At 34.7% G+C, this 72,089-nt stretch overlaps 1 pseudogene; it reads right to left on the bottom strand.

Moving 5' to 3' along the window:
* Nucleotides 1–29,381: 29,381 nt before the first annotated feature.
* Nucleotides 29,382–42,931, bottom strand: LOC141506105 (ribosome maturation protein SBDS pseudogene; annotated as a pseudogene).
* Between the last annotated feature and the right edge of the window lie 29,158 nt (nucleotides 42,932–72,089).

Genomic DNA, 72,089 nt, shown 5'->3' with positions numbered 1-72,089 from the left:
GCCTAGGATTGCAGAAAGCCTTATTATTTCCTCTTATGTCAGAAGAAAACCTTTTGCTACTGATTTATCTAAAAATACTGATCCAGTACTTATGGAATCACCTGATGCCAGCCAAAGGGAAAGTTCCCTCCAATTTTCTTCTTCCCACTCTGTTGCTTCTTTTTGTCCCCTGTAAGATTCTTAACATGCTTTCAACTTATGAATTCTAGTAGTTGCTGAGGTTATGCACAGGATTCTAGGATTTGTAGTTCCCAAAGAAAGCTTGTAATACATATCCTTCCTACCTTTTTAAAATATAAAAAAAGGAAAACAGCAGACTTCTGTGTCATTTAGTTGCCCTGAAATGAACGTATGATAGAGCAAAGAATGCTAACTTTTTTTAAAAAGGAGAGGGACATTTGCAGTATTGTTCACTGGTCTTAAGTTTTTTTTTTTTAATTTGTTGTTTTGTCTAGGCAATGGAGTTAAATGACTTGCTCAAGATAACCCAGCCAGGTAATTATTAAATATCTGAGGCTGAATTTGAACTCAGGTCCTCCTGACTCCTAGCTGCCCTAGCCTTAAGATTTTTACAGGAATTTTTTTTTTAACAAAGATAGGCCACAATTGAAATGAGTATTGGTTTTTTGTACTTCATTATCAAAGAAGACCAAAATGACATTACTGTTTTGGGGTCAAGGTATAGTGTGTCTGACTGTGACTGATCAGACAATACAAACTCTGAAGGCTCTCCCAGAGGTCAGATGTAAACGCTCATATGAACATTTGGAGTATATCTCATGTTTTCTTTGAGCTACTACAATTCTGCTGTATTCTTGGCACCTTCTTTGATGAAGACATATCATGCTGAGCAATCCCTTTACCATAGTCTCCCACATCTCACAGTCAATTCCAAAGTTCTTCAAAGAGATCTTGAGAATGTCCTTGTACAACTTTTTTCTGACCTCCATGGGAGCACTTGCCTTGTGTGAGTTCTCCTAAAGTAGTCTTTTAGCCAAGTATACATGTGATATTCAGACAATGTGGCCAGTCCTTCAGAGTGCATTCTCTGCAGTAGTGTTTGAATGCTTGACAGTTCAACTTTGAGAAAGGCCTCAGTGTCTGGTTCCTTATCTTGCCAGGGGATCTTCAGAATTTTCTTAAGACAATTGAAGAGGAAGCAATTCAATTTCCTGTCATGGGTCTGGTAGACTATCCAGGTTTCACAGGCATATGATGATGAGGTCAGCACAACAACTCTGTAGACCTCCAATTTGGTAGGCATACCTTTTTTCTCCCACACTTTCCTTTGGAGCCTCCCAATCACTAAGCTAGATCTGGCACTGCATTCATTAATCTTATCATTTGATGTGGAAATTCTTGGAAGGTGTACTGCCGAAATAAGTGAACTTATCCATAGCATTAGGAATTTCTCCATTTTCTATAACCCATTGTTCCATCTATAGATGGTATAGTGCTGCTGCTTGAAGACCCTCTGTTTTCATGGTGTTAATTTTTAAGCAGCAGAAAATTGATCCATACTTCTCAGCCACAGAGTCAACACTGAGTGCACAATCATTGTGAATAAAGAGTCATATACCAACTCTCCCTCCACTTTAGTTTTGGTTTATAGCCTTTATAAGTTAAATAATTTGCCCTCAGTATGGTAGCAGACTTTGATACTTTCTTTGTCCTGAAGGTCTATCTGGAAATACCATGCTAAAGAGCACTCCTGAAAATATCACACAATGCTACTTCATCCCATTGATGACAAGGAAATTGAAAGAACATTGTCTATTATTCAGAACCTGTGCTAGCATGCAATTATGAAATAGACATAAAAAAATGAACTTCTCCAAGCAACCAAATTTTGCTATAATTTTCTACAAGAGTAGGTAAAAATGGTAAAATGGGAATGGGTGATGTCTTTTGACTCACTCATAAGTTTAATTTAAGTGAGGCAGAATTGAGTGAAATCATTGCTCTCACTCTCTTACAGTCATTGGAATCCAATGGCAATACAAAAATCAAGGCAACTGGTGATGGTTCAGGATGCACTGGATGACTTTGGTGTCTTCATTGTCTAATCAAGCTCTAAATGCTCCCCAGCACCTACTTAGCTGCCTTCAAGGTCATTGAAACAAATTGCTCTCACCCATTCTCTGAAGAAATGTTTTCATATGCTTGTGATAAACACCCTCCCTAATTCACCTATGGGTTTTGAGGCCCCTTGGTTACCCTAATTCAAGTTTAACCAACCTGCTAAAAACTTTAGTGGGATATATGAATAGAGTGATTCAGTTGGCCACCAGAGGTGGAAAGTAACTCTGAAAAGGGTTTGGTAACTCTCACACCAGAGAACACCCTACCCCCCAAATATGAATATAAAGCAATTCTGCATCTCATGGCCACAAGATGAAGTACTAGATAGTTCTTTTGAGGAAATTGAGATTAAAACAAAGTGGCTAATTGTGCGAATTGGGTCAACCACACTGATGCCATCTTGTGACTCAATTCCCTTTCTAATTAATTATGAGTTTAGTTCAACTCTTATTTTGTGAGAGAACTTTATTTAATTCTGAGAACTGGGAGAAAAGTTTATTGCATGGTTTGAAACCAGCCCTGCAATGTCTGAGAAACTAGACCACTTCTCACTATTGCTTAGGCTTATGCTGACCAGAAACCGGGTCAGATCCAAAGCTTGATGCAAGGAGTTTTCTCATAGTTGTACATACCCATATGTCTTATCTGAAAACTGTACCAATCAATCACTTATTATTTCCATGTTCCATTGATTGTTTACAGATTCTTGAGAGGAAGTGGGATAACTCTTTTTCTGAGTTCAGGGAATTATACCTTTTTGGTTTCCTTGTAATTTGAAAAGTCCCTAATCTTTCATCCAAATAAAATCAGATTACCTAATGATGTTTTGTTTTCTTTTAATTCATTGGACTTATTTGGTTGCTTTTAATGTATAAAAGTCAGTCTCCCCCATATTCAGGGACCAACCTTAAGCTGAGGATAAGCATTTGGCATGCAATGCTTAATAAATTGATATGCTCAGAAATTTGAATCATTATTTCCTCCTCATTGCATCTTTTACCTACCACACTTTGATCCACAAGACCTCTTCAATACAGGAATTATGTGTAAGAGATAAAATAGCTTTAGTTGTATCTGATCTAAAACACTAGCAACCCAAATGAGATTAAATAAAATCAATGAACCATCAACAAAGCATAATCCCAATCCCTAAAACACTCAACATCCTCTTTCTTTCTCTCCCTACCCACTGTGCTTCTGGCAGGAGCCTGCACAAACTGGTCCACATGCTTGCAATAGAACTCAACCCCATAACCCAAGTCACCCCATCTCCTAAAATAGCACCATGGACCACAGCAGGGCTCAGCCAGAGAACAGAAGGGAACTGTGGCAGAACATGTGTCTGCACTTGCAATGAGATGCAGCTCTTTGCCCCAGCTCCTTTCCTCTCAAACTCCTTTCCTCTGAATTCCATGGAGAAACAAATTCCAAACAGAGAACTGAGAAACAAAAATGAGATTGATCTATATATTGACTATGTGGTATACCACAAAACCTGAGGAATCCTGACTAGCATTCAGCTGGGATCAGTTCTGTTTCCCCAGAAATAAATCATTTCAAGCAGAGACCAAGACTGGAGAATCATGAATTGTCCAGTGTGGGAAGAAGCTAAGACTTTTTGAGATTCATTTCCCAGGGAAATTAATGTGAAAAGGGAAATTGAAAGTCAGAAAGTGAGCAGTAAAGGAAAATAGGGGGAGGAAAAGACTGAAATTATTACCAAAGATATCAGGAGGAAGAAAACTGAAAAGACCCTGATAATAAGCAAATAAAGTAACAGGGAAGATGTTAATAGCAGCAAAATAGAAATAATAATAATAAATTATTAATAATAAAATAGAAATAAAACTTCTGGACTAAAGAGTTTGAGTATCTATGCATAGGTTGATATTACAAGATAAGAGGAAAATTAATATGAGGTAAAGGATGATATAGCTTCTGAAGAGATCAAGAAACTACAACAGAATGTTCTTGAATGGTTTAATGATTCAAAAAAGAAATAATTGTTATGACTTGCACAGCAGAAATCACTGCAGAATAGAAAAACTTGAATCCTTAGTAGCAAGTCTCAGCAAAGAAACAAAATAAAGGTAATATAAACACATTAAGATGAAAAACAGCCTGGAAGAAGAGGATTAAAAATTAATAACATTAAAAGGAATTAAGTGAACTTCATTTAAGTAAAGCATGATAATCTTAAAGATAGGATAGGTAGAGAAACATTAAGTATTCAGAGATTCCCACAAGAACATATGTCAAAATGGCTGAATGATACAATGCAAGAAATAATACAAGAAAACTGTCTAAAACTTCTGAACTCAGAAGACAAAATGCCAATTGAAAAAATCCTTATATCACTTCCAGGAAAACAAAAACAAAACAAAAAAGTAAGTGAACTACAAACTTTAATACACATCGAGGTTAAATTCATTTATTCTACTAGCAAATAAATTCTGCATATGGCCAGAAGACAGACCTTTGGATAGAAAGGAAAGAAAATTGAATAAGACAAAACAGTTCTGTAGCCATGAGAAAACAGTGAGTAATGGAATAATGTGTTCCAAAGAGCAGAGTAGCTCAAGATGCAGCCTAAGATAACCTACCCCGCAAATCTTATCCTACCCATTAATAAGGGAGTTCAATGAAAAAGAAGTCTTCAAAACATTCAGAAAGCCAAACCAGAAGAAATTTTTTCTCAAATACCCAGACAAGAGGTAAAAGAAGAATAATAAAGTAAAGAGTAAAACAAAGGCAACAACAATAAAATAACAGTAGTGAGAACATGAAAAGATTTCCTTCTAACTATACCTAAGGGAAAAAAGAGAAAGCAGAAATCCTAATAGGAGTGTTTTTGGAGAAATAGGTCTGAAACATCATGGACCAAATTTCACAGTATTCCTCCTTCAAATGAATTAATATTTTTGTGGGATTAAATTACAGAATGGAAGAGTATATAAAAATGATCGAAGAGGAAGAAGATAGATGTTAATAGGTGATAGAAACTAATCAAATCAAAGACTAACAATGAATTGAAAATAATTCCTATAGTCTCTGAGGAAGTGAAAATAATTGCTGTAGTTTTCTTTATTGTATTGAACAAGGGAGCACAAAATGGTGTTACAAAAGAACAAAAGGAATTTTGTTTTCATTGGTAGAAAAATATTCCAATGATGACACTCTGAGAGATAATCTCATAATGGGTAGTGCCAGAAAGTGGTACATTTAAGCACCAGTGGTCTGACCTTGTCTTAAGAAGAAGGGGAATCAGAGGACTGGGAGGTCACGAAGCCATGCAATAGATTTTTTTAAAGGTAAATGATAAAATAATGAGCAAGGGGTTCTTGTTTTTGTTCATTGGTTTTTGATGTTTTATGACCCATTTGGTGGAGTGCTTTGCATTTTGCACTGGAGTACTTTGTCATTTCCTTTGCCAGTTTATTTTACAGATAAGAAATTGAGGCAAACACAGTTAAGTAAATTGCCCTGGTACACAGTTAGTAAACTGTCTGAGGCCAGATTTGAATCCATGCCTTCCTGACTCCAGGCCCAGCACTCCATTCATTTTGCAACCTAGCTGCCCAGACCAAGAGGTAGGCAAAGTTAATAAATGAACTGCCTAATCAGAAATATGCAAAAATTTCTGTCATAGGGCGATATCTTCCCTACTGTCACCTGCAAGAATGGGTATTTCTAAGACTGAGGCACAACAGAACAAGGCTAGGGGCAAGATCTACAAAATAATAGCATAGAAACAATTTAGGAAAAAGGAACCCAAAATAGCTACTTACAAGTATTTAATTTCATGAGTAATATAGAGACTAAAGAAGTATAAGAGTCAAAGAATAAAACAAGAATAGACTGAAAAGATAAGTAATGAAGAGAATCAAATAATTTTAAGAAAAAAGTTCAGAAAATGAAATTTTAAGAACTAACAAATGAAAGAGATTGAAAGGGATGAGAAGAAGGGGGATTCCACCTGAGTTCTTAATGTACTGGGGTTAAAAAAAGAATTAAAAAACTCAATAAAATCAAGAAAGAAAAAATAAGAAAAACTCATAAAAATAAAGGAAAGAGATAGTAACAAACAGATTTGAGGATGAGGTGAGAAAGCAAGTAAGAATAGTATTATCAAATTAAGCTAATCAGATTAAAATAACTGGAGAGACATAGTCCTGTGTTAATACAAGTGGGGTGGCAGTGGGGAGTTCCATTTTTGGGGGAAATATCAGACAGTGAAGGAAAATATAAACTTAGAAAAGCTTTTTAACTATGAATGGATTGGGGCGGCTAGGTGGTGTAGTGGATAAAGCACCAGCCTTGGAGTCAGGAGTACCTGGGTTCAAATCCGGTCTCAGACACTTAATAATTACCTAGCAGTGTGACCTAGCAGTGTGGCCTTGGGCAAGCCATTTAACCCCGTTTGCCTTGCAAAAACCAAAAAAACAAAACTATGAATGGATTAAACAATCTTCCCCCCCCCCCCCAAAGAATAAAGGGCTAAGAAAACAAAATCTCAGAATGCTTTGCCTACAAGAAATCCATTTAAAAAACAGAGATCCAGAATAAACATGAGTTGGAAAACATTTACTAGGTAGTAAATCAATTCAAAAATACAAGAATCTCAGTCATTTTATCAAAGAAAACAAAAATATTCAAAACAAAAAAGAATAAACAAATTACATTTTGATGAAACACTAAATTTATAAAGGAAATTAACTGAACTACAAAGAGAGCAAAACATTGTGACCGAAGATTTCAATGTCCCACTTTCATTCTAACAGATAAAAGGAAAAGAATAGAAATGAATAAATTCCTAGAGAAACAAAGTCCAAGTAATTATTGCATCTTTTAAATGAAACTTCAAAGAATAACTATTTCTCAGTATCACATGAAATGTTTTTAGGACTAAGATATTGAAAAAAAGTTTTAAAAGGGAAGAAATACTAAATACATCCACTACAGACCATAATATAATAAAAGTATTTGGTTAAGAAACCACAAACTAAAATACAGATCAAAAATGAAGGCAATAACATCCTAATAATGATTTTTAATGAACAAATCATAGAAATAATTTATAATTTTATTAAAAAAATGATTATCTAACATACCAAAATTTCTGGGATGTTGCTGAAGCAATTCTCAGTGTAAAAAGTCATATCCCTTCAAACATTAACAAAATAGAAAAACAGGAGTCTAATGAACTGAATAGGCATTTTTTAAAAACCAGAGGAGAAATAAACTGGAAACCCTCCCCAAAAATGCAAGTAATAAAATTGATTGATTAAAAAAAATACAATTTATTTTTTTAAAAAAACTGGAGCCAGTGATTAAAAAGAAGAGAGTTAAAAATCACATCAACGAAGTACATGAGCAAAGTAAAATCACAACAAAAACAATAAAAAGAACAGAATGTATTACATAGTTATGTAGCAAAACTAAAATGAATATAAAAGAAATATCTTCAAAAATATGGAATACTCAATCTCAGAGATCTCAATCCAACCTCAGAAAAGGAAGTAGAATTAGCTGAAATGGAATTATCAAAGGAAAAACAATACTCCTTGTTCTGATGGATTCACAGAATTCTATCAACATGTTAAAGAACAATTAGAACCCATACTACACATGTTATTTTTAAATATTGGGAGAGAACTCTTAACAGAATCTCTTTATATGACAACTATATAGTCCTAATGTTTAAATTAGTGAAAAATGAAAATAAAACCTACAACTATAGACTAATGAATAGCAATTCAAAAAATTTAATTAGAATCTTGCTAAATTGAGTCTGCCATACATTTGACAGTCTTGTAAATCAGTAATTTTTCCAAGAAAGTATGTATTTTGACCAGTTTATAGTTATTCCATTGATGCAAGGACATTAGGAAAATAATATAATCATGTTTAAAAATAAAAAAATCATAAAAATATATGATTATCTTAATAGATGGGGGGGGAGAATGACTGACAAAGTAAAACACACATTTAAGCTTAAAAAAAACCAAACCCTATACAAAAGTAACCTTAATATAGAGGAATCTTTTTTTTGAAAAATATCACAAAAGCTATATCTGAAACCAAAAGTAAGCATCTTACACAAAGCCTACCCCACTATCATTTGCTCCAGTTCTAGAAATTGCAGGCATAAAAATAAGGGGAGAAAAAAATTATTCTTATGTACATATCTGTTGACTTTTCTAGGGAAATAAAAGATTCTAATGAAGATAATAACTTTATCAGAGTTGCAAGTGACCAAATAAAACCTTCAATAATTGATTACATTTCTATATGATTAAAAAAATCTCAGTATTTGAAAGGTAATTACCACTATAAAAATACAAAATGATAAAATATCTGAGGAATCGGATTAAATTGGAAAAAAATCACTTGCATAGTGTTCCTTAAAGAAAATTTTAAATATAGTTGATAGTATTTAATTATCATGATCAGATATTCCCAACATAATAAAAAAATGAAAATATTGCCAAAGTGAATTTGCACTTTTAATTCTACACCATTCAAATGATCAAAGACTAGTTCACCGAATTTGACAAAATAACTCTTCTGTAAAAATGAAAGATCTAGAATATTCAGGAGAGTGATTTTAAAAAAAGCAGGGATATAAAGTGTTATATATATAACACTTATAGAATTTAAGCTAGTTTATAAGTTAGCAATCATCAAAATCATTGGGTACTGATTAAAAAAATAGAGAGGTAGATCCAGTCTTCAAAGCAATGGAAAGTATGAATTGCATAGGAAAGAACACCAATAAAAACTCTGAAAACTGGAATACAGTCTGGCAGAAAGTATACTCAGGCCAATGGCTAATGCCATATTCCATAAATGAATACATAACCTTAATACTAAAGATAATATTGTAATAAAAATTGGAAGACAAACCTCTCCTAAATATAGGTAGTATGTATTTTCTTAATCAAATAAGGAATGGAAGATATTATAAAAGATAAAATAGATAACTTTGGTTTTATGAAACTAAAGTACTACTCAATCAAAATTAATGCATTTAAAATAAATAGGATAAAATTTTAATACTAAATTTCTCTGCAAGTGGCATCAAATGATATTTTTAAAAATTTATGTATGTGTATTTGTGTGTGTGTATATATATATACACACACACACACACACACACACACACACACAAATCCCCAAAACTATTCCCTAATAGATAAATGGTCAAAGAATATGAACAAACAGTTCTCAAAAGAATTGAAAACTATTCATAATCACATGAAAGAATGCTCCAAATCTCTAAACAAAAGAGAAATGCAAGTCAAAAACAATCCTGGGGTTTCACCTCCCTCTACAAACTGGCAAAGATGACAAAAGATTGCAAATAACGAATGTTGGACGGGTTGTGAGAATGGTTGTGCACTGATACATTGTATTTGAGAATCAATTCAAAATTAACCCAATAAAGTGTCTAAAATGTTTTTTTTTATCCTTTGACCCAGAGATTATGTGATTGAGTACATACCCCAAGGAAGCCATTAGTTAATGCAAGAAAATACCTTGAAATAGTTGTGACAGTTATTTTTTTGTGATAGCAAAGCATTGAAAACAAAGTAGATGCTCTTCTTTTGGGAAAAAGTTAAATTTATGAAACGAGTGTAATGAAATATTATAATGCTATAAGAAATGAGGATTGTGAGGAATATAGTGAAGCATGGGGAAAAAACTACATTATTGAAACAATGAAATAAACAGAGCCCACAAACAGTACACGTAATTAATACAATGTAAACAAAGAATAACTGCATATCTATAAAAATCAAAAGACAAAAGTAAATGTGGTAAAGTTATAAAGAACAAGCATTCTATATGTTTTCAAACTTTTAATTACAGTGTGTTTTTGTTTTTGTTCCCATTTTACTTTAAAAATGCTTTTTTGTTACATGACATGGCTTTCTGGAAGAGGAAGATATTTTGGGGAAACTATGGTAATATAAAATAAAAGCAAAACATGTCAATAAAGACTTCTGAAAAGTGAATTTAAGATAAAGTTACGTGCCTGAAAGGCAAAAAACCCACTTGTTTGACCACTTAAGACAGCTACAATCACACCAAAAAAGAACTTGGAAGAATAATTTATGCTAATATGAAAAACAAGCTTTTTATTGAACAAACAATAATTTTCTTTTGGCTATGCAAAAATACAGTGTACAGAGTAAATTGTCCAATTTTTTTCTGCCCTCACACAACATCTCTCATATTCATACCCTTCTCTTTAGGCATATAGCTACTACCCTGGCACAGACCCTTATCCAACCTTATTGCTGGACTATTGCAATAGTCTTCTGGATAGTGTTCCTGCCTCAGATCTTTTTTCCCCCTCCAGAACATCCTCTACTTAACAGTTTAAATTGAACTTTCTAAAGTGTAAATCTGACTATGGCACCTAACATTCGGTAAATTCCAGGGCATCTCCCCAGGATCAAATATAAAATTACCTGACTTTTAAAGCTCTCTAAAACCGGGTTCCTAATTACCTTTCTAATGTTTGTACATTTTGCTCCCCTTCGCTTACTTTGTGATCCAGTTACATTGACCTATTTGCTGTTGCTCTCACACAACACTCCACCACTCAGCCCCATGCTTCTGTGTCTCTTCTACATGGAATGCTCTCCCTCTTCATCTCTGGCTTTTCGGGCTCAGTTTAAAATCTCAACTCCTCCTTCGTTGCTGGAGCCTTCGTTCTGAACATGCCACCCAGTTGCATATTGCTTTTCCTTGAGCTCTTTGAGGACAAGGAGTATGTTTTTGCCTTTCTATCACCATCTCATAACACATGCTTGGTACATAAGTGCTTAAGAAATGCTTATTTGCTGACTGACAGTCTATAGATGCATTCTTTGGAAAATATCAAATATCAAAAATATCATATTGTGCTTGGGGCAGCTTGGTGGCTCAGTGGCCCTGGAGTCAAGTTCAAATCCAGCCTCAGACATGTAATAATAACCTAGCTGTGTAACCCTGGGCAAATCACTTAACCCCACTGCTTTGCAAAAAAACCAAAACAAGGCAAGAAAGCATATGCTGTCTCTCCTATTAGAATGTAAACTTCTTGAGAGCAGGAACTATTTTTACTTTTACTTTGTATTCCTATTGCTTAGCTGTAAGTGCTGCATAAATGTTTATCGGTTAAAGCAGAACATAAAAATAAAAGAAATATGATCCTCAGACCTAACCCTACCACAAGCATAGGTTGTATAGTTGGCTATACCTGAAGTTACTTAAGGTGGGGGCTGAGCACTTGAAAGTTAATGTATAATTATGACAGAATACTATTGAATTAAAATGATGAGCAGGACACTTTTAGAAAAATTTGGGAAGACTTTCGGACTAATGCAAGGTGGAGCAGAACCAGGAGATCATTGTATAATGATAGGAACGTTGTCTGAAGATCAACTATGAATGACTTGATTATTCTTAGCCCTAATATGATCCAAAACAATTTTGGAGGACTTTTAATGAAAAATGCTATCCATCTCCACTGAAAGAACTGATGGAATCAATGAAGATTGAAATATACTTTTATAAACTTTATTTTTCTAACTTTGTTTTTTGTTTGCATTTCCTTTTGTAACATGACTAATATGGAAATATTTTGCGAAACTGCATATGTATACTCTATATCAAATTATTTGCCATTTCAAGGAAGAGAAAAGGGAGGAGGGAAAGAATGTAGAATTCAAAATTTCAAGAAATTTGTTAAAAATTAAAGGCTAAAAAATAAGTGATTGTCACAATAGAACAAAAATCAAAAAGTCAAAAGAATGGGAGAAAAGGGGAAAATGTTGAATTTTGAAGATGTAAAGGTAAAGGGTAGTCTATGAGAATAAAGAACATGTTGAGATTTGTAGATATAAAAATGAAATTGAGGATCAAAAGAAAAAGGAAAAATACCCAAAGGAAAATCTGATGTTTTTAAAAAACTGGGTAAGACTAGTAAAAAAGTTCCTGCTGCTAATTTTTCTACCCATTCTCTTGCCTTCCACTAACAAAGTATCTAATTCTGTTTTAAGGATAGTAGGCAAGAATATTTTTGGTAGCCTCTGGAACAAAAGAGAAAGTATTGATCAATAAACAGATTATGTGCCTGCCATTGGAGAAAGGAGGACCAATCAGGATTTAGAGCTGAGATCATATAGTTTTAATACCTCCATTTTTACAGAGGGGAAAACTGAGACCAGGTGAGATTAAGTGACTTTCCCAAGGGAAAAACAGGAGAAGGGAATACAAAAAAAATTTTGAGTATGGTATCCTTTTATGAAACTTATATGCAATCAATTTAATGTTTGTGAAAAGTATAAATGTACACATTTAAAAAAATAGTTAACACACTTTAAATGTCAAATATTGTGGATCTAAAAAATTCAATCTCATACAAACATAAGATTCTATATGAAAAAAAGTTTTAAGGAACAGTCTAACTATTGGTTGCAGTATATATTTTCTTCTGAATTTTAATTTTTAGATTGAACAACTTATTTTCCATTTCCATTATTGAAGAACATCATTTCTTTTCTTTTCATTATAGGGAAGGAAGTCACTACAGACATGGTAAGTTAAAATTTAGTTACATTTCCAGATGATTTATTTATTTATTTACTCTCTGTGACCCTAAGTCCTTAGGTTAGTGATTGAATTCTAAAGTAGTTATAAAATAATAGTAATTAAAATTTATATTTAAAGACATATTACAAAATACAAAATACTAGAATTCATGGTGGTATTAGCAGTTTGTATTAGAGAAGTTTAATTTTCTCAGAAAAATTTTGTGCAGCTGCCAGATGTTGAGGTTGCTCTAAGACTAGATGAGATCAGAGGCACAACTGTGCTTTAGGGTTACACAGTTAACAGTGATTCACTGATCCTGCTAAGAATCTAGTAATGAGTCTAAGATATAAAAGTTGGTCATTAGAGTTTGTAGGCTTTGTCAATGCTAAAGGAAGCAATTAGACAGAAGAAACCTGTCATTTGGGCACAAAGAACAATTATCTTGATCAAGGAGATGTGGAGAGTGGGTTGACAGTGAAAGTGAATTCTGAATGGGAGTAATTAACTGAGTTAGTGATAGAACAGTGAAGGTGAGGTCTGAGGCCTGGCTCTGCCAAGAAACCCTGGCCCAAGAGGCAGTCTGGAGTAAGATCTACATGTCCTTCCTCCCTCTCCATAAAATACATACACACACACACACACATATATTTGCAAGGAGGAAACAATAAATATTTAATAATTCTGGTTTGTATAACATACAATAAGTTGTAATATTTAATATTTATATGGCACTTTAATGTTCACAAGTAAAGAATAGTAATTGCATAATTTCCAGTGAGTACATTAATAGGTCCATTTTCTGTGCATAAATCACTTTGAAATAAATTTCTCAATAGGAGTAATCATAGTCTTTATTTTTTTTTCCATATATCTCTTCTACTTATGTTCAGTTAAGCTTTCAGTTGTTTTTAAATTATTCCACAAAGAAATCCTATAAGATAATCCCTTATAGTAGTTAGAAATACCACAAAATTGCATAAATTCAAGCCCCACTAATTTGGAATTTATGATAATTTGGATAGGGTGGGACAAAATTTTGTCCTTGTGCTCTATCCAGAGGGATTCTAAAGTAAATGCATACTGAAAACAAGATAAGTAGCTTTAATTCAGTTTCACTTTAATCAGTACAATAAGAATGTTTATAATTTATATAAAAATGATACATTCATATATATATATATATATATATATATATATATATATATATATATATATATATATGTAGGACAAATATAGATTCATTAAATTCACTTTTCTTCCAGCATGATTTAGTAGGATTTTAATGTATAGTTTACTAGTAAGCAAACTAGTAAGGTACTTGCTATTTTTATTTGAATACTCAAAGCTAAAGAATGATACTTTTCCTTTAATATACATAAGAATCTGGTAGCATGGAATTGTAATCTATAATTAATTTTTGTTTTAATGAAAAATAACAATTGAAATTCCCTCTTTGATTCTCATAAAAAATCATTCATGTCCAGTCTTACAAAATATAACTGCCTATATTATCGGTTATAAACATTGTCTATTTTCTGACTTCTAGGGTAAATATTCATTCTCGTTCAATTTTACTATCTCTACCTTTCTTAAAGTATTCTTCTCCCTCACAGAAAAAAGATAGAAGCAATTTCATTGATTAAATTTAGGAATTAAAGTAATCTTTTAGAGGAAAACCCTTTGGGTCCTCTGTACATTCACACATTCACAAGACAATTAGCCTGTAACTGTGGAATTATTTTAGGAAGAATTTTCTCCCATTTAGGGAGATGTGTTGCATCCTTTGAACTAGAAATACTTATTATTTAAGAGACGTATACAGAATATACTAGATGGACAATCTAATAAGTAGATCAGAAAAATGCTACGTGGGTTTCTATTAACTTTTTGATAATGAACAAGTCTCTGAGTGTCCAGTTTTTCCACTTGTTGAGAAAAAATGAAAATTTTGTATTAATAGACAACAATTGTTTATTTAATTTAATTAGCTTTGTAGTTAGAAGACCAAATGTGTATTTATAAAATACTTAAAAGGATGTAAGATTTTATGATGGTAATTATTTTTACTTAGTTTTATATCTGTATTCATGTTTCCTTTTTATTTTATCAACATAGCTTTCTTTAGGTTTTCACTTCATAATACTATATAAAAATTTTGCAAACCTTGAAGACTTCCAGATTGTCTTTAGTAACAAAAAGAAAACATTTCATCTTGTCTTTTAATTATATAATATTCTTGTAGTGCAACAGTACTATAAAGACTTTCCTTAGAACAGTCTCTCTTTGATAGTAAGAGAAAACTTCATAACTATAGTGGTCCAGCTGGCATCATATATAATAAAGTTTAAAAACAAATTATCAAAACAGTTTTGTGTTTATTCAAGAGCAGTTTCACATGGTAGAAAAGGTAGGCTGTGTACTACCCCTGCCATTTTCTTTTAGTCCATTTAATTTCCTTTGAATACAGAAGAATAAATGTATATTCTTAAAGTATCACTGAGTTTGAAGAAAATATATTGGAGAATTGTCAGGCACTTGGGGCTGGGGGGGGGGGCTGAGGTGAGGTAGGGAAGAGAAAATGAATATCAAGTATGTCTCTGGAGTCTGTAAGGGAAAGCAAGTGCCCTGAAGTTCCCTGGCCTTAGGTATAAGGGGTCAGCAATTAACTTCAGGGTCTGATTTGGTCATTAAGAGATTAGCCAGGAAACTGAGTGAAGGAACCGAGTCTGGAAGCTTTAACAGTGGTGGTAAGAGAATTTTCTGCTTTTGTATTATATGTATGGAATTTAGAATTTGACATTTGAATGCCAGGATCACTTCAGTAGTTGTATATGGGAGATTGAGAGAGTAAGTCAATGAATTCCTGTGCTCTGGAGCTCTTCTTCCTGATGATTCTTTCTTCTTCCTTCCTCAAACTGTTAATGGGGTTTTCTTGACAAAGATATAAGAGAGGCCATTTCCTTCTCCAGTGAATTAAGACAAACAGATTAAGTGACTTGACCAGGGTCACACAGTTACTGTCTGAGGCCATATTTGAACTTATGGCTTCCTGACTCCAGGTCCAGCACTCTTTCCATTGAGCCACCTAGGTACCTCTTATCCTCTTCTTATCCTCCCCATCTCTTGCTATGCAATAGTTAACCAGAAAAATTATCTATACACACACACACACACACACACACACACACACACACACATACTTTAAAGTCTGTTTGTGTTCTTTCCTCCTTTAGTTAATCTTTATAATAAGTTTCTGAACCTACTAGTTTTGATTCATGAGGATATTGCTCTGATTAGCCACGGGGGGGTGGGGCAGCTAGGTGGCACATGGGGTGGTTAGGTAGTGCAGTGGATAGAGCATGGCCCTGGAGTCAGGAGTACCTGAGTTCAAATGTGGCCTCAGACACTTAATAATTACCTAGCTGTGTGGCCTTGGGCAAGCCACTTAACCCCATTTGCCTTGCAACCCCCCCCAAAAAAAATTAGCCAGTTTTTTTTTTTTACAAATCCTTCCCTCATATCAGCTTGGTAAAGTGTATAGAAGAATGTATAGAGCATAATGTTACGTTTATTCTTTGTTATTGTTTAGTTGCTGTCTGACTCTGTGACCACATTTGGGATTTTCTTGTTATTTACTTCTCCAATTCATTGTACAGATGAGGAAACTGAAGCAAACAGGGATAAGTGACTTGCCCAGTGGTTAAGTGTTAGACAGATTTAAACTCAGTCTTCCTGACTCCAGCCTCAATACCTAGCGTCATAATTGTGCAGTGGTTGATTTTTACTCAACCTAAAATTTCACCAGTCACCATAAAGATTCATTACTTAGGGGATATACAGATAGTAGTGGTTGTTCAGTTATCTGTGAAATTGTAAAGCCCTGTAATGTAAGCCGGGGACTCTGTTTCTACTGTTAGAGCAATTTTGATACCATTAGAAAGTATATAGGAGTTAGCCAATTAATTTCATACTGACCAAAGTGGTCATGTGCCATCTGATTTAAGAAAAAAGAAAAGGAACCATATGATTTATGGAATCATCAGTTTTACAGTTCTTCCAGATTATATCAAGCTTTTTATTTTTATTATTTTGTCCAATCTGACTTACTTAAACCCCTAATTTAACTTAACTGATCCTTTGATTACTGTTTAAGTAACTTAATTCTGAGATATTTTCTACTTGTGTGGTTTTTTTTTTTGGTTACCATTTCCTCTCACACACATGATCAGAAGAGCAGCTAAATGAAGTAAAGTTATATATCTAAAAGGATCGTTCCAGCATGTAGAGCTGTAATTAGGAATTTTATGCCTAGATTAAATATCACAAACTACACCTGAGGCAACAAAATTGAAGAAAGTGCCAAGTTGAAGGGAAAGGGGTAGAAGTTCAGGTGGAACACTTGGGACACTAGGGAGAAGGAAAGGCATGTCAAGAAAATAGAGCAAGGCAGGAAAAGAAAAGAACTCATTTAGCCCACCATTTGGTAGATTTCTAATTATTCTTGCTAACTAGGTGCTAAGCTGTTTCTAGGCTGCTGAAAGACTGTAAGTGCTCTATATTTGTCACTCTGAGATAAAAACTTGGTTGCTTCACCCTTGTTGTAATGGCTCTGTTAGTACACATATAATTCAGAAGTTATAAGTACTCTGTTTTCATGTTAAGGTTGTTGAAACCTTATAAACCTAATTTAAAACTTTATAAAACCTAATTTGAACAGTAAAATATTTTGAAGAAACTAGAGATTGGGTTGTTTGTATAAATGTATTTGCAGTGTAATTTTATGGAGGATTTAAATCAGTTTGTCCGTTCATAGAATTTGTTCATAGGAGCATAGTCTTATACATAATAAATATGAATTGAATTGAGATCCAGTAGAAGAAAGATATTAAAAAGTCTTTCTGGATTATATAGATTTTCATATTTGAAAAACGCTTGATCAAATCTAGATGTGTATGTTACATTTTGGTTATATTTTTGCATTTTAAGGATCAAGTTTATGAAAACGACTAAAATGCATGCAGTCCCTGAATGACTGCCTGGAATATCAGGAAACTTAGAATCAGCCTTTCTCCTCCCTAATTCCTCCTTTCCCTCTGCTGTTTTTTCCCCCCTTCTCTAAGTTGCTTCTAGAATTTTTGCTTATTCCTTTGTCTAATCCTTAAAATTCAAATTACCTCAAAGCTGTCTAGGAGTTTGTGTTGGCAGGACTGGTAAAGGAAGGAGTGGTATTAGTGTGATGCTATTTAATCATGGATTAATTATGTTTTTGGAGGCTGACCTAACAGTTAAACTATCAATTCTCATTTATTTCTGTTGGAAAATATGTTCGAGGTAACCCACAAAGGCATTTTTGGAATGTAATCCATTTATATGTTGAACACTTCCTGATTAAACATGCTTCTTATCTTTGGTTTCTTGACCCCATGATTTAGTTTCCAGTTTATGTACATGAAGGTAAGTATTTAGGCAATCAACATGAATCCCTAGAGGAGAATTACAGATTTTTCCATTTAAAGGGAAAGGGTCTTTGCTGAGTTTGAAGACAAATTTTTGTCATCTCCTTGGGACACCTTCATTTCTATTATCCTTTTCTTCATTCAGTACAGTGATGATGCTAATTTTTGAAGGAAGGAAGGAGGGGAGGAAATTACTCCCATAATAAAATAGAGAGCTTATGAAATGCATTGAATTTTATTTAACTGGAAGAAAGTACCGAAAGGAAAGATATTGTTATAGAACTATTATTTCTATCATATGATTCTGCTTCTTGATCTCTAATGAATAATCACCTTCTTAAGAAAAATTTAGTTGACAGATGTTAGAGGAGAGACTGTAGGATGCTACATAACTACTACTGGGGAGATCAGATCAGAGAAAAGCTCACCTGGGATTTTAGCACCAAGTGGAGAGGATACCATCTCCCTAATATTAACTAATTATTCTTATTCATTACTAAGTAAAGACAGTCTGTAGTGATATAAAAAGCCTGGAAAACACTTTTGTAGCTTCTCTTTAGTTATGGCTTTCTACGCTCAAAAAATTATATTCTCCTCTTTGTATATAAAAACAGGCTATAACTAAGGTAAAGAAGAAAAGGAATTGTTGGGTTCAGTAATATTACTACTTTGTATAATGTTGGGAAAAATCAAAATCAGTTTTACATCCTTTTATGTAAGTTTTCCTTCAAATGTAAACTTAATATGTTTGTATATGAACTTGTGAAAGAAAATTTTATTGTAGCTAATTTCATACATATCTTTATTTTAGGAAAAGAAAAGAAAGCGACTGGAACGCTTTGGACTCCTTTGATATTCCCCTTAACCTCTCCCCAAGTTTTATATTTCAGAAGTAAAGATAGTAATGGTGGCCAAAATGCTTTTGTGTTTTTATTAAGATATTGAAATATTTAGTAATATTCTTTTTGTCTTTGATTTTTTGTAATCACTGTATATTTTGTAATTTTTTTATAGCAGCACTTCTGTACACTTAGAAACTTTTCACTTGTTTTTTTTTGATTTATTAAATGTCCTTTAATTTGGAATAAAGTCAGTTCTACTCACCTATGCAGTTTTGGGGTAACTGTTTTATATTTTAATGCATTCCTTTATTCAACACAAGTTTGCATTTATAATTGTCATTTACAGTCTGTTCAACATTAATGTTTTGGGTGTGTAATTATTAAAAATTTATTCATGGATATATTATAACTCCTGTTAATGGCCTTGAATTAAATACACATGGTTACAGATTATCTGGAGTACTTGTCAAAGTAAATATTCAATTTCAAGCTTGATTATCATTCATTGCTTAACCAAACATAGTGATATTAGTACCATGAATTTGAGACAGTATTGCTTCACAATTTTGATGCTTTTCTGTAGTAAATTTGATATAGAACAGTTGCTTAAGAAAAACTGCTCAATTGTGGAGCAGTTTTATGGAACACATCTGGGATAATTAGTTCAGGATGTGTACTGTTTAGGGACAGAGCTTTTCAATAATTCGGAAGAAAGAATGCTCCAGATATGTTTTTCTCAATGAATAGAGTAACCTCAAATCATTCAATTCTTTAAGGTATTAGTTGTGCTATGAATATAATTTTGAAGTATATTAAAAGGGAAATGGGAACTAAGTTTTATTTAAAATGCCAAATAAGCAGTTTACACCTGTTAGTATGTTTCGTTTTAGAACAGCTGTGTCTTTTATTATCAGTAAACAGATGCAGAAAGTAATGGAATGTTTTAAAGCAATATGTTAATCCTGTTCTCCACTTCTGAACTGTCTCACAATATAGTGATTAAATATTAACTGTATTGCAGCTGTTACTTACAATTATAGAATTTCTTAGTTAATTTCTTGTTCGTAAGCACAAATGTTTTAAAGTTTGGAGCCCAGATTCCAATTCTCATCTTTAAAGTATTTGTCAATTTATTTTATTTTCAGTTTATTTTAAAACAAATTTTTGTAAGGTCATTTAGCTATTTCAGTAAATTATGTGTACATCTGTATTTTTTATTTATAAACATTCCTATACCCTCATTCATACGTACCCTAATTGAACATTTCTTTGAATCGAATAGACTAGGTAAAAAAAAAATCAGTTAACCACTTATTTAGTTTTCTTGATCTGAAGGACAACATACATTAGAGACATAATTCTTTAAGAGTGAAGATGATGAGAATTAGGGATTGTTTGAGGTTTTTTGGTAGCATCTTTACATTTATTTACAAATCTTCACCTTTTAAAAGGTTTATGTTGATATATAAATTGCCTAAATAAAAGTTTTTGTTCATCAGCAAGGTATATACATAGCACCATGAATTTTAACATGGTGACAAAATACAGTGGAAAACTATTGGGGAGTCAGCTTCATTTCAAATAGCAATCTCTTTCAAAATATAATTAATTTTATTGATACATTTTAATACATTTGAATGGAGAGAAAGATACCTATTCTCATTTAAAGTACTTGGAAGAAAAGCCATTGGCATTTTTTTCATAGAAATATTTATTTCAAATGATAAAATCACAAATAGTACCACCTCAGCCTTTGGGTAGAGCAACAGTATTAGATTCCTAGTTAATTCATTTCCCATAGAGCACAGTTCCAGTTCCAAGTCCAAAGGATCAAGTCCTAGTCACCTTGATTGCTCAGGACTTCGATGATATGTTGGTTGACTTGCAAACTTGGTTCAAACTTCCAGACCCTCTGACACCTGAAAACAGAAATACAAACAACGCAGAACACAAACAAACTTTCCTGTATCCAGTTTTTTCCTGGGGTCAGGTAAAAGAGAGGAAGTAGGGGAAGAAAATCTGATGCCTCTCACTGGTTCAGTTCCTAAAGGTCTTTCTGTGGGTGAACTTGGATTGGGTGAACTCCTCTGGACACAATAAGAATTGCAAAAAAGAACACAGAGAGAAGGCAAAGCACAGCATGGGAAAAAAAACTGATTCAGTTTCTCAGTTTTTAAAATGCAGGCAGCCAGTCAAAGAATGAGACATCATTAGAGGACTTAATAGTGTGCAGTTTGAGCATTTTTTTTTTCAAAAACTCCTTAAGGGCAACTCCATGTTAAACAACGAGGTATAATCAGACAATCCCAAGTTACACATTTCAGTTTTTCATATATCTCTGCTTGCTTAGCCTTAACCTTTTAGGGCTTTTCTTATTACATAAGCAAAGTAAAGAACAAAGACAAAACTAGTTTCCATCTCAAAAAGAAATCTAATCCACATTTAGCTTTCCAAGCTACATGGAGTTCTTCTTGCAAGAATTTGGGACTTGGATCAACTTAGCATTGCCCCTTTCTCAAATTGAGAATGTTCTCCTAGGTGGAACTCTTCCTATAATTCCTTCAGCACATATGGTCATCCTACTGGTCTCTGCATGAAGAGTGTCCTTTTCTACACAGCTCACTGTAATTCCATACTAGGGATTCCTTCAATAAGTGATCCAATCCTCCTTGAGGTTCAGGTTATTTCTACAGGTCTCTTATCCCTAAGGGCATCCCAGATTCTTTTGTGCTACTTGCTTCTGCCCAGCTACTGCCAGGACAAACCAAATTGAATTGTAAACTCACCTTTCAGAACAAAAAGGCAAATAAGCATAGAGAAGCAACACACTTAAGATAGGACTCAGTAATATAGAATAATATATCAGTATAGTAAACCTTATATAGAATTCAGTAATGTACAATTACATATTTAACAGTCAAGCAATCAGAAAATTTTGGAAAATTACACCAGTCAATTTGGGAGACAATGTTCTCTAGAAAAAATAAATTGCACTTTTACAGCTTAAACTTCTCAAGTTATTTTAGAATCTTGCATTTTAAAATTAAGTGTATTTTTAAATCAAAAGTCCCTTCAAAAGTAAAAGAAAAAATACCCAAATTTTATGCCAAACAAAGCCCCAAACATAGCCTACTGTGGACCCTATTGCCTTGAGGTCAGTTAAATTATATTCTTTATAATATAAATATAAATTATATTCTTTTATATTTCTTTCTGTACTTGAAAAACAGCCTTGTTTTAAAATTCTTTTTTGAATCTTTGTTCACTTAAAAAAATTCAATGTGCTTTTTTGGTACTTTGGTATCAAATTGGTACTTTGAATACCTCAGTACCTTTGGTACTGGATCTTGAAAAAAGTAAAGGATATTCTGAGGCTGAGAGGAAGAAGGAGTACATTTATGGCAGAAAATAGCCTGTGGAAGTCATGGAAATGGTCAGTTGAATGTTATGTGTGAGGAGCAGTAAAAATATTACTTATCACTAAAGTTAATCTCACCTCCCCATGTGTCTTCCCCATTAATCAAGAGGAAAAAAAAAGGAGGGGGGAAAGACTTTGAAATAGATAAGTGTATATTGGGTCTATATCCTGAAGAGATGATGAAAAAAGGTAAAAACATCACTTGTATAAAATATTCATGGCAGCCCTGTTTGTAGTGGCAATGAATTGGAAGTCAAGTAAATGTCCTTCAATTGGGGAATGGCTTAGCAAACTGGTGGTATATGTATGTCATGGATTGTTCTGTTAAAAACCAGGAGGGACAGGAATTCAGGGTAGCCTGGAGGGATTTTCATGAACTGATGCTGAGTGAGATGAGCAGAACCAGAAAAACAATCATACACTCTAACAGCAACATGGAGGTGATGATCAACCTTGAAGGCCTTGCTCATTCCATCAGTGCAACAGTCTGCAATGGAGAGTGCCATCTGTATCCAGATACAGAGCCGTGGAGTTTGAACAAAGTTCAAGGATGGTTCCCTTTAATTTAGGGAAAAAACATATCTCGTTGTCTGATCTTGTTATCTCTTATAACTTTGTTCCTTAAGGATATGATTTCTCTCTCATCGCACTCAATTTGGATCAATGTACAACATGGAAACAAAGTAAAGACTGACAGATTGCTTTCTGTGGGGGGGGAGTAAGATTGGGGGAAAAATTGGAAAACTCAAAATCTTTAATAAAAGAAAAGAGATAAGTATAGTCAAGAAAAATTAATCTTCAAAAAAGGCATGTCTTTGCATCTTACATTTAACACTTTCATCATAGATTAACCATTGCTTCAGCATGCTGATCTTTTTTTTTCCATATTAATCATTTTGTGAAATAAGACACAGACCAAAAGAAAAAAAAGAATGAAAAAATAGTATGCTTTGATCTATATTCAGACCCCATCAGTTCTCTCTCTGGAGGTGAATAGCAGTTTGTATCATGAGTCCTCTAGGAGTTGTGGTGGATCATTATATTGCTAAGTCATTCACAGTTGATCATTGTACAATGTTACTATTACCATGTCCAATGTTTTCCTGTATCAGCTCATCTAAATCTTTCCAGGCTTTTCTTTTTCTGAGATCATCCTATTCATTATGTCTTTTCTTTTTAGCCATTGTTGTTTATTTCCTCAATTACATGAAGAAATAGTTTTTAACATTTATTTTTTTGACTTTTTGACTTTTTGGGGGTTAAGTAACTTGCCCAAGGTCACACAGCTGGGTAATTATTAAGTGTCTGAATCCAGATTTTACAGATTTGACCTCAGGCCCTCTAAACAACTGGACGGGTACTTTATCCACTAAGCCACTTAACTGCTCCTAACGTTCATATTTGTAAAATTTTCTCCATCCCTCTTTTTCCTCTCCCTCCCTCAAGACAACAAGCACTCTAATAAAAGGTCATGTGTACACAATCATGTTAAACATGTTTCTACATTAGTCATTCTGTGGAGGAAGAGTCATAACAAAGGGGAAAAACCATGAGAAAGTAAAAACAACACAAAACAAAAAGAGTGAAAATAATATCCTTTGATTTGCATTCAGAAATCTCCATAGTTCTTAGAGAATGTGGATGGCATTTTCCATCACAAATCTTTTAGAATTGTCTTTGATCACTATATTGCTGAGAAGAGCTATGTCTATTTATAGTTGATAATCACACAACATTGTTGTTACTGTGTGCAATATTCTCTGAGTTCTGCTCAGCATTAGTTCATTTAAGTCTTTATAATTTTTCAAATCTGCATGCTCATCATTTCATATAGGGCAATTAATGTCCCATTGCATTTGTATACCACAACTTGTTCAACTATTTCCCAAATAGTGGACATCCTCTCAATGTTCAATTCTTTACCACCACAAAAGAAGGATTGTTTAAGTCTTCAGTTTTTCTTTGCAATGCTCTCTCCTTGTATTGTTCTTCTGGTTCTTTTCACTTCACCCAGTCAATTGTTATTACCCAGGATTCTTTGTAGTTACTTTTTCTCATTTCTTATGTTAACAAAAATATTTTATTTTACTTTCATATACTATCATTTATTGTTCAGCCTTCCTTAATTGTCTAAAAGGCAATCCAAAACTCCCGTTGATTTAATTTCCTACTTTCCCTTCCCTTCTCCTCATCTCCGCTCCAGGAACAGGAAGTTTGTTTTGCTTATTCCTATTTGCTTCTTGGTCTTATTTTCCCTTCTAACAATGCCATTTCTATCCTTAACTGCTTTGCTGTTGAATTTAATGGATTTCTACACCAAATTCTTTTATATGTGTTTTCAACCAATTTATGTCCATTTTAGATGAGTAAGGTTCATCTAAAGCCCACTACTATGTTCTTTATATTTGTTACAAAAAATGGTATTTTTTTCTTTTTTCTTTCTGTACTATTATACTTCTCCTTTACCCTTATTTCTCTTTTATTTAGGTCCTTGGAACAGAAACTCTCTACTCTAATTTTTCATTTTTGTGTTGTGTTGTTTTCCAACTCTTTGTGCCTCCATTTGAGATTGTCTTGGTACAGCTCATTTTACAGATGAAGAAACTAAGGCAAACAAGATTGATTATCTTGCTTGAGGTCACTCAACTCACAAGTGTCTAAGGTCAGATTTGAACTCAGGAAGAGGAGTCTTCCTGACTCCAGGTCCAATACTCTGACCACTGTACCAACTAGCTAACCTTTTCTCATTTATTTCAGTCAGTACATCAATATATTAGGATTCTGTAATGCAACTTGTTTTTTCTACTTTGATCATTGCATTATATTATAAGTCCTTTTTGCTCCAATATAAGTATACTTTTCTAGGTTTCTTTTGAATATTGTATTTTTCAAAAATGCTTTCTCAACTGTGTCTTGTTATCAGAAATGCTTGAAGTTTTAATTTTCACTCTAGGGTTGTAGTCAGCTCTATAGAATGTGTTTGGCTGTAGTCCTATATTTTTTGCTTTTTAAGAATATTGTAATCTCATTTCAGTTCAAAAAATATCAAGTGCCTCTATGTGTCTGGCACTGTGCCAAGTGCTGGAGATAGAAAAAATGGCAAAAGACAGTAGTAACTTTAATTGGGGCAAGTCACTTAACCCTGACTACCTCTTATCCAGGACCATCGCTAGTCATCCTGATTCATATCTTGTCTCTGGATCCTGATGACTAGAGGAGAAAGTGAGGCAGGTGACCTAGCACAACACCCCTTCACTCAAATCCAATCCACATGCTTGTCATGGCATCATCTCCATGATGTCATGGTCTTCTTTGAGAATAAATGTTACTAATTTAATTGGGGAGACCATGTAAACCAATATGTGTGTGTGTGTGTGTGTGTGTGTGTGTGTGTGTGTGTGTGTATGCAGAGAGAGAGAGAGAGAGATAAAACAAGCTGTATTACAAGATTAGAAGGAAATTATTAAAAGGAAAAGAATTGGAATTAAAAAAAGGTTAGGGGGAAGGCTTCTTGTAAAAGTTGGGATTTTCGTTGATACTGAAAGGAAGCCTGGGATGTCAGTAGTCATATTGGAGGAGAGAGAGTATTTCAGGCATGGAGAACAATTAGAGAAAATGCCCAGAAATGGAGTGTCTTATTCTTGAAACAGACAGCCAACCAGTGTCTATGGATCAAAGAGTCTTTGTTGAGGAATGCTTGAAAACTGGAAAGCTAGGCAGGTACAAGGTTATGAAGGGATTTGAATATCAAATAGAAAATTTTGTCTTTGTGGAAGCAATAAGGAATAAGTGGAGTTTATTGAGTTGGGGGGAGGGGCGTCATGACTGGACTTATGTTTTAAGAAAATCATTTTAGGGACTGAATAGAGAATGGATTGAGGTAAGAAGAGACTTGAGGCAAGGAGACTAACCAGAAAACTATTGCAGTAATCCAAGCATGAGGTGATGAGGACCCGTACTAGAATGATGACAGTGTCAGAGGAAAACAGATTCAAGAGATGTTGACAAAAATTCATCATTCCTTTGCAACAGCTTGGATATAGGGGTAGAGGAGGTGGTAAGAAATAGTGAGGAATCCAAGATGATAATCTAAGAGACCAGAAAGATGGTATTGAACTCTACAGTAAGAGGAAAGATGGCAGATATGAAAAGGAAGGGTTTAAGGGGAAGGATTTGTTTTGGACATAATGAGTTTAAGATATATCCTGGGCATCCAGTTTGATAAGAGGATACAGAATAGAACCTTGAAGACATATATGATGTGGAGAAGGATCTTGCAAAAGTACAGAGAAGGATGATCAGATAGATAGGAGAAAAGCCAGAAGATAATGATGTTCTGAAAATCTAGAGAAAAGAGTATCAAGGGGAGGGAGAGGGAGTTCTACAGTGTCAAAAAGCTATGGAGAATTGAGGACAAAAAAATTGAGAAAAGACCATTGGATCTAGCAACCAAGTGATCACTGGAGAGAGCGGTTTGGGTGGAATAATAAGGTTGTAAAACAAATTTTTAAAGGGTTAAGATGAAAATCAGAAGAGAAAAAGCAAAGGGTTATATTATAGATGACTTTTTCAAGGATTTTAGCTTTCAAGGGATAGAAGAGATAATAGAGCAATAATTTGTAGGGATGGAAGGATTAAATGAGGATTTTTTTTCAGGATAGGAGGGCCATGGATGTTTATAGGCAGTAGAAAATGAGTCAATAGAGAGGGAGAGATTAAAATTAAATGAGAGGGTATGAAAGAGGGAGCAATTAGAGGAAATGGACTGAAATGAGATCACTTGAATAGAGGGGATTAACCTTTAAAAGGAGTACTATCATTTCATCATGGAAATGGGTGAAGGAGATGGCAGAAGGTATCTGAGTGATAGGAGATAAGAGGGGAGAAAAGGGATTTCACAGTAAATTCAATTTTTTTTCTTTAAAATGAAGGAAAAGTGTTGGGGGTTTTTTTTAGGTTTTTGCAAGGCAAATGGGGTTAAGTGGCTTGCCCAAGGCCACACAGCTAGGTAATTATTAAGTGTCTGAGACTGGATTTGAATCCAGGTACTCCTGACTCCAGGGCCGATGCTTTATCCACTGCACCACCTAGCCGACCTAAGGAAAAGTTTTCAGCTGAGAGAGTAGAGAAAAGAAAATCTTGAGAGGTTTGCAGAGAGAGAAGGTTTGAAAGAACTGCTATGGAGAGTAGAATATTGAAGTGATAAGAGAGGTATAGTTGGTTTGCCCAGCAACAGTAGGAACCAAGTTGAAATTGTGTAACATAACTTTGTAATAGACAAAGTCAATTTTTTTTTATGATTTTTCTCTACCTGTGTTCAGCAACATGTGTTTAGGGATGAAAGCAACAAATTTTGGGAGTCATTCAAGACTGATATATGACTGGGCATAATTGGCTTTATGATTCAAGAGAGTTGAATTGATGTCAAGTTCCTGAGAAGAGGAAAAAGCGGGTAAAGGTGAGATGGTTTGAAAGAGAATTGAGGGATCAAGGGATTGGAGGTCACACTGAAGATGAAAGTAGGCTTACATAAGAGGGAGGGGTATATTACCAATAGATAGTTGGATTAGGTGATTTTTGTGTTCTGATACACTGAGGTATATTTTTATGTATGATGAAAAGATCTAGGATATAACTGAGTAAGGAGGATTGGAGGAGTAACTCATTGAAGATGAGTAGGATGAAAAACTAAGTAGTTTTGGAGAGAGAATTTATAAACCCTCAAAGATGAGCACAGCAGGAGACTAGAGGCCTGAAATTGAAGGGAGGATTGCTTTTCTTTATACTGAAGATTCTCTGCATCCCAGTTAGTATACTGGACTGGAAGTAGGAAGTGGAAGATGCCTTGTGTATAGACAGAAATGATAGTTTTGGGGCAGATGGAAGACACCTAACCTGTCTCCTTGTAGCCCTTTCTCAGGAGATATGACAAAATCGGGAGGAAATGGAAGATTTGGAGCTAGCAGCATTGTCTGAGGTCTTCTCACTTGAGTAGGCTGACTAGGAGACAGCAAGAATGGTAGACTAGTTACTGTCAATTGCCATGCCCTACAACTTCCAAAGTTGTGACTGGCACTTTCTCAGTAGGTTTCTGATATAAGTCTTGAAGGTTAACCTGTTTCTGGTAGCGATGGTTGGTTCTCTCTGCTGAAGAGACTTCCTTTCTAAGTGATCTAGGTTTCTGACTATTTGTGCAGTTTTGAAGTAGAAGATGTCACCATAGTTTCTCATTCTATTTTTTTGATCAGAGTTTCACTGGAGAAGTTAAGTGGAGATGGATATTCCACCTCTTTTTTTTTAAATAAAAATAATAGAGGTTTTATTTGTTACATATAACTTCATTTGTATTAACATATTATAAATTTTAAAAATTATCATGAATGATTTTATTTAAAGATAGTCTTTTACATTTTGGCAGCACATTTACTAAATGAGAATGTTGATGGACTCCTAATCAGTAACTCTTGTGTGTGTGTGTGTGTGTGTGTGTGTACACACATAAACACATTAAAAGTAATGTCAGCTGAGAAGTCACAAACACCCAGCTTAATATTAAGCCAAATTAAAATCACTCAACTTCTGTCATGTAGAAATGTTGTAGGCTCACATCTTTCTGCACACATTCCATTTCTGTTAAGGGACGTTTCTAAAGCATGAATTTTTAGTTAAACTTTGAGACAACTTTCATGGATGTAAAGTTAGTAAAGAATGACCACACTGTCAAAAATTCAGATGACTCAGAGATCAGATGCCTGGGTAAAATGTCAAACAAGAAGAGGTTCATCCTGGTTCTTTTTATATTAGTAACCCAACTGGACAACTAGGACACATTTATCCCAATTAATATTATGTATATAAGTGCCTTACTGAAACATATACTTACTGGAATGAAAACCTCAAATTCAACAGTCTGAGTAAGTATTTGGTAGGAAAAAAACCCACAAAAGTTAACAGTGCCAAGGGAAGTGAGAACACATTTTAGTGTTGTGTTTATAAGTAAAAAGACAGTGAAAAGCTTTCATTCAAATTTCTCATCTCCTTCTTCTACATCATTCAAGCTGAGAACTTCCAAAGAACCTTTTCCTTTTGTCCCCCTCTGTATCAGCTCATCAATTTCTCTAAAGCAGCTGGGGTCAATTAGACACACGATTTCTAACTGGTCACCAAAGTCTTCACTTTCTATCACCTTAATCAATGGCTTGAGTTTTTCTTTTAGCTTTTTTCCCTCCCTCACAGGGAGTATGAATCGAAGCCTCATGTGGGCCCGCTCAATCTTCATGTTTTCCCTCAACTGTATGATTACTTCCAAGGCCTGCTGCTTTGTACTCTTGTTAGGTTTGACTGAATAGCGGATCTCTTTCATTGCTCTTTCAATGAGGATGACAGTATAAGGTCTCTTTGTTTCAGGATTCACACATTTATCTGCTACAATCGTTGCAATATCCCTAAACATCTGCTCCAGTTGTGTGTGTCGTTCTTTATCTGACACCTGAACTTCTCCTTTTGTTAAAATCTGCTTGCAGATCTCAGTCTGGTCATCCGTTCCAAAAGCGCTGAGAAGATCTTCCTTTTTGGCAACTTGGCCTTTAGAAACGTTTACAAACACCGAGTGGGTCTGCAGGACTTTGTCGAGATCTTTTTCCCGAGGCCGGACGCGGGCTTCCCGCCTCCCCGGCGCACGGGCACCAGGACTCCGGAGTCCGAGAAAGCACCCGGGCCCCGACGCCACGTACTCGGGACCCTGGGGCGGGGCGGGGCGGGGCGGCCCGGGCCCCACCTGGCGGGCTCTGCCCAGCGCCCCGGGGTCCTGGGGGCGCGCGGCCGTCTTGTTCCGCCGAGCCCCCGCCGGCTGCCCCCCACCTCTTCTTTAGGTAGTCATTTTGATAGGAAACAATACTGTGGCTTTTAAAAAATATTTCAGCTCAAGTCTGAAAACCGTTTTGAATTTTTATAGCTATAGTTATATTTTCTTCTTATACTCATCCCGGAAACTTCTTAAATTCACTGGAAAATAAACCTGCCTTAAAGATTTGAAAAATTCTCATTTTTGTTAATGGCAATATCAAAATAGAATTCCATTCTTTTGAAAATTTCTCCTTTTCTTTGAGATCTTAAAATTCAGTCTCTAAATGCTTATATAATTGTGTCACTGGAAGAATTAATTATAAACCTGAATTATCTCTCTTTTTCCCATCATGTCAAATACAAACTCCTGGCTTTCTTCCCCTTCTCACTTTTCCCCCCCTCATCATGTCCCTAACTTGACTCCTTGTTGCAGGAAAGTATATTTGATAACTCCAGACATATTGCTGCCCAAATAGAAGGAAGATCATCCAACTTTCACATACTTTACTCACATACTCACCATGACTTTCTCAGGAAACCTAAAAATGAGCAGCAAATTAAGTAAATATGTTTTCTGGTATTGCAAAAGATAGATACATTTTTTTTTATTATCACTTCAGTACCTTTGCATCCTGTTATAATTTCCTCTTCTGTTTCAATCTTTACCTTTATCAATGCCTGTCTCAAAACACATCTCCAGTTATCTTAGACTTTTTAACAAATTGACATTTATTTAGAAGTAGAAGAGGTCTCTTAATTCAATTCATTTTACAAATGAGGAAATTGAGACCGAGAGGTTTTATTAGTGTAAGGTCATGCACTTATGTTAATTGATAAATCTCTTCAAACTTTTTTTGTGAGTTTGTTCTATATTTTGCCATTTGCTCCTGAGCCCCTTCACTCTTCCCTCAAATAAATTTTAGGCTTTTTACCATATATTATTTATATTTGCTTTTTTCACATTGGATATGGATGCTCAATATATATTGATTAACCAGCTGATTTCCAATAGGTTTCCAAATTTTGCTGCTTTTTGTAGCATGGTTTGGTTGCTCTTATTCCTTCCTACTCTAGTCATTAGGAACTTTTAGTCTAGATCCTTGAAATCTCAATTTTGAGACTTTCTACCTTTTGTACAATTTCCCTAGTATTCTTCAGTTTTGCCAAAATTGTCCTCTCAGGACATCCCTCTTTAATGGTCCTTCCCTCATCTTATGTATCAAAACCAAAAAAAGGAAAAGAACCAACCAACCAGATCCAAAAGGAAGAAAGAAAATTTTAGAGAAAACAAAATTACATAATATATAAGACACCTTTTAAAAATTGAAGATAATAAACTTTGGTCTTCATTTAAACTCCACAGTTACTTCCCTGGATATGGATGGCATTCTCCATCACAAGTCCCCTAAAATTGCCCCTGATGGAATGAACAAGTCCATCATGATTCATCATCACCCCATGTTGTGGATAGTGCATATATGTTATTCTGGTTCTGCTCATTTCACTTAGCATCAATTCATGCAAGTCTTTCCAAGCTTTTCTGAAATCCCATCCCTCATGATTTCTTATAGAACAATAATGTTCCATCACACACACACATATGCCACACTTTATTCAGCCATTCCCCAATTGATGGGCATCCCCTCAATTTCCAATTCTTTGCCACTACAAAAAGAGCTGCTATGAATATTTTTGTACATGTGGAATTTTTACCCTTTTTCATGATCTCTTCAGGATCCAGACTCAGTAGTAATATTGTTGGGTCAAAGAGTATGCACAGTTTTATTGCCATTTGGACATAGTTCCAAATTACTCTCCAGAATGGTTGAATCAGTTCACAGCTCCACCAACAATACATTAGTGCCCCAGATTTTCTACATCCAATCCAACATTTGATCATTTTACCTTCTGATCATTCAACATTCATTTTTGAAAGATTTTGAGTTCCAAATGTCTCCCTCTCTGTCTTCCCCACCCAACCCCAACATAGCAAGCAATTTGATGTAAGTTATACATATACAATCATATCAAATATATTTCTATACTAGTCATGTTGTAAAAGAAGAATCATAACAAAAGGAAAAGCAACAAAAAAGAAAAACAATAAAGTGAAAAATAATACACCTCAATCTGTATCCAGATTCCTTAGTTCTTTCTCTGGATGTGGACAGCATTTTCCACCACAGTTCTTTTGGAATTGTCTTTGATCATTTATTGCTGAGAAGAGCTAAGTCTATCATATTTGATCACCACCTAATGTTACCCTTACTATATACAATGTTCTTCAAATTTTACTCACTTCACTCAACATCAGTTCATGTAAGTCTTACCAGGGTGTTCTGAAATCAGTCTGCTCATTTTTTCTTATAGAGAGCATCTGTTCAATTTCCAATTCTTTGACACCACAAAAAAGATCTGCTATAAATAGTTTTGTATAATGCAGATTTGGTATTGCAGGATCAAAGGGTATGCACAGTTTTATATGCCTTTGGCCATTGTTCCAAATTGCTCTTCAGAATGATTTGATCAGTTCACAACTGTAACAGTGCATTAGTAACTCAGTTTTCCCACAGTCCCTCCAACATCTGTAATTTTCCTTTTTTGTTATATTGGCCAACCTAATAGGAATGAGGTGGCACCTCAAGAGTTGTTTTAATTTGCATTTCTCTAAGCAATAATGATTTAGAATATGTGCCCTTTGGAATAGGGACCCAGAAGAAATGTGCCTGGACTTTAAAAAGTATCACCTATGGTATAGGGATCCTTAGATTAAAAAAAAAACATGTACTTTATAGAAAAGGATACCTATACAATTTTGTGGAGACCTCAATTATTTATGTGCTAAGGGAATGTGAAAGTATTTTCAATAAGGACAGTTTCTTACTTAAGGCTTCTCACCATAATCCTTATGGTAATTGTCCCATGTGTTTTGGAAAAATTATAGGAATAAAGGAAGCTTGATTTTTTTCACTCTAAAATTTATCAATGATCAAAACCCAACCTTTGTGTGGTAGGGTAGTGGTGGTTTAGATAAGAGGTGCCTTTTTGTTGGGAAAGGGAGAGGCTGAAGTACCCAGTAGTCCTAGGAACTAGGGGCAGTTTGGTGGTAGTATTGGTGGTAGTATCACCCAGAGATCAACTCCCTTATGGGAGAAAAAAATGGTGTAGGACCTTAGCCTCTTGAGTAAGTGGACAAATTTTGTCACATAAGCATCAAGCCAAATAGTTTTCCCAAGGTCACATAGCTAGGTAATTATTTAGTGTCTGAGGCTGGATTTGAACTCAGGTCCTCCTGACTTCAGGGCCTGTGCTCTAATCACTGTACCACCTAGCTACCCCAAACTTGCTGCATTTCAGCCTTGATATCTTAACTAGAGATTGTAGGTTTTTAGAATAAGTTCAAAAAGTCCTTTAAAATGGAATCATATGTCCTAAGAATCACATTCAGGTAGAGGTATATGTGGTGTTCAGAGATGGCTAGCACCTCCAGTATAAGGGCTTGTCAAACCCTTAATGGCTGCTCATCTATCTTTGATGAGACTCCAAGAAGTTGTCGAGTGTGGAGACATACCCTGGAAAAACCCACTTGGCAGATGGATTAAAGTAACTAAGAAACCTCAAATTTATCTCCCCTAGCATGTGAAGACTTCCTCTGGCAGAAGAAGGAGATGAGAGCAATGTGTTTCAACAGTCATAAAGTCAGTGGAAGCGTGTGCTGTGGAGTGTTTAGAGATTTGACAGACATTTGAAGAATCAAGACAATTACTTGAATCCAAGTCATTGCCAGTTGTCATGACACTTGAAATTCAACTAGATACTGATGACTCTGGAAGAGAGTGAAGCCAGTGACTGCACAACTCTGCCTCATTTAAATCCAATTCATGTTCACATCACCTGTGTTGTCACTGGCCTTCTTTTAAAACAAAGAACAAAGAACATTCAAATAAACAGAAGAAACTTGGTCACACCTCAGGGATGGTCTATAAATTACCAAATCAGTTAGAACTGAATTGATTTGAAAAGTTGAAGGAAGTATGGCATTCAAGTAAAAGCCCTGAGAAAGTTAATACAAGGGGACCAGTATTGGTAGAGAAGTCTTGGCTCCATCTTTAGTTTAGGTTGTCCTCTTTCCCATTTTTGCTCAGAGGAGGATCTTCTTTTGGGCGGTGGGGTGGGAATACCAAGGCAATGGAGTTAAGTGACTTCCCCAAGATCACACAGCTAAGTAAATATTAAATGCCTGAGGTCAGATTTGAATTCAGGTCTTCCTGACTCCAGGACTGGAGCTCTTTCCATTGTACCACCTAATTGCCCCACCAGAGGAGGATATTACAACCTTTGGAGTGTCTAATGGAGTTTGGATTTCTTATTAGTGTCCTAGTGGTATCCCTGTATCAAACTGATGGCAACAGAATTCTATCTTCTCTTTCTCAATATCCATACCCCAAATCAAGAACAAAAGAAAACCAAAACCCCTATTAGAAACCTGTGTAATCAAAACAAAACAAAACAAATTTACATAGTGTCCATGTCCATAAAGTATATGTCTCATTCAGCACTCTGAATCCTTCACCTCTCTATCACGAAGTAGAAGTAATACTCCTCTGGAATCTCAGTTGGACACTACACTAATTCTTTCAAGGTTGTTTGTCTTTACAATATTGTTGTCATCGTATACATTATTCTCTTGGTTTTCTTCACCTCATTCTGCATTAGTTTGTAGGCTTTCCAGGTTCTCTATAACTGTCCCATTCATCATTTCTTATAGCACAACAGTATTCCATCGCATTTCTTGTTTAGCCATTCTCTAATTCTCATTCTTTGCCATCTGAAAAAGGTCAATTAATATTTTTCTGCATCATTAGTTTGTTTGCCTCCCTTACCTTCTTTCTAATTCTCCCTCCTCTCTCCTCCCCTTTCCCTTCTTTTTTCCTAGTGAGTGAAATGTATTTTGATACCTAATTGTGTATGTATTTATATTTATTTCACAAGTTCAAATAGAGTGAGTTATAGTGTTAATTCTTGTTTATTTAGCTGTCTACTTGCACACACTGATTATATGAGATAATTTTCCTCTAACCTGTTTTTTCCTTCTTCTACCTATATTCTTTCCATTAAAATTTTAAGCTCATCAAGGCATAAGAGAACTGCATCCAGATTCTCTGTTTAACCAAGCTGCCTCTGTGAATCCTGATGACAAAAGGGAACATACCTATCATCTTCCCATATTAGGATGTAAGCAATTTATACATGTTTTGTCCCTAATGATTGTTTGCTTGTTTGCCTTTTTATCTCTCCTTTAAACTCTACTGTTCAAACTTCAAAGTTTCTATTCATCTGTGTTGTTTTCATCTGGATTGCTTGGAAGCTCGATTTTATTTTGGTTCCATTATTTTTTCTCTATAGAGCTATAAAGCTATACTCAGTTTTACTGGGCAGATTGTTCTTTAGTTGTAAACTTCTATTTTTTGCCCTCTGGAATACCATATTCTGAACTATACTCCATTATAGAGTGGCTGCTGGAATCCTGACTGTGGCTCCACAGTACTTTAATTTTTTCTCCTGGCTTCTTGCAATATTATTTTCCTTTGATCTAGGAGCTTTGAATATTATTTATCATGTTCCTGGAATTTTTCATTTTAGGGTTTCTCTTAAGAGATGATTGATGGATTCTTTCTGTTCCTCCTTTTCCCTCTCATTCTAAGAGACTTGGGAAGATTTTTTTTAGATTACTTGAAAAAATATACACATATTCATATATCTGCACATGTGTGTGTACATTTTATATGTGTGCATATTTTTTTATGTGTGTAGTCTAGGCTTCTGAAGATATAACAATGATTCTTGATTTTCATGTCCTTTTTTTCCTGTAAGATAATTTTCAATCTTTTGACTTTGCTTTATTATTTCTTGCTGCCTTATGTAGTCATTAGTTTCTACTAAGTCCATTCTAATTTTCAGCAAGTTTGCTGTTGGGAAAAGTTTTCTATTTCTTATGCCAAGCTGTAAATTCACTTTTTAGTTCTTTCTTCCAAAATTCTCATTTTTCTTCCCCCAATTTTTCCCCCTCTAGCACTCTCATTTCATTTATTAAAAAAAAACGTTTTGAAACTTTTAGCTTTTCTCACTATGAAAACTTCCACTGTAAAAATGAGTACCTGTGATTTGTTTTCTTGGATTTCTCCATCAGAGTTTGTTCTGGTGTAGTTTCTAGATCCATTTAGAATTATTTAGGGACAGAAGGAGGGGAGTTTACCACATGCCTTTCTATTGTTCTGTTCTTGGATCTACCTCTGTCATGATTTTACTGGTGATGTCTCATACCAGATATTCATATTGTACCACAGAAGTAAATAATCTTTTCTAAAACTAGAGGATGGATGAATAAAATTATTCCCAACTGATTGATAATCTTGGAGAAAAATAAACTACTCAGAATTTAAATCAATGAGAAAATCACTCCTCAACCCTCAAGGGTACACGAAAAGATGGAGCCTTGCTTTAAGACTCAAAAAAGTGAAAGTTTTGATTAAGAATCTTCAGATCTTGCATGGGACAGATAATAACAATATCATGTTTTTAGAGTTATATAGTATTTGATATTTACAAAATAGTTTTCATATATTCTCTCAATTGAATTTTATAATACCTTGAGATTAGGTAGTGTATTCTTCTTAAAGAGAGGTGAATTAACTTTCCTATGGTAATATGACTTGCAAAGTCAACATAAGGTTAGGAATAATGGTTCAAAGAAGATTATTTTTCAGAACTTTTTAAACTATCATCATATCGTCTGCAAAAAAAAAGAGATTGTTTTATTACCTCATTCCCAATTCTTATTCCTTTAATTTCTTTTTCTTCTCTTACTGTTATTGTCAGAGTTTCCAATACAATACTGGTGACAGTGGGCATTTGTTGTTTCTCACCTGATCTTACTGGGAAGATTTCCATTATATTCCCATTACAAACAATGCTTGCTGATTTTAGGTAAATGCTTTTTATCAATTTAAGGGAGCATTCATTCTATTACTTACAATTGTTTTTAATAGGAATGAGTGCTGAATTTTATCAAAAGCTTTTTCTGCATCTTTAGATATACTCATATAATTTTTAAAACTTTTATTCTTGATGTAATCAATTATGTAACAGTTTTTCTTATGTTAAACCATCCCTGTATTTTTGGCATGAATCTTGTTTTATCATAATGTATAATCTTTGTAATATTTTGTTGTAATCTTTTAGTTATTATTTTAGGACTTTTGCATCTGTATTCATTAATAAAATTGGTATATGATTTTCTTTTTCTGTATTTGATCCTTTCTGTTTTAGGTATCAGTATCATATTTATTTCATAAAAGGAGTTTGGTAGAATCCTTTCTTTACCCACCTTTCAAATAATTTATTGAATATTGGAATTAGTTGATTTTTAAATGTTTGATAGAATTTACTTATAAAGTCATCTGGTAGGGTGCATTTTGCTTAGGAAGCTTATTATGGCCTGTTAGATTTCTTTTTTTCCTAAATAAATCTATTTAAATATTCTATTACCTCTTCTAATCTAGGCAGTTTATACATTTGTAAATATTCTTCTGTTTCACTTAACTTTGTTAAATTTATTGTCATATGATTGAGCAAAATAACTCCTTATAATTGTTTTAATTTTATCTTCATTGGTGATTTTTAACACTAGTAGCTCTTTTAAAAATCAAATTAGCTAATTACCTTATTTGTTTTTCATTTATCAACTCAATTTTTACTATCAATTTTGTTAATCTCACTTTTAATTTTTAAGACTTCCAATTTTGTCTTTAATTGGAGATTTTTAATCTGTTCTTTTTTCTAATTTTTTTAATTGCAAACCAATTTATTAGTCTACCTTTTCTCTATTTTATTGATGTAAGCATTTAGAGATATAAATTTCCCTCTAATCAGTACTTTGGCTGTATTCCACAAGTTTTGATATGTTGTCTCAATATTGTCATTCTCTTTAATGAAATAATAATAATAATAATAATAATAATTATTATTATTATTATTATTATTATTATTATTATTATTTTGGTTTTTACAAGGCAGTGGGGTTAAGTGACTTGCCCAAGGTCTTTGCTTAGGTAATTATTAAATGCCTGAGGTCAGATTTGGACTCAGGTCTTCCGTACTCCAGGGCCAATACTATCCACTGAGCCATCTAGCTGCCCTTTAATGAAATTATTGTTTCTATAATTTGTTCTTTTAACTCACTCATTTTTTAAGATTAGGTTGTTAAATATCCAATTAGTTTTTAATTTATGCTTTCCCTGGTGCCTTATTATATATAATTTTATTGTGCTATGTTATGCAAAACAATATTTTTGATGTTTCTTTTTTAACTATGAAATTTTATGTACTAAATATATGATTAATCTTTGTAAAGCTAACCATGAACCATTGAGAAAATGGGGTATTCTTTTCTATTTCCAATTCAGTTCACTCTATTTAGTATAATAGTTATCATATCTAGTTTTTCTAAAATTCTATTCATTTTCTTAATTTTTTTTTTTGGTTAGATTTATATAGTTCTGAGAGGGGTAGATTAAAGTCCCATACTAGTATAGTACTACTATCTATCATTTATTTAACTTATATCATTTAACTGTAATTCATTTAACTTTTCTTTTAAAATTTAACATGCCATGGCATTTGGTGAAAATAGGTTCAATATTGTTATTACTTTAATATCTATGGTACTTTTATCAAAATACAGCTCCCCCCATTTATCTATTTAAATTAAATCTATTTTCATCATAACTTTGTCTGAGATCATAATTGTTACCCTTGCCTTTTTGTATCTACAGAAGCATAATAAATTCTAGTCCCACCCTCCATTTTAACTCCAAGTTTATTTCTCATTTTTTAAAATCTGTTTCTTATAATCAGCATATTGGTGAATTCTGATTTTTAATCCATTCTGCTTTACTGCTTTAAGCTATAGACTATAACTCAATGGAAAATTTGATTTGAAAGACCTAGAAGAAATATGAGGAAATAATTAAAGTCTAATTAAAGGTACTGATTAAGGTCAAAGAGTTTACTTATGATATACGAAAATGTTATTAATATTACTTATTACTAGTAGTAATTATATTTTTAAAACTGTTTTCCTTACTAAGATAGTTTGAAAAAAAGGTTGAGGGGTGGCTAGGTGGTACAGTGGATAAAGCATGAGCCCTGGAGTCAGGAGTACTTGGGTTCAAATCCGGTCTCAGACACTTAATAATTAGCTAGCTGTGTGGCCTTGGGCAAGCCACTTAACCCCATTTGCCTTGCAAAAACCTAAAAAACAAACAAAAAGGTTGGGTCAGAGTTATGTATGATGAGGTGATTCTGAAAAAAGCAAAATTGGGTAGGAGAATGTTAAAAGGAGAAATTTTCTCATAAAAATGGAGTTTAAAAAGAACTAATACAAAGGAAGCAGGTGGGTATGGAGGGTTGTTAATATTGGAACCTTACTCTCATCCAGGTTGAAGAGGAAACAATGTATGCACTTCACGAAATTTAGAAATCTTCTGAACTTCTAGAGAGGTGAGAAAACTGGAGGATAAGCTGAAGGAGGGACATTTAGAAGGCTATATTGATTAATATTAGGAGGGTGGGGTGAATAGATAAGAGAGGAGTTTTAGAGGGGTGGGTAAACTAAGGAATAAGAGAATAAAAGGAAAAGGTAAGGTAATAGGAATAGAATGAAAAGAGAAGAAAATAATAACTTTATTTTTAAGTGTTCCAAGTAAAAAATAATTAAATGAAAATTTAAGCAACTTTGAGTTTCCATCCAGAAAAGGAAAATTACACATTGGTGGGATATTGGGAAATTAGATTCATTATTGCACTGTTAATGGAGCCATGAATTGGTAAAGCCATTGATGAAAGCAATTTGCAACTATAATCCTGAAGTTACTAAACTGCATAAATGATATTCCTACTGGTCCCATATCTAAGAACAAGTAATCATTCTCATTTCTTTTCCTAAGTTTTCCTTTTCCATTATTATCTCTTTGTTTAACTCTTCTTGAAATTCTTGTTGGGTTTGAATCCAATTAGCATTAATCTTTGAGGCTCTTTTTGGTAGCTGTTTTTAGTTTATCTTCTTCTGAGTTTATGACTTGTGCCATTATAGTAGCATTTTATGGTCAAATACTTTTTTTTTGTGGTTTGCTAATTTTTCCAGCCTATTTTTAACTTTGAACTTTATATTAAAGGTGGGCTCTGAATGCTTTGAGTGGGTAGATACTGCCCCAAGCTTCAGACTTTTTTGTGCTGCTGTTTTCAGAGCTATTTCTGAGGGGCTATAAATTTTTGGTGCTTCAAAGGTGGTGTGAACCTGGGAGAGGTGAGGTCAGTGCTTTCCTGATTTTTGCTCTGATATTTACCCAGGAATGGCCTTAGTTCCTTCTAGGCACAAGTGCTGGTGCTTCTTTTTGCTCTGGGCTTCCATTTCTTTGTGATAAATCCCCCAATGCTCCCTTCCTCCCTGGAACTATGACCCAGAACAATGTATGGGCAGTAGAGTTGCTAATCAGCATTTGCTGTACAGTAACAACAAAGTGTTTTCTATAAGCTCTTTCTGACTGCTATAGCAATAGCAGCATATATGACTTCTGATACAGGTCTCTACTCCAGTGCAATAGACTTCTGCTGACATCTTAAATTTTCTTAGGCCAGAAAAATGTCCAACCCTGACCTTTTGTTGACTATGCCACTCCAAAATTTGATTTGAGATGTTATTTTAAATGGGGAATACTGTTGACTGCCCCTAATCTGCCACCTGGACTAAATGGTATCCGTGGCTCCATATTTAAAGAATTTATTTGTGTGTGTGTGTGTGTGTGTGTGTGTGTGTGTGTGTGTGTGTATATATATATATATATATAAAATAAAAACATCTAACAATATTTATTAGTGCTACAATATTCTAATAACTTCTAATAATAAGTACACAAGATTGCTAAACATATTTTCCTTTTTCTTATAAAAACAATTCTGACAAATTAGTTCTGGTTAATATGTCATTTGTAGGAATTCAGTATTTGATGTGAATATAAAGTCATCTCATTTGATTTTTTGGTTGGAGAAAGAAAGATGCTAGAAAAAACCTTTTCTTTATGTCTTTGTATTTGATTTGTATTTCTATTACCACTGGAATAAGAAAACCACATCAACTTAGTTGTATGAATATAGTTTACTTCTAAAAGAAAGAGAAATGTGAAAGCATCTAGCTAATTGTTTTTATAGAGAGTTTTTCAGCTTTTAGTCTTTATTGACAGATGGTTAATTCAAATAGCTCCCCCTTGACATTGCTGAGAATGCTTATCAGCTTAACTGGGATCAGCAGTGTCATGCAGTATTGCTGCTGGAAATTTAATACAGTGGAAGGCCATTATAATGCAGGCTTGGGAGATATTGAATACATTTTAATAGAGGCTGCCTTGAGTTTCTGTACACTGAATAAGCACACCTTATATATTCGTAAATAACTGTGCACATTTCTGTATAACAAATGGAGAAAGTAAAGAACCTGGTATACAAAAAACAACTTTCACAAACACAAAAAAATTACACATTGTCAAGGTAAACATGTTGATATTTTAATTTGATTTGTTCAAATATGCTGCATGATTAATGACTATATTACAATGTGAATCTATATATGTATATGCATACAAACACACAAACATATATATTTGTATATATACATATGTATGCTTAGAACTTCAGTTATTATGAGAAAAGTGTTTTGTAAACTTTTAATCATTATAGTAATGTGAATAAATAAAATGTTGGACATTATTCTTAAAGAGCCTACTCAGTCTTTTGGTATTGTAGCCAAAGGTAAATATGGCAATAAATGTATATGTATAGTTGAAGGTAGGATAGAATTAGAGGATGGATCAGAATTAGGATTAAGTTCCTGGATAAAAGTAGAAATAGACTTTTTTTTTTAATTTAAGGCACTGGGGTTAAGTGACTTGCCCAGGTCACTTGGCAATCATTAAGTTTCTGAGGCCAGATCTGAACTCAGTTCCTCCTGACTCCAGGACTGTGCCACCTATCTGCCCCTAGAGTTTAGATCTCAGTGTTATAATGACATGAACAAGAGGAGGCTTAATAATAATTACCTAATTTAATAATTACCTAGCTATGTGGCTTTGGGCAAGCCAGTTAACCCCATTTGCCTTGCAAAACCCAGGAAAAAAAAAGAGGAGGGAAATTGAGGGGGCAGAGCCAAGATGGTGGCAGGAGAAGAGCCTTTCTTAGGTGCTCTCTCCAAAATATTTCAAAAACTTTAAAATTATGACTCTAACTAAAATTTTGAGAGACAGAACCCACAGAAAGATCTAGTGAGGCAATTCTCCAGCCCAAGGTAACCTGGAAAATAGTGGGAAAACTGTATTCCATGGAGTTGGAGGGGCAGCTGCGCCAGAGTGAAGGAACTTCAGCCTCCTGGGAACAGCTCCAGGGCACCTGGGAGCAGTGGTTCCTGGCAACAGAAGCAGTTTCCTGACCTGCACCCCAGGGAGCACCAAGCACAACTTAGAAGATCAGCAGGGAGACCTGTGCCAGAGGGAGCAAGAAGCCCAGGCCCTCAGTGCGGCCACAGCAGCATAACCTAGGCTTTCAGCGCTGCCAGATCCAGGAAACGGAAGCAGGCCCATGGAGCTGGCCATCAGGAGCTGCTGGGCAGCTGCTCCCTGAACTCATAGGGCTGGGAATATAATATTCCAGAAAGCGAAAGAACTTGGAATGCAACTGAGAATCAACTCCCCAGTAAAACTGAACATCCTCTTCCAGGGGAAAAGATGGACTTTCAATGAACCAGGGGAATTTCAAATGTTCCTCTTGAAATGAGCAGAGCGGAACAGAAAGTTTGATCTTCAAGTACATGACTCAGGTGAAGCATAGAGAGTGCAGGAAAAGGTAAATTGTGAGGGACTTGATGAACTGCATGTATTCCTGCATGGAAAGATGATACTGATAATACTCATATGAACCTTCTCATTTAATAGAGCAGGTAGAAGGAGCTTTAATAGATGAAGCACAGGAGAGAGCTGAATTTGAAGATATATTGTAAAAATGGAGTCAATGACTAAAAGGGAAATGTACTGGGAGTAAGAGAAAAGAGAGGTGGAATAGGCTAAGATATTTCATATTATAGTTATTTCATGAAACTTTTGCACTGGTATGGAAGGGGAGAAGGTGAGGGGGAATGAGGGAACCTTCATTCTCATCAGAAATGGCTCAGAGGGGCAGCTAGGTAGCTTAATGGATAAAGCACCGGCCTTGGAGTCAGGAGTACCTGGGTTCAAATCCAGTCTCAGACATTTAATAATTACCTAGCTGTGTGGCCTTGGGCAAGCCACTTAACCCCATTGCCTTGCAAAAAAACCTAAAAAACAAAAACAAAATGGCTCAGAGAGGAAACAGCATACACCCTCAATAGTGGATAGATATCTAGAGGAAAAAAGGAGAGAAGGGGGATGGGGAGGGGGAGGGGGATGTGGGTGATAGAGGAGAGGGTGGATCATAGGAGAGGATAGTCAGATATAACACATTTTCTTTTTTTACTTTTTGCAAGGTACTGGGATTGGGTGGCCTGTCCGGACCACGGGGCCAGGTGGTTGTTGGGTCTCTGGGGTGGGATGTGGGCTTGGGGCCTCTTGGCCCCAGAGCCAGTACTCTGTCTGCGGTATGACTTGACTGCCCTACAAAACACTTTTGAAGAGGGACAGAGTGAAAGGAGAGAGAAAATATAATAGTTGGTAATGGGGAGGAATGAATGGAGGGAATTACAATTAGCAACAGCAGCTGTGGAAAAATATGGAAGTAACTTCCATGATGGACTTATGATAAAGAAAGTGATCCACCAGAGACAGAGCTGATGATATCGGAACACAGATTGAAAGACATTTTTTCTCTCTTTTACTTTATTTCTCATGAGGTTTTATATTTTTGTGGGGGAGGGGGATTATGTTTACTCTTAAGAATATTTTAGTAATGTGCAAATAAAAAAAATTTAAAAAGAGGAGGGAAATTAATTCACAAATTAGAAACAACCAAGGAAAGGTCAGAAGTAGAGAAGAGAAAGGAAGTGTATCTTGTATAGATTTTTTCTAATAAGGGAATTAATAACAGAAAAAGGGTATTGAGGACTAATGATAAGCTTTAATATTTTTTCTTGAATGATAAACTTTAAATGACCAAAAGGTTTTTTTTTAATCTAGAGTGTTATGAGGAACCATTGGAGAGGATGGATTAGAAAATTCATTCTGACAAGAATGCTCAGAATAGTTTGAATTAATAAAGCAGATTAAACCGACAGTATGAGATTTCACCAAATAAAAGGAATATAAAGTTGTGTGAAATGTATAAAACTGGAATGGGAAGCCTAATTCAAAAGTGTCTGAATAGTGCATGGAAACAAGAGACCTTATTAGAAAAAGACTGAAGGTTAATTTTAATTTATTTTTAGACTGTGCCTTTGATTTAAAACTGTAACCAAGGTAGGGTAAGTGGAACTTCCTTCTAGGAAAAGCAGAATTTAGAAGGTAGCAAATTAGCTTATAGACTTATAGAAAATTACAAGAGATTCATATCCAATATTCTTGCCTCAGGCAAATGCAATTCATCCACCACCCCAGAAGCCTGGAGAAGTTCCAAGAACTACATAGCTCCAACATTCTGGGAGCCTCACACCAAAGGTAAGACTGGGACAGGAAGTGTGGAAATGAAAATGACAGGTGTCCGTCAGTCTTTGTGTTAGAGATGAACTGGACATCCAAGATAAGCATGGATTCGACCACTTTTGGAAAGGAAACGCCCTGCTGTAGCTTCACTGTTGCTACTGGAGTAGGTTAAGAAGAGAACAAATCTATTGGTTTTACAATCAAGCCACCAAAGATGCTACTTTCCTCCTCCCCTCCCCTTCCCATCCCCATAAGGGTCCTGGCCTTTTTTCCTTGAGCCACATCTCTCCAAAGAACAGGAAGAAGAAATAGATACCTAGGCCTGATAGAAAATTTACTTCCTTCTTCTGTTCACCCTCTTTATTCACACACTTAGGAATGAGACCATCCTCTTAAACATTTGCTCCTGGGTAGGCTGGCAAATTTCCTTTCTCACTCTTTCTCATCTACGTAGAGAGTTAAGATTATTTGTCTCTCTGTGCCCAGAGTTGTGCGTACTTATGAAATGAAATTTTGGTAATGGAGATACCAAACTTCTTTAATGTTTGTCGTTCCTAGGCATCTTGATGTCTTTGTAAGCTATTGTTTTACTGTTACCTTCCTTTAATTGCCAAACTAGAAAAAATTTTGTCTTGAACTTCTTCCTTACCCCAAACATTTTGCAACCCATGGCAGTCTTGTTTGCAGTTTCATTACTCAACAGAACTACACTCTCTCCAAGGTCTCTTAGATCTTTTAGTTAAATCTTTTACTTTTTTCAGTTCTCAATGTTCTTGATTTCTTTGTAACTTTTGACACTATTAACTATCCCTGTTCAAAGATATTCCCTATACCCTCAACTATCAAGCCAGTGTTCTCTCTTAATTCTCTTACACTGTACAGAATCTTTATCCATGTCACATCCACTATCCCCAAGCTATTATGCATATTTCTTGTGTACCCAAGTCTAGCATGGCCTCTCTTTGTACTCTTCAGGTATCACATTTCCCATGGATTTCATTATTATTACTGTGAAGATGACTGCCATAATCATATGTAGCATCACTGCCATAATTATATGTAGTCACACCTCTAACTGTACATTCATATACACAATTTTGGTCCCCAGAAGATTTACCAACTGCATCTATCAGAGTCCTAGTGATAACCCAAAAGGGCAGTGGTTTCTAGTATTGCAGTTCTTGAATCCCCATTCAAGTGTTCTCTATTAATAATATTGTCCTCCATTAACTTTTAGACAAGGAATTTATTTTATAGCAAGTACAGTTAGTATAAAACATTTCCTACAAATTGAGAACTTTCTCTTTCCTTATATAAATTCCCTGACAACAGTGAATTCAAATGTAAAAGTACAATGGTTTTTGAGATATGTGCATAAAAAACACTTATGGCAAAGGAATCATCTCTTGATTCCTGGTTTTAGAAGTCTTCCCCCCCTCCCCTCTGATTTTATGGAGTATTCATATAACTACATATAGGTGTAGTTCTCTTCTGGACTAGGTCCTCAGATGGGCCACTCCCCTTTCTATGGCATCAGCTACTACTGCTCTTGAAGCCACTTCTGATTTTCAGTGAGATTTCTGAAGCTCTTAAACTTCCAGATCATTTGGGTACTCCCATCTCTGAACTTTCATTCACCTAAGATCGGGGGGGGGGGGGGGGATACATACACACATACACACACACACGCATACACATATATATGTAAAATTCAAAATGAGCAACTTCTTAGTCATTAGTTCTTCTAGCTCTGAAGCTAGACTACATTATCATCATGCAGTAGCAACCCCTTAGCACTTAAAACCAGAAATAGTTTCCACATTGTTTAATTGAAAGGAGACAAGCTCTAAGGACTGGACTCCTGTGAGTCAGTCTACCTACCTACCTACTACCTACAAAGATGAAAACTATCATTCTAATTTTAAGCAACATCCCTTCATTTAAAAACTCTTCATACATTTCATCATTTTGCTCATAGAAATATGACTCCTTCCAGAAGACATTGTATCCCTGGTCACATTCATTGGTATAATTTTATGCCTACTGATCTAGGTGAGAAGGTATAGGTATGCTTTTTGCACCTCATTGTCATTTCCAGACTTTTTCTCTGCCTCTATCACTTAAGCAAATATTTTCTTTACCTTTCTTTATAAGATTTTATTTTTTATTTACATATTACTAAAATATTCTTGTTTAAGAGTAAACATAATACCCCCTCCCCAACAAAAATATAAAACCTCATGAGAAATAAAGTAAAAGAAAGAGAAAACATATGTTTCAGTCTGTGTTCTGACACCATCAACTCTATCTTGGGTGGCTCACATTCTTTACCATAAGTCCATCATAGAAGTTACTTCCATATTTTTTCACAGCTGCTGTTGCTGATTGTAATTCCCTCCATCCATTCCTCCCCACTACCATATATTATATTTTCTCTCTCCTTTCATTCTGTTTCTCTTCAAAAATGTGCTGTGGAACAGCCAAGTGGTGTAGTGGACAGAGCACTGGCCCTGGGGTCAAGAGGCCCCAAGCCCATATCCTATCTTGGAGACCCAGCAACCACTCAGCCCTGTGGTCCTGGACAGGCCACCTAATCCCAGCACCTTGCAAAAAAGTAAAAAATAAAATGTGTTATATCTGACTATCCTTTCTTATTATCTACCCTCTCCTCTATCACCCACATCCCCTCCCTTTTCCCTGTTCCCCTTCTCTCCTTTTCCATATTGAGTTTATATGCTGTTTCCTCTCTGAGCCATTTCTTTTTTGTTGTTGTTGTTGTTGTTTTGTTTTTTTGCAAGGCAAATGGGGTTAAGTGGCTTGCCCAAGGCCACACAGCCAGGCAATCACTAAGTGTCTGAGGCTGGATTCGAACTCAGGTCCTCCTGACTCCAGGGCCAGTGCTCTATCCACTGCTCCACCTAGCCACCTCCAAGCACTCTGAGCCATTTCTGATGACAATGAACGTTCCCTCATTCCCCCTCACCTTCCCCCCTTCTATACCATTGCAAAAGCTTCATGAAATATCTTTTATATGAAATATCCTAGCCTATTCTACCTCTTCTTTCTCTATTTACCTTTCACCCATTGACTCCATTTTTACAATATATCTTCAAATTCAGCTCTCTCCTGTGCTTCATCTATAAAAGCTCCTTCTACCTGCTCTATTAAATGAGAAGGTTTATATGAGCATTATCAGTATCATTTTTCCATGCAGGAATTGCAGTTCATTAAGTCCCTCATAATTTACCCTTCTCATCCACTTTCTATGCTTCACCTGAGTCCTCTACTTGAAGGTCAAACTTTCTGCTTAGCTCTGGTCATTTCAACAGGAACATTTGAAATTCCTGTTTCATTGAACGTCCATCTTTTCCCCTGGAAAAGGATGTTCAGTTTTGCTGGTTAGTTGATTCTCAGTTGCATTCCAAGTTCTTTTGCTTTCTGGAATATTACATTCCAAGCCCTACGAGCCCTTAATATAGTTGCTGCTAAGTCCTGTGTGATCCTGACTACAACTCTATGATATTTGAATTGTGTCTTTCTGGCTGCTTGTAATATTTTCTCTTTGACTTGGGAATTCTGGAACTTGGCTATAATATTCCTGGGGGTTGGGTTTTTTTTTATCTCTTTCTGGGGGAGATCAGTGTATTCTCTCAGTTTCTATTTTATCCTCTGCTTTTAGGATATCGGTGCAATTTTCCTCTAGGAATTCTTTAAAAATGAGGTCAAGACTCTTCCTGATCATGACTTTCAGGAATCCTAATAATTTTTAACATCTTTCCTGAATCTGTTTTCCAGATCAGTTGTTTTTTCAATGAGATATTTCACATTTTCTTCTAATTTTTCATTTTTTTGGTGTTGAATTATTGTGTCTTGATTTCTCCCAAAGTCATCAGCTTCCTTTAGCTCCATTCTACATCTGAAGGACGTGTTTTCCTCAGAGAGCTTTCTTATCTCCTTTTTCCATCCAGCCAATTCTGCTTTTTAAAGCATTCTTATCCTCAATAACTTTTTAACTGTTTTATCCATTTGACCTAAGCTGGTTTTTATCCATGTTATTTTCCTCAGCATTTTTTTGGATCTCTGACTAAGCTGCTGACTTCGTTTTCATGGTTTTCCTGCATCTCCCTCATTTCTTTAACCATTTTTTTCTTCTGTCTCCCTTACTTGATTTTCAAAATCTTTTTTGAGCTCTGTCATAGCCTGAACCCAACTTCTATATTTCTTAGAATCTTTAGATGTAGAAACTTGGACTTTCTCATCTTCAGATTGAGTATTTTGGTCCTCCTTGGGACCAAAGTAATTGTCTATGTTTAGGTCCTTTTTTTCTGTTTACTCATTTCCCAGCCTGTGTGTTTGAGGGTACTTCCTGAGGTTTTGAGTATTATTGGGACACCCCCACAAGGACCTCAGTGTGTGTGAGGCTCTGACTACTCTCCTGGTATGTGAATGACCACAAGCTCACCCCTCTACCACAGTGCTGTGAGGTTGGGGGGGTCCCTGCTCTATGAGGGGGGCCTAGACTGCAACCAGTGTCTGAATGTGGTCAGAGCCTCAGAGTCCTGCTCTAGGGACAGAGGACAGACCTTGGCAGTCTCCCTCCACTCCCTTACCTTTGGTGGGCTGAATGCTCAGGGAGAAGTTGCCTAGAGGCTCCTGCTAGGTGACTCCAAGGTCCTACTTCCGTTTCCTAGATCTGGGCTGCCATGGCCATGCTGAGTGCCATGAACATGCTGAGATGCCAAGGCTATACTGAGGGCCTGGGCTTCACACTCACTCTGGCAGAGGTCTCCTTGCTTATCTACCAATTTGTGCTTGGTGCTCCCTGGGATGCAGGTCAGGAAACTGCTTCTGCTTCTGGGAGCCGAGGTTCCCAAGTGCCCTGGGGCTGTTCCCAGGAGGCTGAAGTTCCTTCATTCTGGCCCGGTCCCTCCAACCCCATGGAACAGAGTTTTTCCACTATTTTCCAGGTTACCTTAGGCTGGAGAATTGCCTCATTGGATCTTTCTGTGGGTTCTGTCTCTTGAAATTTTAGTTAGAGTCATAATTTTAAGGTTTTTGAAATACTTTGGAGAGAGCACCTAAGAGAGGCTCTTCTTCTGCCACCATCTTGGCTCTGTCCCAAATCTTTCTTTTTTTGAGTTTCTCCGATCTATTAATCCTGATTCCACTAATTTACTTACCATAGATGGTTCCCCCTCCTTTCTCAATGAGTTAGGTTCCTGGTTTTCAGTCTTCTGCCCAAAACTCTTCAAATATTCTAGTCTCATTGCCTCTTTAACCAAACACAAGTATGACCCTATCCTTTCTCTAACTCATAATTATTCTGTCTCCACAAATGTAAAGTACAAAAATATCTTAGAGAAATACAGGATCTTGGCTCAGTAAGAAGGAAGGCGAAATTCAGTTTTACATGAGAGTTACAATCCAACCTTGAATTCTATGAGTCAAAGATCTATAGTGCATCTCAGCTACTCAGCACTGGTGGAGCCACATTGATTGATTAGTGTTGAGGACATGATTCTGGAGCTATGGACAGAACACTTCCAAAGCTTTTTCAATGAACAGTCATCAATTAGTACTGAAGTCATTAACCATATACCTCAAGTAAAAATCAATCCCTCTCTGACTGAACCTCCAAATGTAAGAAGAGGTTTTGAATGCCATCAGCTCTTTCTTATGTGGTGAAGCACCTGGTGCTGATGCTATTTCAACTAATATTCACAAGGCAGAGTGTCCACTGCTCATTCAAATGCTAGTCAAAATTTTCCAGGTTATATGGCATGTGGAGATTATGTCCCAGGAAGGATACCCTCAAGGATACCTCTGTTATCCATATCTATAAAGGGAAAGGAAATTGTTTGTTCTGTGACAATCATGGTGGTGGAATGGGGAAGCATTGGGGGATGGATCTCTATCACTGATTGCAAGATACTTGCCAAAGACTTTCTAAATAGGCCAATCCTTCACCTGGAAGATAGTAATCTAAACAAGAGTCAGTGTGGCTTCAGAAAAGGCTAATAAATATGGTTGATGTCTGTTGCCCAACAACTCCAAGGAATATGTCAGGAGCAGAACAGGGGTCTATGTATAAAATTTATCTAAATTTGATACTGATAATATTAAGGGCTCAGGGCAAAACATGGCAAAATTGGGTCTCCAGAGAAGTTCACTCATCATGATTGTCAATTTCATGACAACATGCTTGCACAGGTTCTGAATAATGGATGGTTATCTCAGACTTTCACAGTCACCAGTGGAGGAAAGCAGGGATGTTTACTTGCTCCCATGCTTTTTTAGCATGACACTTTCAGCAGTGTTGTTGGACATTTTCATTGAGGACAAAAATTTCATCAAGTTCAGCTACCCACTGAAAAAGCTTTAACTTGAAATGGCTACAGGCCAAGGGTAGAGGAGAGAGTTGGTTCATAACTTTTGTTTACAGATGATTGTGCATTCATTGTAGTTTCTGAGGCTAAGGTGCAACAGAGTATGGATCAGTTCTCTGGGGATTGTATTAATTTTGGCTTAACAATACCAAGAAAATAGAGGTTATCACCAGCAGCCAGCATCATCCCATGCATAAATGGAAACATCAGTTACAGCAAATTGAGAAACTTTGAATGCTGTGGATAAATTCATTTACCCTGGCTTTAGGGATGTACATATTGATGATTAGGTTGATACACACATTGCCAGATATTGCTTAGAGATAGTTTTGGAGACTCTAAAGGAAAGTATGGAAGAGAGGAACTGGAGATCTACAGAGACATTGTGCTGACCTCATAATATGACTGTGAAACCTGGACATTATACCAGTGCTATGATAATGATGTTTGTCCTTCATTCTTTTTTTTTTTTAGGTTTTTTTTTTTTGTAAGGCAAATAGGGTTAAGTGGATTGCCCAAGGCCACACAGCTAGGTTATTATTAAGTATCTGAGACTGGATTTGAACTCAGGTACTCCTGACTCCAGGGCCGATGCTTTATCCACTGTGCCACCTAGCTGCCCCTTGTCCTTCATTCTTGAAGAAGACCATGACATCAGGGAGTTGATGCCTTGACATGCACTTGTATTGGATTTCAGTGAGTTGGGGCTGTACATAGTTGCCAGCCTCACTTTCTGTTCCAGAGTCATCTGGGTTCAGTGGCCAGATATGAATCAAGATAGCAGCAGATAACACTGAATGTGAGTCAGTCAGGGTTAAGTGACTTGTCCAAGGTTGCACAGCTAGTAAGTATCTGAGGCCAGATTTGAACTCAGATCCTCTTTGCTTGAGGGCCAACATTCTTACCCACTGTGCCATCTAGCTATGTGCTTTATCAATGTCATGCCAGAAAACTGAATCACTTCCATTTAAATTGTCTAAGGAAATTCTGAAGATCAGCTGACATGACAAGATATCAGACACTGAGATCTTTTCTTGAGCTGAATTACTGAGTATTCAGCGTAGAGAGGTTACATTGTTTGAATGCTAAATATATATATATATATGTATATATATATATATATATATATATAAACATGGAAGTCAGAGGTCAAAAGAAACAAAACAAGGACACTTTCAGGTCTCTTTGAAGAACTTTGGAATCGATTGTATGGCATGGGAAACACTGGCATAGAACTGCCAAGTATGGCATGCCTACATCAAAGAAGGAGCCATTCTCTCTGAGCAAAGCAGAATTTCAGTAGCTCAAAGGAAATGGGAGATGCACAAATTTAGAGACATCTCCACTTAAAATGTTCATATGGACTATTTGTGCCTGACCAGTGATAAAGTCTTCTGAGTTTATGTTGATCTGACAGGTTACATTGGTCAGCCAGGTACACTTGTACCTTGACTCCAACATTTTGTCTCTCTCTGAGAATGAAGGTCAGCATTTTCTTAGTATATGTGTAGCCTGGGGTTTAAACTCATTTACAAAAAGCCCTCCTCATTGGTGGAGATTATTAGTACACCTTACCTTTAATTCAGAAGAAATTGACAAGACCATTTCAGAAGAGAGATTTTAACTCTTCCCAAATTCTGTCCTCAGGAGAGGACATACAAGGCTCTATGTAGAGGGCCAGCCCCAGGGAGTGATATTCACATATACTTGGCAACTTTTTCCATCAAAGATATGTGTGGATTATTGCTCATTATATGAATCCGTTGGCTCACCAGTGAACCCTGACCTAGGATAATCTATGGCTCCAGAGGTGGTTGTAAAAGGTTTCTTTGATAGAGAAGTATGCAGATTTATAAGAACCAATATTGTAAATTTACCCAGGAAATTGTAAAACTGGGTCTCCTTTAACCAGTCATTCCTGAGATAAGTTTTTGCTATAAAAAGTCTGAGTTTCCAAAAATAAAGTTGGTAGATTTTCACAACCTTTCATGTTTGGATATGTTTATCTACCTTGACCTGACTCTCAGAAATTCATGTCCAGACCCACACCAGAGCTATTGTGGACAATAGCTCCAGGTCTTCTTCAGAAAGAGGTCATGAAGGGAAAGACTCTAGAAAGAAGTAGATATATAGAGAAAATAGCATCTTATTAATATGATGCCATTTCAATAAGTATCTTCACTTATTACTCATTGTATCTACTGGTTGACTATTAAAGGTAAATATACTTTTTGAACCTTGTGAGTTATAGTTTTAAGATTCTGGACCCAAGGGCAGCTAGGTGGCACAGTGAATAGAGTACCAGCCCTGGATTCAGGAGGACCTGAGTTCAAATCCAGCCTCAGTCACTTAATAATTACCTGGCTGTGTGACCTTGGGCAAGTCACTTAACCCCATTGCCTTGCAAAAAAAAAAAAGAATCTGTACCCATAAACTAACTTGAACCCTGGGGAAAGTTAACCCTCTATGTCCTCATCTTTGAGTTCAAGGTGGGGGATGCTTGGAGGTAGAAGAGTGGTGCCCACACTATAATCTAACTATTTCAAATGTTGGCCTTTTCTGATTTACCATATTCTCTTACTCATTAGTTAAATTCCAAATTCCCCAAATGTGCTAGAACCTTGGTTTTGGGAAGAAGATCAGTCTTTTTAATCTAATTTTTTACTTTCTACTTGAAAGTCAAACCAAGTTTTATTATAAGCAATCCCTTGACACTCTGAGTGTCAGCATTCTCCACATTCTCTATAAAGAAGATCCTTAGATAACTTGCTGCTTTCTGACGTCATTCTAAATTTGTTTGTTTTTTTTTTTTTTTTTTTTTAGGTTTTTGCAAGGCAAATGGGGTTAAGTGGCTTGCCCAAAGCCACACAGCTAGGTAATTATTAAGTGTCTGAGACTGGATTTGAACCCAGGTACTCCTGACCCCAGGGCTGGTGCTTTATACACTGCGCCACCTAGCTGCCCCACTAAGTTTGTTTCTTAATTATTTCTTTATTTTCATTCTTGTCTGTTTCTTCTCCTACACATCTAATTATAAGCCTTTTTTTCTTATTACTGCTTTTCTTTTTTTCTTATTACTGCTTTTTTTCCAGATGCCATAATTTAACCTTGTCTTTCACTACTTTGTATTCCATTCTTCTTATCACTCTCTAAGGAACTGACTTTCCAAACACAAATAAACATTTACTAATTATTTGATTGAAATAAAATATTTAGAAAGAAATCAGTGGTGATGGAACCATCCAATTTAAAAACCCTTAAAGGTATAGCATTACCTATTTATCAAGTTCTTGGACACAGTTGAAATATTGAAAAAGTTACTGCCAACTTCCCTTACTGCTAAATCCCACTAACAGTGATTTAAATGTCCACTGTGCAATTTATCATGTGTAAAAATAGACAGTTTTCCTTTATTTGGGTAAGTCTCCAACTGTTAAATTGTTAATTTCTCTCAGGGATTTTACTAATATTCTTACTAAGGATAAGTGCCTAAAATCTGAAATTTCTGGCAAAGTTAAATTGTTATCTGTGGTTCTGGACACATTAGAGACCATAGTTTATTTGGCATGTTAAGAGAAAGGGGATTAATACATAAATTCCATTGGTGGGTATACGGTCCAAGGAAATCAATGACAAAGAAAGGTCTCATATGAACCAAATACTTACAGAATCATTTCTTTTGTAGTGGTGGTGGTAAAGAACTTGAAATAAAAGAGATGTCTATTAATTAGAGAATGGCTAAGCAAATTGTGGCACATGAAATTTTTGGAATAATACTGTAAGAAATGATGAAGATAGAGCAGCATAAGGAGATGTATGAACTGACATAGAGTAAGGAGAACCAAGAAAATAATATATACATGGATCATAATGTAAATGAAAAGGATTAGAACCAAAAGAGCCTGAAACTGTTGGGAATAAATTATAAAATTAGTCAAAAATATTGTGAAATTATAATGAGCAATCTTGGTTCTAAAGAAGGGATATGAGAATATACTTCTCCCTACTCTTTTAGAGATGTGGAAAATTTTTCAATATATTGATTAGTTTTGCTGAGTTTTTCTTTCTTTTGTTTGTCTATAAGCATTATTAAATGCTTCCTGTATACCCAAGTGTTAGGGATACAAATAAAGTCAAAAACAGTTCCTACTCTTGACACTCACATTCTGGAGTAGAAGACTATATGAAAATAACTAGAAACATGGAAGATATCAGCATAGGATATAGACATGGATCTTAGCAGGCATGTAAGTAGTGCATATTGTAGTAGATAGAGTGTTAGACCTGAGTCAGGACAACCTAAGTTCAAATCCAGATTCAGACACTTCATTCAATCAATAAACATTTATTAAGCACCCACAATGATAGACTCTGTTAAACACTAGATAGACAAAAAGAGGCAAAAGATGTCCCTATCGTCAACATGCTTATTATCTAATGGGGGGGAAAACTTGCAAACAAATACATACAAAGAGAAGTATATATAGATAAATAGGAAATAATTAACAGAGAGAAGACATTATAATGAAGAAGGTTTGGAAAAAACTTCCTATAGTGTTGAGTCCCAGTTCAGATGTCATATGTTGAGTCCCTTTCTGGACTCCCTCAATCTTCCCCAGGTGAGCGTTGGAGGGGCAGGAGACAAGGAAGACAAGTTTCCTCCCTATACACCAAGGTCTCCATTTATTGAACCAAATACCAGTGCTTAAATATCCTTCCCAGTCCATTAATCCACTCCCACTCCCATGGCACTTAGAAAAATAAGGCTCTGGTGCTCAAGGACACCAGGTGAAGATAATTTACAGTGCTCCCACACACAACAGTCAGTAACATATCCCCCTTCTTGTCTTCTTTTGAAACAAAATTATTACATAATGAATGCCACATAAGTTATAAACAAAAGTTCAAAAATAGTATAAACAAATGTCAATTAAACAATAGTAAAAAGCAATATTCCCAAATTCCTTGAAATACATTTTATCCCCAACTTACAAACAGGCAAAGATTACAAAGTTATTTCTTTTGCCAACAAAAAACCCTTTCAAAGCAATCAAATTCAAAACTCAAACTTAAAAGAAGTAACATTTAATTTTACCTATTTCAGATCTGAATTACACACACACACACAGGAGCTTAGACACTAACACAAACATAGAAACAATTCTCTTGTATCACATTTACCAAGCTGAGACTGATACCCTGGCCAGTACCAGATCTCAGAATATAGAAACATTTTCCCACCTCACTAGGCCAGTGGAGAGGTGTAAAATGTCCTGTAGATGTTTAAATACACATACACACACAACACACCAAAATATTAGCCATAAGCACAGACTTCATTCAAAAGACAAAATCTAAATTTCCCAATCCCAGAAAAAAATTCTTCTTCCTCATGATGTTGGTTCTCTCCTTTGCTGATAATGTGGACAATCCTTTCAGGAACCCAGATTTTACATTTCCTGTGGAAATACAAACATATCCTGGCCCTTGGATTATTACTTGGTCAGGTCCTTTCCATTTTCCTTCCCTATCTTTCCATGTTACTTTTTCTTGCATAGGGTATTCATACTGACTCTCTTGAAATACCTGCTTATTTCATTTGCACTATTCAATTTTCCAAAATTTCATAGCCAGACTAAGCCAATTGGAATCAAATTTCAAAAAAATTGATGGTATAAGTTGCATAATTCAATCTATTGGCAGGCAAATCATGCATTCCCTGTTTTTTTGTTTTTGAAGCACCATTTTAAGTGTCTGGTTCATTCTTTCCACCACCTCTTGCCCCTGTGGATTGCAAGGAATTCTAGTAATATGTGCAATAGCAAATTCTGCACAAAAGTTTTCAAACAATTGAGCTGGATAGGCCAGACCATTATCAGTCTTCAAAATCTCAGGAAGTCCACCAAGAGAAAAGCAACTCAATAAATGATTTCTCACATGTTTAAAGGCCTCCCTGGTTTGTGGAGCTGCCCAGACAAAGCCTGAGTAGGTATCAATGCAGGCATGAACATACTTCAGTTTGCCAAACTCAGATACATGAGTGACATCCATCTGCCAAAGAGAATTTGGGATTCATGGAACCCCTTGATGTTTTCAGGAGAAAAGGCACACAATGAGTACATCGTAGCATGTTTTTTTTTTTTTTTTTGCAAGGCAATGGGGTTAAGTGTCTTGCCCAAGGCCACACAGCTAGGTAATTATTAAGTGTCTGAGGCCAGATTTGAACTCAGGTACTCCTAACTCCAGGGCCAGTGCTCTATCCACTTCACTGCTTAGCCGCCCATAGCACAATTTTTTTAGCTTGTTCTTTGGTAATCTCATACAAACTTTGTAATGATCACGCCGAAAGATGTAATTTATCATGAGCTTCAAATATAGGCAAGGTTAATATAGGTATAGCATCAGCAATAGTATTTCCTTTAGCTATAAGGCCTGGAGCATCAGTATGAAACCTAATATATAAGCAAAATAAAGGATGTATGTCTTCTAAGCAAGAGCTGCAATTCCCAAAATAACTGAATAATATTCTGGTTATTGGTGTCCTTGATTAGGGAAGTTTCTAAATGCTGTAGTACACCCCAAACATATTTACCATATATGATAATATTAATAGGTTCATTAATTGTCACAGCTTTGTATTACTGCATAAAGTTCATTTTGTTGAGTGGATTGAAATGGAGTAATAAATAGCTCCCTTCTATTTCTATCTGGAATATAAAGGGAAGTTCTGTTATTTTTTGATGCATCTGTAAAAACATTTATACCATCTATAGGCTCCTTTTTCACTATCCGTTCCACAATCCATGACCATGAAGAGGAAAAATTTACTAAGCTGTAATGATGATTTAGATATTATTGGCCTATTCACAAAAGTCTGCCATTCGTCCAAGTGCTTAATATTGTCACCTATAATTTCCATCCATAATAGGATGTAAATCTTTGAAAGTTCTTTTCCATATAACCCTATTACTCTATTTCTAGCTTTTGTAATTAAAAGTGCAAGTATGGAATGAACACATTCTTTCCTTGCACACTTAAATATACCCATTCCACAATGCCTTGCCCCTCATATATAATTCTAGTAGGACATTCTACCATGTCCAAAATAGTTATTTCAAGGTCCTACAAATGATGTACTCTTATGCTGTATTGATCATGAATCAATTGCATAATGGTCTGAATGCTAGACTTTGCCTCTGCAGTCCATTCCCTCTTTGATAACAAATTCTTGTCTCCTCTCAGCATTTCATACAGTGGTTTCATAAGATCATTAGAGATCCCAACCCGAAGTCATATCCACTGTATATCACCTATCATCTTCTGAACATCATTTAATGTCCATACTTTGTCTGTAGTCAACACAGAAGGCTTGATCTTTATGGTGGTGGGATTTATCTGGAAACCTAAAAATTGAAGAAGAAGGTATTTTTGTATTTTGTCTGGCATTATCACTAATCCATATCCCTCAAGATCAGCTATGGTATCTCACAATATTTCTTCCAATACTTCACTACTTTTATGAGATGCCAAGATATCATCCATGTAATGTAAAAAATATGTATCTTTATATTTATTCCTAACCCCCTTTAATGCTTCATGTACAAAATATTGACATATAGTTGGACTGTTTTTCATTCCTTGTGGCAACAACTTCCAATGATACCTATCATGAGGAGCTCCAAGATTTGTGTTAGGAATGGAAAAAGCAAATTTCTCATAGTCTTGTGGGTGAATGGGAATAGAATAGAAACAATCTTTAATGTCAATCATCCACAATGATTGCTCTTTGAGAATCATGTTAGCGGAAGGTAATCCCAGTTGTAAAGCACCCATGTCTTTCATGGCCTCATTGATCTTTTGTAAATCTGTTAACATCCTCTATTTTCCTGAATTTCTTTATTATAGCAAACACAGAGGAGTTCCAAGGGCTGTGACTTTTTTTTCAACATGCCTTTGTTCAAGCATGTGGTTAGGTGGTACAGTGGATAGAGCACTGGCCCTTGGAGTCAGAAGTACCTGAGTTCAAATCTGGCCTCAGACACTTAATAATTACCTAGCTGTGTGGCCTTGGGCAAGCCACTTAACTCCATTGCCTCGCAAAAAAATAAAAACCTAACATGCCCTTGTTCTAATTGTTCCTTAACTATATCTTTTAAAGCTAAAATCTTTTCTTTTGTAAGGGGCTATTGTTCCACCCATATAGGTTGCAGATTTTTCCATTCCAACTTAACAGTTGGTACATTAATTCTTCCTGACTCAACAGCAGCCCCAATAAAAGAATCTATGCTAATTTTTGCCCCTAATTGACATAATATATCTCTTCCCCATAATATTGTAGGGAGTTCTTCAACTATGAAAGGAGTAACAGTCCCTGCTTCATCTTCTTTTCTCCATTTCAAGGGTTGACAAGAAATTTCTATTTCCTGCCAACCCCCAATGCCTACTGGATTAGTATAGTCAGTCTGTTTAGGTCAAACTTGTGGACAGTTTTGTATGGGGAATACAGTCCAATCTGCCCTAGTGTCAATTAAGCCTAGGAAAGCAATTCCTTCTACAAAGAGGTTTTTCTGAAGAAATAGTAATTGTAAACATCATTTCATTGTGGTTTCTCTGTTTTGACTCCTTTTTCAACTCACTTTCCTTCCTATTTATACCAGATCTTGAAAAACCATGTAACTGAGCTATACATTGGTTCTCATTTATGTAGCTATCATCATCATTAGCATTCATTATTGCAATAGAGAAAATTTCCCCACTCTTGTGCTTTACTAAAGGTATAATGTGAGTATACTACGGATTTGGTGGAGCCAAAACGATTGCAAACTCCTCATCCATTAATTGTAAAGGGTGAATAGGTACTCCAGTAGAAGCATGGGGAGGCACCCTAAATTTCCCAGCACTTTTGACCATTAATAGTTTTGTATGGGTCAGCTTGCTGCCAAAGTTACATACTGGTTTTTCCATTCCATTCTCCTGCTGGTCCTGAACTGTTATACCCCATGATTGTTTTGGGTGGTGCCTGGGAGAGGGCCCCTTTCTCCGCTTAAATTTCCTTGTCTATATTCTGATACCTTAGTGTCCTGCCTTTTTACACTTTGGGCTTGGACTTTTAGGATGATGTGCCCTGACCTTTCTGGGTTTAGCTCCTTGGGCACGCCAACAATCTTTCTTTAAATGTCCAGCTTTTCCACAAACAAAGAAAGTCTGTTTCTCTTTATTTCTCATGTGTATATTAGCAAATGCCTCTGTCATTAATGCTATATGATACACTTGAGACCCTACTCTGTCACATCTTTGAATCATTTCCTCAATGATGGCATTCCTTCTTAAGCCAGTTGTTGCTTTCTGACAATCAGCATTTGCATTAGCCCATGCTAATTGTTTTATTAATATATCTATTCCTGCTCTATCTCCTAAAGTTCTTCCTACTGCCTCCTGTAACCAGGCAAAGAAATCTACAAAAGCCTCATCATTTCTTTGTCTAATAAGTGAAAATGGTTCTTTCTTATCATTTTGTATTGGAATACATCCCCAAGCATTCCTTACGTAGGTAGCAATTCTTTCATTTGTCTCTAACCCATAATGTAGTTGGTCTGCATTGTTGAAAAATTAACCTGTGCCACTTAATTGTTCATAATGTATGGTGGCATTGGGACCTTGTGCATGCCTCAAAGCCATTTGTCTACATTGTTTTAACCAGGTCTGGTTCTTTTGGATTTAAGGAGCTTCTAATGATGAACCTCTATCAATGGAAATAATACCAGTTTCCTTGTAATTTATAGTCTTAATTGCCAAGAGTACTGAGAAAGTAAATGATTTACCGAGGATTCCATGGTTCATATGTCAGAGATTGATCTTGAATCCAGGTCTTCAGAACTCAGGCAAATTCTATCTACTACATAGCCCTAAGGCTATATTCCCATCAGAAGAATTTAACAGAGGTTTACAAAATCATCTAAATTCTTTATAGAGTTGCTATACACATTTTATTACCAAATATATTATTAGGAAAAGCAATAGGAATTTTAAAGGCCAGTATGTTCTTTTTAGTAAGCAATATAGTTATGTAATAATTTCAAGTTTTTTCCTACTCTTTGATCCATGTACTTATTATTGGGATTATGGGAGAAAATAATTATTTGTGCAAAAATATTCCTAGTAACATTTTGTTTGTTGTGTTTTATACATGTTTCTTTTAAAATACTGGCAGAGGGAAGCTCTTAGCCATTTCTGCATGGTCAAACCTACTTTCATATCTTTGTGTTCTGATTGGCCAATCCTCTTTCCTTTCTCTCTTTTCAAAATTGGATCTTTTTCTTTTTTCAAAAACACATGATTGGAACCACAAGAAATTTTCCTGAGAATTGTGTTCTTTTTGGGAAAGAAGGGGTTTTATTATTTTCTCTTATTTCCTATTGTTTGTTTTCTGGTCTGATTGTCTGAAAGAGTTTTACTTACTGATTTGGCAAATTATACTTCTAAGGGACCTAGTAGAAATTGAAATTGTCCCTAAAATTATTTTTTCTTAATTGGTAAATAAAAGAATTTATGGAAAAGAATAATGGAACAGTATATTAATGGGATATATAAGAAGTTCAGTCTGAGTAATGGGTTCTGAAAAGATTTGGATTATGAAAAAAGGGTTGCAAGGAAAAATGAAAAGGAATATAGAGACTATTGGGTTTTTTTTTTTAACCATTTGTAAAGTATGAAAGTTGGTTAAAGCCTGCAGAAAGTAAGTATGAGAAGTATGACTTTGTATAAATAAAAGATGGATTTTGGGGAACTTTGAAAAGTGATTTACAAATTAATGTAGTAAGAGAAGAAAGTATAGATAGCTATAAATCTGTATGGAGATATGTGTTTAAATGAGGTTGGGATAATCTGAAAATTGCATTAAACTGCCACTTTTGCAATATCTGGCAGAGAATTAATTGGAAAATTGATAATCCCCATAAAGTGAAAAGTTTGATATGAAAGCAATTGCTAAGTAAATGTTAACTGTTTCTTCAAATTGGGTAAATCTGAAATGTGTGTTAATCCTGTGGCCAAAGTTATCTGAAATTACATGTAACTGAATTAAGGGTTTGTAAAAAATAATATCTATTTTTTTTGGTTATAATGTGTTTTGGTTTCTCTGGAGTCATAGGAGGAAAAAGAACTAATGGGAAGGCTAAAATAGATAGGGTCAGAATGGCCTTGATGGAGGCTGGGAGTCTTCCAATACCTTTGTTAGCACAGACTTCTGAGTCATGTTCTCTTAATCAAGATTTATGATTGCTTAAAAAAAAACGGTATAGTTCATGTGTTTGAAAAATTTGGAGTAACTGAGGAATGATAAACAGTATAGGTAAATAATTAGTACATACTACCTTGATATCTCATAATGTGGAGAATTTCCAATTCCTAGAACATCATTTTGTCAGTGAGGATAGAAAGCTCTTATTAAGTTAGACTATTGAGAAATCAGAATAGCACTGATACAGATAAGAAGAATTTGCAGACTTTTATATTTTGAAAAGAAAAATGATTTAAGGTAATTTTGAATATGAGTTTTTGAACATATAAGATTATTAAGAGAACTATAAAGAAAATCTTGTAATCATAAAAAGTTTTAGAAACATCTGGTCTTAAGAATTTATTTATGCAAAGTTTTAGGGAGTAAAGGGAATATATAAATTGAAAATATTATGTATAATTAGTAAACTTTGTATAAAATAGATTCTAACAATTTTTTGAAAATTTAAAATTGTGTTACAATAACAAAATATGAATGAATTAAAGTGTCAGCCATCACATTTGTAAAGATTTGTCATAAGAAAATTTGAGAATACCTTTCTAATAGGTTATATCCCTCAAGGTCTTTTTTGGCCCAGAGAGTTTGTGAAAAGTTTTGTTTTTACATCTCATGTTTATGAAATTATATATATTATTATATATTAGAAATTATATATATGTATCTTGTAATACTGGCTTTGGTAAAAAATTTACATTGGGTTTTTGAAATTAATATGTATCTATATTTTTAAAACTAAATTCATAGAGAATCTTATTTTCTTTTTGAAAATAATAATGTATTTGGAATAAAAGTAAAATAAGCTTATAATAAAGAGATGAGAAAAAAATTTGCGTGTGAAAGATATTCAGGTCTAAAGTTAACTTTAAGAGAACTTGTTTTGTTTTTGTTTTAAGATAATGAGATGTCAGCCTGGAGATTTTATGTTTCACATAAGTTAAGAGTTAAATGTTCAAATTTTAAAGAAGTGAAATGGTAAACTTAGAAGAAGAGTGTATAAGAGATTGGGAAGTATATATATATATATATTAATTGAAATTATTTCCAATAATATTGAGTATATGCGAGGGACTTTGAAAGATGATGAGGAAATTGAAAAATTATGTAACCCATAGTTAGATAACTTGCTGATGAGCAGGATGTTGGAAAAGTTATGTGATCTAGTTTTTTCTACATAAGCTATTTTACTGCAATAATACCTAAGCCTAGAATTAATAATTGTTTGCTTTGTAGAGATAATGAGGAACATATCAGAAGTTATGACCCTCTGGCTTCCTTGAAATTTTTAAACAATATGGTGGACCTTATTCTAAAACTGTAGGTCCAAGTATATGCAATAATAGAAATGAAATTATATGCTATATTATTGGTTTTAAGAGAACAGCCACAATTCCTTAACATTTTTACAGATAGTATGATTATCATGTCATCAGATGCATATTAATCATAGCACTGATGTAGTATTATGTTATATCAACTCTTTAAAAAATTACTAGAAGTTATTAGAAATAGATACAGTTCCTTTTTTTATTGAACATATAAAATTCTCATCCTGGATTGCCTGGATCGCCTGGATCTATATGTATGAAAGTAACCATAGTGCCTCTTTACTAAGGAAAGAATTTAAAAATCACCAGAAAGCAAGCTAGAAATATAGTAAAATCCTGTCCACAAAGGGGTATTTACCTACCCCTCCAAATTATTTTAAGAATCCTAGAGGCCAAACTCCTAATGAGTTATGGCAGATGTATATGCACCCTTTTGGAAAAATGAAATCTATTCATGCTACTGTCGATACATTTAGTTCATATACAATGGCAACAGCACAAAGTTCAGAGGCTACTCAAGGTATTTATTCTATTGTTTTACAGGAATACCATAATCCATAAAAACAGATAATGGCCCTGGATTTACTTCTATGGCATTTAAACAATTATGTCTATATTACAATATAAAACACATTACACGAATTCCTTATAATCTCATGGGTCAACCTATAATTGAGAGGGAGAATAGGTTGTTAAAAATATTCCCATATAAACAGAAAAGGGGAATGTGGGAGAGCAGATACTGGACATGCCTAAATAAAGCTTTGTATTCATTAATTATTTGATTTTGGTTGATAACAATAAAACCGTGGCTGAAAAACACCTTGGTTACAAAATTACTATAGATAACATAATAAATAGTACTCATAGAGTAATGTGAAAAGATACCAAATATGGACATTGGAAAGGACTTCATCAATTACTAACCTGGGATCGAGGGTATGCTTTTGTTTTGTCCACAGATGAAGAAACTGTCTGAATGCCAGAAAGAAACATCAGACCATGCAGACTGGATGATCAAGCAATACAGAAAATGAATAACTTACACTTAAGAAATTGAAAAAGAAAGCATAAGAGGAGAAGGAAGGACAGACCATGCAAAAAGGAAAGCACAAAATGGACTTATAGAACAACTTGTGATGTTTATGTTAATCATGAACAATTTGGTGACTTCAAAAGGAACTGAATATTGGACTTGTATTCAAAACTATACTATGGAGAGGAAGATATGACTAAAGTTGTTTAGATAGGGGAAGCTGAAAATTGTTTGGGATATAACAAAGTTACTATTGGAAATATCAAAGAAGATATGTTAAGAAGTTAGGTATAATTTTTCTGGCTTAAATAGTATCACACTCTATATAGAGGAATTTATGATCATTACTGAGAAAAAGAGGGGAAATAAAATTAACTGTTACAATTGCATTATTTGAGCATGTAAAGAAGTGATGAATAAGGAAAAGATAGAAGCAAAATATATTCAAGAATTGTCAGAAAATGTTACTAGAGCATTTAAGGCTCAGAAGAAGACTTTATGAAAATCTTGATCATTTTATTAATGCATTACAAACATCTGTAATGAACAATTTGTGTTAGGGAAGAAATATAGATTTGAGCAAGAAATTGTATGATTGGTTGTGTTCTCCACCTGTAATTGATACATGGCTACATGGTATTTCTGTTTTCAGCTTTGTTGTAATTATGATACCGATCATTTGTTGTTTGTTTCTCATTTTAAAAATGATCTTTTGGTATTGATAATTTGTATAAGTTGACTAAAGACATCCAAGAAATCTCCCAGCGAGACTTGATTCCTGAAAAAACAGCCGATAAGATAATTAAATGGTTTCAACATCCAACCCTCTTCGGGCATTGGATCCAGAGTATCATGCAGTTGTGTCTTATATTGATTCTCTTGATGTTTCTACTTTGCTGTTTTCCAAGTTAATTCAAAATATTTTTTCTGTAACCAAAGCTACTATATATGCTATCAATAGAATTCAGTATCATGCAGCCCAGGTTGAACATCAGGTTGGGCAATTGTGAGCTTGTTATGTAAACAGAAAAGGGAGAAGTGTTGAGAACTACTCCAGCAAGTTTGGGTTATAGGTCAGTTATGACTAAAAGACCTAAGCTTTGGTGACCCTCAGGCTTTCCACAGGACTCTGATTTGATAACACAACTGTGTCATTCATGGCCTCACTTGTTGATAGCCCTGTTCTGGAACTTCTTGACCTGAGTTACATCCTGCTAGGTTACATCCTGCCCCAAATAGAGTTACATCATTGTTTTTATCCTGTATGCTAATTTTGTGGTTTTCTGCTATAAGAACTGTTTCCTGCTATAAGAACAGCTCTGCTAGTTGTTCTCCTAGCAACCGCATTTGAGTGTATGCATGTTTCTTTTTCCTCTTTTGAACTGAATGAATCCCCTGGTGGACAGGGGAATTCAACAAAGGGATATGCAATGAAGAAAATATAAACAACAGAATAAGAAATATATATATATATATATATATATATATATATAATCAGCAATATAAATTATAATTACAATAGTAATGCTGGCATCTAGAAAATATTCAAAAATCATGTGGGAAAGGAAAACATATAGGTATATAATACAAATTGAATATTATGTTGTTTAACTTAAATGTTTTGTCAAGTAAATTGAAATTAGTGAGAAATTGTGATTTTACTTACAATTTTTCCTCTTTCTGCATCATGCAATGATTGTTAAGAATTGATAAGTTTAACATAATGAATTATTTTTATAAAACAAGAAGAATTTTTAATATTTCAAAGACACTAGATGTCAAAATAATAATTAGTAAGAAAATATTAATAGAAATAAACCAGGAAGTAGACTCCATATAAATAGTCGTAAGCAAAGTAATATATTCCTTTTCAGCCGTAACATTACATTTCTTGCATTGTTTAAGTATTTGTCACAGATTTCCATTTATATCATTTGTAAAAATTTCCCAACTTTTATACTCTGGAAAATTGACGGAGCTATAACAAACAGATGCAGACTCCTTATTTGTATTTAGCTGTAGTATTAAGACAAAGTTTCCACTTCAGTTGACATAGACTTTCTTATTATTATTGTTCAGTTGTTTCTGATTCTTTGTGAACCCATTTGGATTTTGGGGGGCAAAGATGCTGGAATAGCTTGCCATTTCCTTCTTCATCTCATTTTACAGATGAGGAAGAAAAGGCAATAGGGATAAGTGACTTACCTCACAACTTAAAGTGTCTGAAGCCAGAATTTGAACTCATATCTTCCTGACCTCAGGAGCCCTTGGTCACCTAACTGCCTTAGATTTCTCCATGCCCAACTAAAGAATTTGACGAGGTACTTCACAGTGAGACTTATTTCCACTCAATTTATTGGCACAGGTGTGTCTTGAATTAGGCTATGCATTATGCTGACTTTCATCATTTAAATGCAAAATCTTATTTGAAGCTTATTTTTTTCTATATTTTTATTAGAATTTTGCTTTCTCCAACAAAATTCTTTAGTCTCTTGTTGACTTTATCTTTTGTTCTTTATAGATGATGCATTTAAAAGCACACCTATTTTAAATGAAATCTCAATTGCTTATGTCCCTTGCAACTCTAAATTCTACAATCCTAATAATAATAATTGTTCAATAAATGTTTTTGCTTTGATTGTTTTTTATAACAAAATCTTTGTAGTACATCCAGTAACTTACTTACTTCTACTATGACAAAACATAAATTAAAATATATAGAATTTGTTTCTATCAAATTTTATTGTCTTCACATTTATAATGCAGTAGAATTGCACATTGTAATATTACTTTGTTTAATAAGATCCTTTAATGTTATGACAGGACCTCTTCTTAAGATAATACTGATTCATTCACATAAATCTCTTCTGAATATAGCATTACTTTACATAAAAGTGAACATTCAAAATTAAATGACCCAAACCTCTGAGTGTCTTACATTTTAAACTTCAATGACTATTTTAAGTTAATACGATGGGTTTTTCTATTTGACTTGTTTATATCTGAGTAGAAAGAGAAGGATGAAGGAAAGTAGAAGAGAAAGAATTACTTTGCAAAAGTATTTTGTAGCTATTTGCGGGGGGGCTTTTAATCACAGTTCAAAAATTGAGAGCGAGTATTTTGGCATAGTATAATTTGTTGTAAGGAAGATTTAATAGCTTGTTATGGACTATTTTTATAAACAGAAGTCATTTAGAGTTCAGGATATATATTTAGAACCAACATTTGTGCAAGGAGTTACATACAATCTGAATAAAGTAATTCTGGGAAAGTTTGTTAGAAAAGGAAAAAAAATTCTATTTTTTATTAGTTTTATGAAATTATATTTCTTTAGAGAGAAAAAAATGATTTTTAAAACTTTTTTTTCCACTAAGAAAACTAAACATTAAAATATTCCTAGACAGACTTAAACCATTGCCATTGTGGAACTGTCAAAAATTTTAAATAAACATAATTTTGATTCTTTTAACTTCAAATTTGACTTAAAAATAGTTTTAAAGTAACAGTTACATAAACAGATTGGGAATTTGATAACTTTCCTAAGTATTGTAATGCTAATTTTATAGATGCAGATTTTAAAGTCATCTATAAATTAATTTCTGTGTAATCATGATAATATTCTTATTATACAGTTTACATAGGTAAAGAAAAGGTAAAGTTTCCAGGAAATTTTACTATACTATGTGCTGTGTTGAATGAATGTTAAAAGAAGTCTTCAGTGAGTACTTTGTAATCTAACTTGTGATTTGTTGACATGGATATCTACAATAGCTAAAAAAGTGCTAAGTAGGGTTCTTAACCTAGATTTTTTCTGTTAAATCACAATTGTATTCTTAATTGTGCATGTGTATGTGTGTGTGTGTATATATGTATTTTTATATCTAAAAAAGAAAATGTTTTAAAAGAAATGGATTCATTAATATGTGTCAAATATTTAAATGGGTATGTGCATATATAATCACATTTTATTTGTTTTTAATAATAATTTATATTTTATACCCTTTTGATGACATTCAAAAATTAAATGATATTATCTAATATTCATTTTTTTCTTAATAACACAAATATGACATGTATATGTACACACAGTGCTTGTGGATTTCTTTATGTAGCTTAGTAAGTACTCCCCAATCAGTGGGGAATCACCAAAAAGTGGGACAACTTCTACTAGATGGATTTATTTTTAAATTTCTTGCTTTGAAAGGAGTTTCAATGAAATGTTTACCTGAAAATCTATACTTTGATAAAAGATTTAAAAGAGAAGACTTTTAATTTTAAAGAAATGCTAAACTTAATTATATTATTTTAATTTAGAAGATATATTATTGTAGTTTAGGGGAAAAGTTCAACATAATAAATGGGAATGGATTAAATTTATTTTTTATTGTATTCAAACTTTTCAAGTTTTGTTTTATTCATTTATAAATTGATTCTATTTCAAAAAAATCTTAATAGCAACTACTGAATTGTTGAATGTTTAATTTCAATTTCATCGAATCAAATTCAGCAAATGTTTATTGAGCATCTATTATTTAACTGACCCTCCACAAATCCATTTATTCTAATGATTCGAATTTGGTTTAGATTCTTTTATTCTCTTCCCTATAGCAACTGCTTTACATTGTTTTAAACTTCTGTTAAAAAAGGATGAAATCTGTGTCAATCTCTATTCTTTTATTTATTGCTCACATTTCTCAGTCATCAGATTGCTGAAACAGGTCAAGTTGGAGTTGTCTCACTTGTGTAACCTTGTCATTTTTATTCTTTTTATTTGGTATTGATTTTTATCTTGCTTTAACAAACCAATGATTTAACTTTACATGGTTATTATAGAGATGACTCCCTTCTCAGTAAATAGCTGTTTCCTAATTGTTAAAACATGACTTATTTCATTTTTGTGATACTACTTCTTGTTCTTTGGGCACAAAACTGACTAGGAGAACAGAAGGCTAATATTTGAAAAAAATTTGTTTTTAATGACTCCTGCCTTTTCCATGAAACAAAGGTCCATACAACAATATTTTTTGAGTGATGTTGTATGGCTACAAATCTTTGAATACTAAAATCTGAGAAATTAAAAATGAGAGTGGCTAAAAGGGCAACAGAAAGGTACATGATTACTTTTTGCAGGTCTAACAAATTATTAATGAAGTCTTATATAAAAAACACATATAAAATTTGTCTCCAGAGAGATATATGTTGAGAAAAGAAAGTGACCTGATCATATAGAAATAGTAAGGGAAAGGTCAGGTAGAAAGTGCTAAGAATCTTACACGCTGGATGAACTACTATGGAGGATTTATAGTATATGAACAAAAGTTATATATAGAGCATAGAGGGACCTTCTCCTTCTTTTAAATTATAGCCCTGACTATGACAAATCTTCAACAACCCTCTCTTACCTCAAAAATAAGATGCAAATTCTTCTACCTTGGCATTCCAAACCTTCTACAAGCTAATACCCTACTTCTATTATTTCCCTGCCAACACTCTAAAATCCATTTACCCTGGTCTACTAGGTGTTATCAGTCATGATATTTAATCTCCTACAACTAGGTTCTCATGTCTGAAATATACTTCTCCCTCATCTTTACCTCATAAAATCTCTAGCTCCCCTCAAAACTGTGGCTCCCCTCAAAGGTATTTTCTGATCCTAATTCTATCCTGAGTTGTTATTCTCTCTCTTAAAATTACTTGGTATTATTTTTGCATTTACTTGTTTATTTGCATATCGTATACCTTCAGTAGAATTTGAACTTCTTTAAAACAGGAATAATAGCCATTTTGTTTTTTGTAATCTTAGCACTAGTGATGTGCAGTGGGGTCCATGACTGAGGAGACACAAACAGTATCAGAGTCAGGATTTGCACTCTATGAACTAATAGAGGTAACACACACACACACACACACATACACACACACACATACACACACACAAAGACATACAAACACCCTTCAGTGAGGTAGATGGACTGACTGAAGGTGGTGAAGTGGACGGAGCCCTGGCCTTGGAGTCAAGAGGACAGGAGTTCGATTCCACTCTCATATGCTTGACTCTTACTAGCTGTGTGACCTTGGGCAAGTCACTTAACCCTGATTGCCTTGCATTCAGGGTCATCTCTAGTCATCCTTATCCATAATCTGGACACTGAATCCAGATAACTGGAGGAGAAAGTGAGGCTAAGGACTTAGTGCAGATCCTCACTCAAATCCAATTTATGTGCTTGTCATGGCATCACCTCCCTGATGCCGTGGTCCTCTTCAAGAACAAAATCAAAATCAAAATCAGCATACGAAATATCACATACACACATGTGAAATGCATCATCTAGACTCTGGGAAATGAGCTTATATAATAATACATTACACTGGTGACATACAGCGATCTAGCATTAGACACATGCTTATTGTAAATGTTCAACCCAGTTTGGGAGGAATTGCACAATTTGAGGTGGGTACAGCTCATTGCTGCCTCCCCTCATCTTTCCCGTATTTGAGCATAAAATAAGGAAATTCAGCTGTTTTTAAATCTATGAAAATGACTGGAGTCATATAGAAATTACATATATAACAGAGATGACTGAGCAAGTATGAATATTTATTTTATTTTAACATTGTTATTTTGTATGTGTGTGTGATGGAGAGGGAAGCTCTGCCTTCTCTGCTTCCCCTGACCCCGCATGCCTACTTCACATACAGCATGGTACCTGACACCTAGAAGCTTGATAAATATTTATTGAATTGAATTGAATTTCTGAACAAATATTCATGATATATAGTCATAAGAATTCTCTGTATTCTACAAGACTTGAGCCTCTTACTTAATTCTTGAACGTTCTTTGCTCTGCTCTCTCTTCTATGTCCTCCTTTGTACTCAAGTCACTAGGCATTAAAATATGTGTTGATTTCATTTGGAAGGTACTATTAAGTACTTCATAGAATTTCTCAACGTCTTTATCCTCTATAGCAAATGTTGATGCATGTACTATGATTATCTTCATGGAGGTCTTTTTGCAAATGTACATCAACAGCACTGCAATATAAGATTAACAAGTATTCCATGAAATGATGTTTCTTGTTGTCTTTGGAGTCACAA

Source organism: Macrotis lagotis, chromosome 1 (genome assembly GCF_037893015.1).
Source record: "Macrotis lagotis isolate mMagLag1 chromosome 1, bilby.v1.9.chrom.fasta, whole genome shotgun sequence".
NCBI lineage: Eukaryota > Metazoa > Chordata > Mammalia > Peramelemorphia > Peramelidae > Macrotis > Macrotis lagotis.
This window is presented reverse-complemented; position numbering and strand designations above follow the sequence as displayed.